This window comes from Lagenorhynchus albirostris, chromosome 6 (assembly GCF_949774975.1).
Source record: "Lagenorhynchus albirostris chromosome 6, mLagAlb1.1, whole genome shotgun sequence".
NCBI classification, from domain to species: domain Eukaryota; kingdom Metazoa; phylum Chordata; class Mammalia; order Artiodactyla; family Delphinidae; genus Lagenorhynchus; species Lagenorhynchus albirostris.
The window spans coordinates 83,792,229-83,864,317 of record NC_083100.1 but is presented as its reverse complement, the minus strand read 5'-3'; positions in this window follow the sequence as shown (position 1 = coordinate 83,864,317).

Sequence of the window (72,089 nt, the reverse complement as noted above, 5' to 3'; positions counted from 1 at the left end):
CGTATGAATGCAGCAAGTTGTAATTCACAGTGGGGGCATTGCTGTACATTCTAACACATGAAGTACATCATATGGCAAATTGTTCATCATATGACGACAGTACAGTGCACAGCCTAGACTCTATCTGACAGTGAAATCATGGCGCATTCACAACAGCTTCTATTCAGGAATAAAAGGACCAGAAGACAAGGTAAAAATCACCTTCCAATTATTCCTATGTGCTGGATCAAGACATTTGGCAGACCATTATGAACCATGTTTTCCTCTGGGGATATGGTAGGGTACCTAATTGGAATACTTTTCAGTTCAGCTAGATTTTTTAAAGTACTTATGTGACATAACCTAATTATCAGGCAATCCCTAACTTATGTATATTTCATCAATTTGTTCATTACTTATGTGTCATCAACCCAAGATGCATAACTGCTGGAACTCCTCTAAATGTATTCTCTCCCCTAAGGACTTCTATTCATGTCAGAAAATCATTCTCTTCCCATTCTTCCCACAGATTAGTTCAGGTAAACCCCAATAATTCTTCATATGTCAGCTTTCTCCTGGGAAATCACCCACCAAACAAGGGCAGTATTCTCTCTTGTTAACATTTACAGCGTCCAGAGCCTTCCTTATAACACCACTTCTGCAACACTTAGCTTAGTCAAGTCAGTATCCATTCTCCCTCTACTTCAAATCATGCTCCTTGAAAGCAAAGACATGTTTTGCTCATATTATATTCCCAGAATCTAATTTAGGTGCTCTATAAGTATTTATATACTGCATACATAAATTATTAACTCACATATATCATGGCTTTTTGAATGCACGCTTGTAAATGTTTGTATCCTCGGAGCCTAACACAAGCAGTGCCTGCCATGTGTTCAATAAATATTTATTAAACTAAATTTAACTAATTATGAATTGGACGGGCTTATTGGTCTTGTGTAATAACCTAACCACCACATCCAACATTGTTCCTAGAGGGAAAATATGTTCTGAGTTTTAAAAATCTCCTAGCAAATGAACTTTTGGAACTCAATCTGTTTGTCAGCTAGAGGACTGCCTGCTATGCAAAAATACATATGATAATTACTTGTCAAGTCAAATGTTCAGATGCTTCATTTTATGACTGCATAATCTACGTCGCTGTGAATTGCTTCCTCTATTGCTATTTGCTTTGGAGGAAGAATCAAACACATTTTAGAACATAACCTGAGAGCTGAAGAAAGTATTGAGTACAGGTTGCATGAAGAGAAAAACATCTTTATAATAGAATAAGGTTATTTAACAATGTCTGGATTCTACATGCAAAAGGTCATGATTTACAACTGCCCCACAAATGTGAAAAAGAATATTTTATAAAACTTAGTTTAGCTTAACTCTTAAAGCCAGAATTTGTCTAGAAAAGATCATTTATTGTATCCTATGTGGTACTCTCAGACTAATACAACGACTTCTCATCCAAATTCACTTATTATTCTTAGTTATGATGTCTCACAGTTTACTATATTTGGAATAAATTGGCTTTCAGAAATTCTTCACCTTATTTATTCTCTTGTTCTTTACCCATGACAGGAGTTAAACTCCTCAAATGGAAGATAGGGGATTATGTATTGTTCATCTATCAGAGAAGCAGCATTGTTGAAGAAGAACATTGGCTCTCAGACCCAATCTCTGCTGAGTGTAGTTTGGCTCCCAAGGTTTTTTGCAATGTGAGGTGATACGTCTCATCTGGCTTCCATGGCTGATGACTTTGGATCTTGTCTTAGTCTACTAAAAACAGGTTTTTTTATTCCATAGCTTGCTCAACTCAAACTGGGTTTTGCCCTATTCGTTTGTCTTCTCAGGATTGCCACCACCTGAAGTAGACCAGTAAATTTGTAGTAGATATTCATCACGGCAAAGTATGAAAAATCTATATGCAAAATATCAACTACTACTACCCTACAGATCTCAATCCAAGAGTAGAACTGCCTGTTTCATTGTCTTTCTTAAAGTTTAGAATGGGAAGCAGGATTAAAAGTTCACTGCTAATTCTTCCCTGACCCTCATTCTGTCTGGTGTTTGAACTATCTTGTCTATATCCACCCATACATACAAACATTTGTGTTGTAATCTTAGAAATTTGGGTTTCTGTGTCTGTACTCACCCTACTCTTATTAATTTCTAGTTTCTCTAAGTCTACACTACAAAAATAAATAACCACATAGATACATAAATAAAACAAAAGTGTAACTGATAAAATAATAACATTAAATGTTATCTTAAATAACATTTAAATATCCTCATTTTATCAAAAAACCTTTATATCAAAACTAGACAAAGACATTACAAAATAAATCTACAGACCAATATCTCTCATGAACAAAGACAGAAAAAAAAGTAAAAATTTCTGTTTGCTAAAATTCTCTAAATTTGCCAGTGAAATCCATTTATATGCAATTCCAGCTAAATATGAAACAAATAACATGCCTTAGACAAGTGCAGTTTGTCTAAGAAATGCAAGGATATAATATTTGAAAAATTAATCAATGTAATTCACCAAATAAACAGAATAAAGGGGAAAATAACATAATCATCTCAATAATAATGCAGCTATTTTCTATCCATTCATAATAAAACTCAGCAAGCCAGAAATACAAGAAAGTCCCTCAATCTAATAAAGGCTATCTATGAAAACAAAACGAAATGAAAAACAAACAAACAAAAAAAACACAAAACTTGAGCTGCTATCATTGAATACATTCTTTTTAAGATCTGGAACAAGGCAAGGATACTCACTCTCATCAGTTCTGTTCTGCAATTTAATGAATGTCCTGCCAATTTCAAGTTGACAAGAAAAAGATATAAATGACATGGAAAATAAAACATTATTTACTTGCAGTCTATATGAGCAGGGATATAGATAATCCTAAGAAATATACAAAATCTACTAAAGAATGTATATAATAGCTACTGGAACTAATAAGCAAATTTTGTAAAGTGACAGGGTAAAAGGTTAAAAATAATCTATTGTTTTTCTATACGCTATCCACTAACAATTGGAAATTAAATTATGAAAACTGTATCAAAATAATATTAAAACTGAAACACTTAGTGGTAAATTTGACCTTTGCAATAGACCCATGCAGTCTGTACTATTTTTATCAGTGGATAAAGAGAAGAAAACTGTGGCATAAAACTGAAAGCCTCATGCAATTTTCCCAACATGTAAGGTGCTTTGTTTGCTCACTTTCCCACAGTACATGAAGCAACTAGAAGTAAAATCAAATTTAAAGAAGAATTATTAATTAAATACAATGCTTAAAGTAAGTTAACATTTTTTCTTAATTATAAACTCTAGAATTCTACCAGTTAGAATGAAGCAAATCTTAAGAAAACTATGTTAGATACTGAGTTTTGGCTCTACGTAAAATTTCCTTTGAATAAATAAATCAGTACCAGCCTAAGAAGGCTAATTTTAAATTTCTGAGGAATTGGTCTTGATTTAATTATTTTTGTTAGAATTTCTGGAAGTAATGGTGCATGTTTGTGTAAAACCTTGAAATATCCATATATTCAGTTATATCTATTATTATTATTCGTTCATAATGAGTTCACTGCTTTTTATTTTTTTAATATATTTGGTATTTTTAAGTGTTATACATTCCTCTTAATTTAACCTTTGACATTAGATTTATTAAGATTTTATTTTGTATTTTATCTTACAAAAGACAGATTTTACAATTATTATATTCTAAACTTGATTATTGTTAAATTTTAGCCCCAACACTATATATCAAGAGATGAGCAACACCTTTCGCAGGAGCTTTTCATATTAAACTGCGCAGACTTGGTGTGAGATCGCTGGTAACATAAAACCACATCTAATAAGCAATAAAATTGTCATTACTAGTAGGTACACTTGACTTGAGATGGAAGATGTGTTAATGGCTGTTAAATGAGGTATAGTGTATAAAGATTTTTATTATGAAAAGTGTTTAAATGATTTAAGGGATAAATATTACAATAATATAATCATGGACCTCTGATTTGTAATGTTCTTATTCTCTAAGATAACTTTATACAACAGCAGATCTAATTCTTAAAGGAATTTTCCTTTGTGGGTGGAAAAAATGACTTGTTAGTAAATAAACAATAGACGATATTCAACAAGTGATTGGAGGATTGGAGTTTCCATTTTCCAAACAAAAATCTGCTTTTTATTTCAATATATATCACTAAATACTGAGAGTAGAGGAGTTAATTTCCACTTTGAGTTTGGATATTTTAGGAAATGCACTTAAAAACTAGTTTCCAATTTAATAAGTTCTGGTAATGATAGAGATGTTTATGTAGATTTATGATTGTACTATAACTATATATTTTTATTTCTGAAATTATTTTAATGTTAGAGTTTAAAATTAAGCATGCTATTATTTAACATGAATTTAACCAAAACAAGTTAAAACTATTTATCAACATCTTCATCTGGCTATTTCCTACATTACTCCCTTCTTACATGCTTTGGCCTTTACTTACTATTACTTATTAGTAAGAAATTAGTATTACTAATTAGTAATACTAATAAATGCTACTAACAGTATTTATTAGTAATACTAAATACACTAGTAATAGTAATAAATATTAGTATTTATTCTTACTTTATTATTATTTGGATTGTTATGTTTACCCAAGGCTTTTTCTTATTTTATGGCTTATATTTTTACTTGGTAAGTTTACTATCAGCCTTTACTGTGACAGTTAAAATACGCTGTCATGAAGTATATTCTCACTTGAATACCTACTTTTCAAAAGATCCTAGAACACAAACCCATAGAGCTGGGGATAGAAAAGACTCAGCTTCCTCAGCTCATCATCTGTATCATTTCTTTAAAAGCAAATTTCCTTAATTTAAGAACACCGTTTAAGCTAAATGAGAAAAAGTTTTCTATTTTTTTCTAACCAAAATAAGCCCCATTCTCTTCCTTTACCATACATGTTACTTTCTGTTTAATCACACAGGCATTTGTACTCCTTAGAAAATATACAGTTGACTCTGAACAACACAGGTTTGAACTGCATGGATCCACTTTTATGTGGATTTTTTTTTCAATAAATGTGTACTACACTACAACCTAATCCACAGTTGGTTAAATTGTAGGATGCGGAACTGCAGATACGGAAGGCTGACTGTAAAATTATATGCCGATTTTCGAAAGTGCAGAGGTCAGCGCCCCTAAGCCCGCATTGTTCTAGGGTCAACTGTATATTGAAACATTATGGGGAATTCCCTGGCTAGGGACAGTGGTTAGGACTCCACTTTCACTGCCGGGCCAGGGTTCAATCCCTGGTCGGGGAACTAAGATCCTGCAAGCCATGCAGCAAGGCCAAAAACAACAACAAAACACTTCATGTGTATTCAGGTTATTTTGAAGACAAATAAGATCATTTCAATGAATAAACTAATTTGATAACAAAATTATCATCTCATCCAAATCATGCTGAATTTAAAATGCTACTTTTTAAAAATGTTTTATCCTGGAGAAATCAATGCTAGACTTCCAAGTAAAAGACAATTCACAGAAAATATGTGTATTTTGGAGGGAATGATACAAAGGTAGCGAAGTAAACACAAAGGAAACACATATTGCACAGATCTAATGTAAATATGTAGAGGCAAGTGAAAAATCACACATTTGGAGTGGTAAAAACCTTAAATCTACAAACAGAGGCAAGAAAACATTTATACCATGCTGTGTAAAAGTGCAAGTGTAATCAGGGACTGCTACTTAATGTAAATGGACATTACAATGGGGGATGTTTTTCCCCCAGCATAGCTGCTGCTAACTCAGCTGACTTATGGCTTGGAAGGCAATAGTTTTGATCACAATTTTCCTTAACCAAGAACCTATCATTCTAATGGGTCTGGATAGTTTTTCAGTATATTACAAAATCATCTGAAAATGTATGTTGAGCCTTATGGTTTTTACAGTAGCAAAATGCCAAGTACTTTTAAATAAGGAAGAGAAACACAGTTATTTATTTCTAACTTATTGGTTTAACTGTCAGTAACCGCAACATCAGGGTTCATTAAACAATAGCTGGTTTTCTACAAATTCAGAGAAAATAATTTGAAGTTTCTGTAATACTCTGTTTTGTTATACTGCATATTGGCTTCTACAAATAACTAAAAGATACAAGCTAAAAAGAAATCTAGGGTAATGGTAAACGAAGCAATTTGTTTCACAGTTCACTTAGATGGTGGAAATTCATATCCAAATGCATTCTAGAAACTCATCAAAAATAAGCACATCCAGGTTGGTAATTTCCTTGTGGCATATTTTCATTTTAATAGATTTTTATTAAATTCCTAAAAGTTAATGGACTAGGGATTAAGTCATTATGAACTCTTTCCCAATTGTCTGTTATTAATAGCATCACAATAGTGATGCCATTGTTAAACACTTTCATTCTAAATGCTTTCCTTTAGTTAATCATGATTTTTCATCTTAGAGCTCCTACTCCAACAATTCTTCCCGATGACTGTGTTTCTTGTTTTCAGAAATTTCAAAGCTTTGATGTTCATACTCTATAATATATATTTAAAGTATGCAATGTAAATAATGCAAACAATAAAAACATCTGTCCTTATAGTTTAGAAAAATATTATTGGCCATACCAATAATACACAGAATTACAAGGCAGTAAAAATGATCTTTTCTTTAAAATGAGAACCGAAACTAATCTTTTTCACACATCTGTTTTGTTTAGGCTCTCTTCTTTACAAATCAATAAACTAAAAACTGAAATTTAGTTTAAGATAAAATTAAAAATTAAGTTGTGTTCAAGGTGTTCTCTAGTTTTCACCTTATCGGCCACCCATAGTCACCATTATCTCCATCTACAACATGTTCTGGGACACACATGGATTGCTGATAGAATTTTTCTTCCAGTGAAGCATCTTTATTTGGTAACTCATCTGTTCAGGTCCAACTTGCCAATGATTTAATCTGATAAATTAATTCTAACCATTTTATGACTCCTAGATTTTTTATTTTGAACCTTAACCTGTGGAGATAATGCTTTCCTTTTAGAAAGATTTAATTGAAATGAGATGGGTCAAGGAGAAAGTTCATTATTTTAAAGTAAATTGTGGTTGGGTTATGTACACCATCACTGCTACTTATATCTAAACTACTACACTTATTTGTCTATGAATGGAATTTTATGCTGAGTTTGATAGGAATAGCTACTTTAATGGTTTAAACACAACTAACTATGTATGTATTTTTCATAAAGTAAAATTTGACATAAGTGATGTAACTCTAGAAGGCACACTTTTGGAAACCTAATGTAATTGAGAAACCTGATTTGGATGCCCACATATATTTTCTTCCACGCCAAGAACTCAAAGAACAAGCCCTGATGCAACTTACTTAACTCTAGAATTTGAGAGTTCAAGTCCTCTTAGCAAGATTAACTTTGTCCTTCTGGGCAGAGGCATTATAATAGCATCTTTTATTATGGAATCACATAACACTTTGTGACATATCATTCATCAAATAGTAAAATAGGAACCCCATTTGTAGTATAATCTTAACTGTGCATGTAGAGCTTTTGTATTAGTCTACAATATGTCCTGAAGCTAAATTTGATTACTATTCCTCTAGCAAGATGTTTAAACTAAGTTGAATTATGTAGAGTTGTACTTATGGCTTAAATGGCACTCTCCTGTGTAATGTAAATAAAGTAGCCACTGTAGTGTACAACTATATGCATGTAAGAAAGAATAACATCAGATTATTTGATACGCAAAGGTTTAATGTATCTTTTTCTGGGAAATCCTTGATGCATTTAAAACCTTTTTCATTATCATATTAATAATAAGGATTATCTAAACCAAGCTTGCAAATTTTAAACTGAGACAAAGGCCATGCATTTTTTGTCCATATATAGTTCAGATTTCTTTATCCCTTGACCCTTAAAGAAGCATTTCAGATGGGAGAACAAATTAAAAGTAGTATAAATGTATGCTGTAAATAAAATGCATAAAGGACTCATTATGCTGAAAAGGTAGTAGATTAAAACATAAATATGTTTAAAACGAATGTACACAAATTTATGACCAATAGATACATGAAGTGTTCTTAACAGAAAGTTAGGGATGGTGAGGGTGGTAAGATAAAATGTACAAACTATATCCTTCTATGATCTATCCCTATAGATCATAAGAACCTATTCTAGACCAATCATTTCTAACATTTCCTACTTTTTCTTTTCCATAAGAAGGGTCATTCAAAAATAATCACTACAGAGACGCTTCCGGGAAGATGGCAGAAGAGTAGGGCGCGGAGATCACCTTCCTCCCCACAGATACACCAGAAATACATCTACAAGTGGAACAACCCCTACAGAACACCTGCTGAACGCTGGCAGAAACCTCAGACCTCCCAAAAGGCAAGAAAACCCCCACGTACCTGGGTAGGGCAAAAGAAAAAACAGAGACAAAAGGATAGGGACGGGACCTGCACCAGTGGGAGGGAGCTGTGAAGGAGGAAATGTTTCCACACACTAGGAAGCCCCTTCGCGGGCGGAGACTGCGGGTGGAGGAGGGGGAAAGCTTCGGAGCTGCGAAGGAGAGCGCAGCCACCGGGGTGCAGAGGGCAAAGTGGAGAGATTCCCGCACAGAGGATCGGTGCCGACCGGCACTCACCAACCCGAGAGTCTTGTCTGCTCACCCGCCGGGGCGGGCAGGGCTGGGAGCTGAGGCTCGGGCTTCGCTCGGAACGGAACGCCAGGAGAGGACTGGGGTTGGCTGCGTGAACACAGCCTACAGGGGATTAGTGCGCCACGGCTAGCCGGGAGGGAGTCCGGGGAAAAGTCTGGACCTGCCGAAGAGGCAAGGGACTTTTTCTTACCTCTTTGTTTCCTGGTGTGCGAGGACAGGGGATTAAGAGCGCTGCTTAAAGGAGCTCCAGAGACGGGCGGGAGCCGTGGCTAGGGCCGCGGACCCCAGAGACGGGCATGAGACGCTAAGGCTGCTGCTGCCGCCACCAGGAAGCCTGTGTGCGAGCACAGGTTACTGTCCACGCCCCGCTTCCGGGGAGCCTGTGCAGCCCGCCACTGCCGGGGTCCCGGGATCTGGGGACAGCTTCCCTGGGAGAACGCACGGCGCGCCTCAGGCTGGTGCAACGTCTTGCCGGCTTCTGCCGCCGCAGGCCCACCCCGCACTCCGTGCCCCTCCCTCCCCACCGGCCTGAGTGAGCCAGAGCTCCCGAATCAGCTGCTCCTTTAACCCCGTCCTGTCTGAGCGAAGAACAGATGCCCTCCGGACACCTACACGCAGAGGCGGGGCCAAATCCAAAGCTGAGCCCCTGGGAGCTGTGAGAACAAAGAAGAGAAAGAGAAATCTCTCCCAGCAGCCTCAGAAACAGCGGATCAACTTGCTTTACCTGCATCTGTGGAATATCTGAATAGAAAACGAATCATCCCAAATTGAGGAGGTGGACTTTGAGAGCAAGATTTATGATTTTTTCCCCTTTTCCTCTTTTTGTGAGGGTGTATGTGTATGCTTCTGTGTGAGATTTTGTCTGTATAGCTTTGCTTCCACCATTTGTCCTAGGGTTCTATCCGTCCATTTTTGTTTGTTTGTTTAATTTTTTTCTTTCTTTTCTCTTATTAATTATTTTTTATTTTAATAACTTTATTATATCTTATTTTACTTTATCTCCTTTCTTTTTTCCTTCCTTCCCTCCTTCCTTCCTTCCTCCCTCCCTCCCTCCTTTCTCCCTTTCTTTCTTTCTTTCTCTCTTTCTACTTCTACTAATTCTTTCTTTCTACTTTTTCTCCCTTTTATTCTGAGACGTGTGGATGAAAGGCTTTTGGTGCAGCAGCCAGGAGTCGGTGCTGTGCCTCTGAGGAGGGAGAGCCAACTTCAGGACACTGGTCCACAAGAGACCTCCCAGCTCCACATAATATCAAACGGCGAAAATCTCCCAGAGATCTCCATCTCAACACCACCACCCAGCTTCACTCAACGGCCAGCAAACTACAGTGCTGGACATCCTATGCCAAAAAACTAGCAAGACAGGCACACAACGCCACCCATTAGCAGAGGCTACCTAAAATCATAATAAGTCCACAGACACCCCAAAACACATCACCAGACGTGGACCTGCCCACCAGAAAGACATCCACCAGAACACAGGCACTATTCCCCTCCACCAGGAAGCCTACACAACCCACTGAACCAACCTTAGCCACTGGGGACAGACACCAAAAACAACGGGAACTACGAACCTGCAGCCTGCAAAAAGGAGACCCCAAACACAGTAAGATAAGCAAAATGAGAAGACAGAAAAACACACCGCAGATGAAGGAGAAAGATAAAAACCCACCAGACCTAACAAATGAAGAGGAAATAGGCAGTCTACCTGAAAAAGAATTCAGAATAATGATAGTAGAGATGATCCAAAATCTTGGAAATAGAATAGACAAAATGCAAGAAACATTTAACAAGGACCTAGAAGAACTAAAGATGAAACAAAGAACGATGAACAACACAATAAATGAAATGAAAAATACTCTAGATGGGATCAATAGCAGAATAACTGAGGCAGAAGAACGGATAAGTGACCTGGAAGATAAAATAGTGGAAATAACTACTGCAGAGCAGAATAAAGAAAAAAGAATGCAAAGAACTGAGGACAGTCTCAGAGACCTCTGAGACAACATTAAACACACCAACATTCGAATCACAGGGGTTCCAGAAGAAGAAGAGAAAAAGAAAGGAACTGAGAAATATTTGAAGAGATTATAGTTGAAAACTTCCCTAATATGGGAAACGAAATAGTTAAGTCCAGGAAGCACAGAGAGTCCCATACAGGATAAATCCAAGGAGAAATATGCCAAGATTAATTATGCCATATTAATATGCCATATTAATCAAACTGTCAAAAATTAAATACAAAGCAAACATATTAAAAGCAGCCAGGGAAAAACAACAAATAACACACAAGGGAATCCCCATAAGGTTAACAGCTGATCTTTCAGCAGAAACTCTGCAAGCCAGAAGGGACTGGCAGGACATATTTAAAGTGATGAAGAGAAAAACCTGCAACCAAGATTACTCTACCCAGCAAGGATCTCATTCAGATTTGATGGAGAAATTAAAACCTTTAGAGACAAGCAAAAGCTGAGAGAGTTCAGCACCACCTAACCAGCTTTATAACAACTGCTAAAGGAACCTCTCTAGGCAAGAAACACAAGAGAAGGAAAAGACCTACAATAACGAACCCAAAACAATTAAGAAAATGGGAATAGGAACATACATATCGATAATTACCTTAAATGTAAATGGACTAAATGCTCCCACCAAAAGACACAGATTGGCTGAATGGATAAAACAAGACCCATATATTTGCTGTCTACAAGAGACCCACTTCAGACCTTGAGACACATACAGACTGAAAGTGAGGGGATGGAAAAAGATATTTCATGCAAATGGAAACCAAAAGAAAGCTGGAGTAGCAATTCTCATATCAGACAAAATAGACTTTAAAATAAAGAGACTATTAGAAGAGACAAAGAAGGACACTACATAATGATCAAGGGATTGATCCAAGAAGAAGATATAACAATTGTAAATATTCATGCACCCAACATAGGAGCACCTCAGTACATAAGGCAAATACTAACAGCCATAAAAGGGGAAATCAACAGTAACACATTCATAGTAGGGGACTTTAACACCCCACTTTCACCAATGGATAGATCATCCAAAATGAAAATAAATAAGGAGAAACAAGCTTTAAATGATACATTAAACAAGATGGACTTAATTGACATTTATAGGACATTCCATCCAAAAACAACAGAACACACATTTTTCTCAAGGGCTCATGGAACATTCTTCAGGATAGATCATATCTTGGGTCACAAATCAAGCCTTAGTAAATTTAAGAAAATTGAAATTGTATCAAGTATCTTTTCTGACCACAACGCTATGAGACTAGATATCAATTACAGGAAAAGATCTGTAAAAAATACAAACACATGGAGGCTAAACAATACACTACTTAATAACGAAGTGATCACTGAAGAAATCAAAGAGGAAATTAAAAAATACCTAGAAACAAATGACAATGGAGACACAACGACCCAATACCTATGGGATGCAGCAAAAGCAGTTCTAAGAGGGAAGTTTATAGCAATACAATCCTACCTTAAGAAACAGGAAACATCCCGAATAAACAACCTAACCTTGCACCTAAAGCAATTAGAGAAAGAAGAACAAGAAAACCCCAAAGTTAGCAGAAGGAAAGAAATCATAAAAATCAGATCAGAAATAAATGAAAAAGAAATGAAGGAAACGATAGCAAAGATCAATAAAACTAAAAGCTGATTCTTTGAGAAGGTAAACAAAATAGATAAACCATTAGCCAGACTCATCAAGAAAAAAAGGGAGAAGACTCAAATCAATAGAATTAGAAATGAACAAGGAGAAGTAACAACTAACACTGCAGAAATACAAAAGATCATGAGAGATTACTACAAGCAACTCTATGCCAATAAAATGGACAACCTGGAAGAAATGGACAAATGTAAATTGATACAGCCACTGTGGAGAACAGTATGGAGGTTCCTTAAAAAACTACAAATAGAACTACCATATGACCCAGCAATCCCACTACTGGGCATATACCCTGAGAAAACCATAATTCAAAAAGAGTCATGTACCAAAATGTTCATTGCAGCTCTATTTACAATAGCCCGGAGATAGAAACAACGTAAGTGTCCATCATCGGATGATTGGATAAAGAAGATGTGGCACATATATACAATGGAATATTACTCAGCCATAAAAAGAAACGAAATTGAGCTATTTGTAGTGAGGTGGATAGACCTAGAGTCTGTCATACAGAGTGAAGTAAGTCAGAAAGAGAAAGACAAATACATTATGCTAACACATATATATGGAATTTAAGAAAAAAAAAATGTCATGAAGAACCTAGGGGTAAGACAGGATAAAGACAGAAACCTACTAGAGAATGGACTTGAGGATATGGGGAGGGGGAAGGGTAAGCTGTGACAAAGCGAGAGAGAGGCATGGACATATATATACTACCAAACGTAAGGTAGATAGCTAGTGGGAAGCAGCCACATAGCACAGGGAGATCAGCTCGGTGCTTTGTGACCTCCTGGTTGGGTGGGATAGGGAGGGTGGGAGGGAGGGAGACGCAAGAGGGAAGAGATATGGGAACATATGTATATGTATAACTGATTCACTTTGTTATAAAGCAGTAACTAACACACCATTGTAAACCAATTATACTCCAATAAAGATGTAAAAAATAAATAAATAAATAAAAAATAAAACTGCTACAATGGAAAAAAAATAATCACTACACATCAACTTATAAAATTTAAATTTCAATTATAGAAATCAGAAACAAAATTGTTTGGCTTTCTGCACTTTGTTACTTCTGTTAGGAATTTGGAAAGCCTTTCTAAATAATTAAGGTTAAAAAACTAACAGGTTATGCAGTAACGTTGGAAAACATCCACAATCATTGTGAGAGGTTTTAATACACATGCAGCAGCAGCTTTATAAGAAACTGTCAGACAACTTAAGAAAATTCATTTTTATATAACAAAAATATATTCTATAATGTAGAAATTTAACTAACACAACTAATCCGTAAGTAACATGTCTGTTGCAAAAATTCAAAATATGTGATATAAAACTTCCCCAACATCAGTAGCATTAGAGGCAATAAATCAGAAGTAACAATTGTCTTGTTGGAGTTTTATTGGAACATTGTGACCAGACCTACAGGGACAGCTGTAAGAACAAAGGATTCCAGCACCAAGTAGTCTGCAACAACGAGCCACACCTTCTCCCCTTGTAGCATAAAAGAAACCTGAATTCTAACTTGGGTAAGATGGGTTTTGACGACACTACTCCACCATATTCTTGGTGTGCTGGCTTTCCTAATAAAGTTGAAATTCCTTGCCCCAACCTCTTATCTCTTGATTTATTGGCCTGTCATGCAGTGAGCAGTATGAGCTTGGACTCAGTAAGAAATTTAACTAACACAACTAATCCATAAGTAACATGTCTGTTGCAAAAATTCAAAATATGTGATATAAAACTTCCAGTATGAGCTTGGACTCAGTAACACTATGGCTGGTTGGTCTGAGAGGATCTATGAGGTACAAACTTAATCTCTTGTAAGTACCCTCTACATGACTGAATATTCTTAACTTTTTGATCTTTATGAGGTTTGAGTAGAAGGTTGTAGAGTCACATGCTCAGCTTCTGTTTTCTACATAACTGCAGGAGAGAATGGCACTAAGTATTCTACCACTTAATCACAAGGATCCCTCGAACTCCAGTTTTCAATAACATGTTTCTCACTTCTTTCTGAGCCCTTGCTAACAGCATCTTTAATATTTAGATTTGTCCTAACAATCTGTTCATGGCAATTTAGTCTCTATTATGCTCCTCAAAATTCTTCTATTCTTTACCCACTTATCATTTCTAACACTACACATTTATTATCTCTGAATTAAAACTTCAGGCTTCCCTATTCCCTGAAACACAACAGTGTTGAAATTAGGCCAATTAATAACCCTACAGAAGCTTCTAAGTGTTCAAATGAAATGAAGTGTCACGTGTCTCTCAGTTTAAATTAAAAGCTAAATATGATTAAGCTTAGTGAGGAAGGCATGTCAAAAGCCAAGACAGACCGAAAGTTAGGGCTTTTGCACAGTTAGCCAAGTTGTGAATGCAAAGGAAAAGTTCTTGGAAAAAAATTAAAAGTGCTACTCCAGTGAACACAAGAATGATAAGAAAGCAAAACAGGCTTATTGCTGATACAGAGAAAGTTTAGTTGTCTGGATAGAAGATCAAACCAGCCTCAACATTACCAAAGCCTAATCCAGAGCAAGGCCCTAGGTCTCCTCAATTCTATGAAGCCTGAGAGAGGTGAGGAAATAGTAGAAGAAACGTTTGAAGCTAGCAGATGTTGGTTCCTGAGGTTTAAGGAAAGAAGCCGCCTCTATAGTATAAAAGTACAAGGTGAAGCAGCAAGTGCTGATGTAGAAGCTGCAGCAAGTTATCCAAAAGATCTAGCTAAGGTAAGTAATGAAGGTGGCTACATTACAGAACAGATTTTCGGTGTAGACGAAACAGCCTTCTACTGGAAGAAGATGCCACCTAGGACTTTCATAGCTACAGAGGAGAAGTCAGTGCCTGGCTTCAAAGCTTCAAAGGACAGGCTGACTCTCTTGTTAGGGGCTAATGCAGCTGGTGACTTGCAGTTGAAGTCAGAGCTCAGTTACCATTCTGAAAATACTAAGGTCCTTAAGAATTATGCTAAATCTACTCTACTTGTGCTCTATAAATGGAACAACAAAGCCTGGATGAAAACACATCTGTTGACAACATGATTTACTGACTATTTTAAGCCCACTTTTGAGACTTACAGCACATTGGCACCCAAGAGTGACCAGGTACAAGAGTTCTGAAGGAGAGGTTCAACAAAATTAAAGTTTTTTTTTTGTTTTTTTTGTTTTTTTTTGCGGTACACGGGCCTCTCACTGTTGTGGCCTCTCCCGTTGTGGAGCACAGGCTCTGGACGCATAGGCTCAGTGGCCATGGCTCACGGGCCCAGCCGCTCTGCGGCATGTGGGATCCTCCCGGACCGGGGCACGAACCCGTGTCCCCTGCATCGGCAGGCAGACTCTCAACCACTGCACCACCATGGAAGCCCTAAAGTTGTTTTTATACCTGCTAACACAACATCCATTCTGCAGCCCATGCATCAAGTAGCAAATTTGACTTTCAAGTCTTATTATTTAAGAAATTAATTTTGTAAGGCCATAGATAGTGATTCCTCTGATGGATCTGGACAAAGTACATTGGAAATCTTCTGTAAAGGATTCACTATTCTAAACACCGTGAGGAACATTGATGATCCATGGGAAGAGACAAAACATCAATATTAACAGGATTTATTAGAAGTAGTGGATTCCAACACTCATGAATGACTTTGAGGGGTTCAAGACTTCAGTGGAAGAAGATGTGATGGATATAGCAAGAGAACTAGGATTAGAAGTACAGCCTGAAGATGTGACTGAACTGCTGCAATCTCATGATAAAACTTGAATGGATGAGGAGGTGCTTCTTATGGATGAGCTTTAAAGAAAGTGGTTTCTTGAATTGGAATCTACTGGTGAAGATGCTGTGAAAATTACTGAAATGACAACAAAGGATTTAGAATATTACATAAATTTGGTTGATAAAGCAGAGGGAAGGTTTGAGAGGAGTGACGGCAATTTTGAAAGTTCTCCTGTGGGTAAAACGCTATCAAATAGCATTGCATGCTACAGAGAAATCCTTCCTCAAAGGAAGAGTCAATAGATGTGGCAAACTTCATTGTTGTAATAAATTCCCACAGCCAACCCAACTTTAAGCAACCACTACCCTGATCAGTCAGCAGCCATCAACATTGAGGCAAGACCTTCCACCGGCAAAAAGATTATGACTCAATGAAAGCTCAGGTGATGGTTAGCAATTTTTAGTAATAAAGCATGTTGTAGTTAAGGCATGTACGTTGTTGTTTTAAGACATAATGCTATTGCACACTTAACAGACTATAGTATAGTGTAAACATAACTTTTATATGCACTGAGAAGCCAAAAAGTTCATGTGACTTATTTGCTGTAATATTCGCTTTAATGTGGTGGTTTGGAACCAAACTGCAACATCTCTGAGGTACGCTTGTAATTAAGTCATATGAACTTTTTTAAAGAAAAAAAAAATTATTTCATCTAGTTATTGAAGGAAATGCACAGTTTTAATAGCTACTAGTTAAAATATCCTAACAAGAAAAAATTCCAAACCTATGCAACTGCACACAAATGAAAACAAAATGGTAGCAAACTTTGTTTGCTTTATAATTTTGGAAATAAAAATGTCAAAAATAAAGAGAATCAAGTAGCAAAGATAAAGTTTAACTTTCCAATAAACCATCCCTAGTTTTCAAAATAAAACACAAATCCACATTTCAGGATGAGTTGTTCACAAGCAATCAACTCTTAAAGTTAACTCAGGTAAATTTGGTTGTATCAGCATATATGACAAAGTCCAAGAAACTGTGAAGAGGCAACCCACTTTTGGTCAGTATATTCCAAGAGGACCTAAGCTCTAGAGTCTTTGAAGTTGGCACTTTACTAATTGCAATTGTAATTGCTGTTGATTAGCTGATGGATGTAAAATTGAACCCATTTTTCATATCTACAGAGCTCTTAGTATGGTAGTTCCTCTGTGTTGGGTACTTTTACATGAGGAAGATAAAATCCAGCTAAAAGCGGGGGAAAGGCCATTCTGTAACTGCAGAATTACATAGAGATAATTTTATTTTTCTTTTATCCTAAATCATATGTATATATACACACACATTTAGTCCTCCAGTTTATTCATCTTCATTGTGTTATGCTCAATTTATGTATTCTTTTATATGATGATCAAATCTCATGTTATTGAGACAATTTGAATTCCAGCTTATTCATTAAGTTTTGGATAATTTGTCTGAGGTTTGGATATTCAACTTAAATTATTTTGATGATTATCTGTCTCAGGAACTGTCAGAGAGGACTAATATTTGGCTCCTGAGTCCCTGAACAATGATTTACAGAACAATATAATTCTATGAAAACCATATTGCTGGGGAACAAAATTGGTTAGAAATATGAATCTGGGGAATCTCTGAAGAAAGATTCTGTTGCTTCTACAGTGCATATTATTCTGTCACTGACAATAGGAAATATTCCCCTTAAAGCACATCACACAGAGTTCCAGTACTGTGACTTTTAGGCACTTACAAGACAATGAGCATTTCATAAAGTACTCCTCCTGCTACCTTCCACATCCATGATATACCAAATACAAATATCCTGTGTTGTTCATCAAGGGCCCATAAGCATCATTTCATTTTTCTTTGTATAATCACATTATTCCCTCACCCCATTTATCTGTTCGTGGTGATTACAATTTTTGCCCATCAATCCAAATTTATTTTTCCAACATACAGTATTGAGTGAGTGAATCAAGGGAATGATCCCTCAAATGAAAATGGGATTGGCTAAAAAATAAATAAATAAATAAATAAATTTTAAAAAAAATGGGATTAGCTAGTCACAAGTAGGTCATTAATACATCAGAAAAGTTACTGCTCTTCAAAACAATGAGAAAATAAATCTTTAAAGAGATTTACATTAATGTAGACCTGTTAATGAGCAACTGTAGTGTAATTTCTCAAAACCTGTGTGACTTTGTCACGTAATAAAATTTACATAATATTTTAAGGTCTGCATTTTTATAATTATCATAGAAATCACTTATGGTAACAAATGTCTTTCTATTGACAGCTTCTGAGATTTTTCTCTGTTTTAATAAAAATATTAACACATTTTTCAGGGAATTAAAGTGGTTATTGTAATAAATTAAGTAGGGTATCAACTATAATTGGAATACCACCAAATTTCTTTACGAAAGTATTAATCTGATCCAGAATCTTCTTTACATATTACATAGGGACATTTCTTTATGAAATAGCTAAACAAAATGCGATCTGAAAATCATAAATTTTAACAAATCACTGTTTAGGTGGAAACATTTTTGAGAGATTAAAATTATACAGAAATATAAGGTTATAGGTAAGTCCACACAAGCAGACCTTTTGTAAAAATATTAAAGGGTATTTTATCCTTCAAGGTACAAACACAAGTTGTAATGACCTTATCTGCCATATATTTAGAATTGGTCAATTTTAGGAGATAACTAGAATTTTTACTCAATGCAGAAAGTTAAATGCACATTACTAGTAAGAGTGAAATTCAGAATGGTGTGCATAACCAAATACAAGCGAACACCACTAACAAACCATACCACTGTTTTGTGCATCTCTGCTATGGTTTTGAAAGGGATACAGTGTCTGAGATAATGTAATATCACACACAATGAATATCAAGTTTAATTTGTGGTTTTATGTATTAACCTGAGGAGGGCACATATCAGTCCATAAAATGTTTATATGTCTCATAAGTCAAAAAAGCAAATAAAAACAAAACAAAAAAACCCTTAAGAATATTATATAGAGATGTTTAAATTATAGAATTTTTTGACAAAAAAAGTTTATATAGTATTAATCACTCAAATAATGTAAATTATTAATGAAATTCATCTAAACCACATCTTGTTTGATTTAAAATGTGTTAAAATTAGAAAAAGAACATTTAATTATTTGTTTTACTTTTTATTAATTCTGATTGGCAAACTGGTAGTCTGAGTCTGAATCAGTTAGTACATACATATGCAATCCATATGTACACACACACACACACATACACATTTACTACATAATTTTAAAATGCATTGAACTATACAGGTAATTGGAATGCCAACAGCCATATTCCATAATTATAGGTAAGATATTGAACTCTGAAAACTTCTGATATTGAAGTTATTGCCATGTGACTATTTTGGGGGTTTGAGGTGTTGTGATGGTTAACTTTGTGTGTCAACCTGGCTGGGAAATGGTGCTTAGTTGTTTGGTCAAACACTAGCTAGATGATGCTGTGAAGGTATTTTGTGGATGTGACTCACCTTTGTCTTTAAGTAAAGGAGATTACCTGCAATAATGTGGGTGGACCTCATCCAATCAGTGGCAGATCTGAAGAGCAAAAACTGAGGTTTCCAGACAAGGAATTCTACTTCAAGACTGTAACACAGACATCCTTTCCTGAGTTTCCAGCCTGATGTCCTCACCTATAGATTTAGGAGTGAAACCTTAAGTGAGTTTCCGGTCAGTCACTGTACACTGTGGATTTAGGACTCACCAGCCCTGCAATCACACAAGCCAATTCCTTAAAATCTCTCTTCCCCTCTTTTATTTTTTCTCTATCCATAGATTACATACTGTATATGTAATGATAGGTAACATATATATAATAGACAAGTAGATACATAGATATAGAGACATAGATAATATTATAATCTTCCTCTATTGTTTCTGTTTATATTTGTCTTAAGAATCTTGATGGATGCAGTGTGTTCTGGCTTACCACTTACCATCTATATAACCCTGGGACATTTCTTTGACATCTCTGAGTATCTGCTTCTTCATCTTTAAAATGACGATATATTTATTTTTTTTATCTTATTGTGTTAATAACACTTAACACGAGATCTACCCTCTTAACAGATTTTTAAGTTTTATAGGCACAGTGTCGTACACCAGATCTCTAGAACTTACTTGCCTTGCATAACTGAAATTTTATACCTGTTGATTAGTAAATCTCTACCTCCTCTTCCCCCTAGCCTCTGAAAACCACAATTTTATTCTTTGTCTCCATGAGTTTGACTGTTTTAGATACCTCATATAAGTATTAGTCCTCCTGTAACTGGCTTATTTCATTTAGCATATCCTCCAGGTTCATCCACGTTGTCACATATGGCAAGATTTCCTCCTTTGTAAGGCTGAATAATATTTCATCATATGTAACTAATAATACTTGTAAGTTTTAATGAGGGATAAATGACATAAAGCGTAAAAAGCATACCTTAAAAGTGACTGTCGGGGCTTCCCTGGTGGCGCAGTGGTTGAGAGTCCGCCTGCCGATGCAGGGGACACGGGTTCGTGCCCCGGTCCGTGAAGATCCTACATGCCGCGGAGCGGCTGGGCCCGTGAGCCATGGCCGCTGAGCCTGCGCGTCCGGAGCACCGCAAAAAAAAAAAAAAAAAAAAAAAAAGAGTGACTGTCACTGTATTGGTGCTCCTGAAAAGATAGTGACTATATTTATTGCTATTTATATGATTAAGTTTGAAAAGAAAAACTAAAAAAGACAAGCCTTTGTAAAATTGTTATCTGTTCTCCTAAAACTATAGGAATTAGGTCCAGAGTTCTTCTAAAACAACTGAAGTGTTAATTTTCTGATACAGTGAGCAAAACTGGAAAGTGAGCAATTACAATGATTAAATACATTTAAACATTAAACTTGACAGACATGGAGAAAGAGAAGCAGGAATCTCACACACGTGGCTATGGCAGACCCTGGCTCTCGGAAGACCTTAGCAAGGCTAGGAGAAAGGGTGTTTTTTTTTTTTGTTTTAGAAATTTTAGGGGACAGATGTTCTTTCTAGTTCTCCCCTCTTCCCATCTCCTTTCTCTACTGCATCCCCCAGTTTTCTATTGTGTTCCCCAGCCTCAGCTGTGCCACAGACTTGTGATACGTGAGTAGAAGGCACAACCTCTTCAGAGTGGTAGAAATTATTAAGGAGGGCAATGATGATTTTCAGTTTCCTGCATAGCTCCTTACTCCTCACTGGACTTAAGTCGAATTGGATTTGTAAAGTGTTTTGAGCTCCTCAGAGGCTGTTATGTAAATAGCAGGTGATACTTTAGTCCTGTATTGTTTTTGATGGATCTTTTGCCCTATAGGATCTGCCTTCTCCCAATTTCACCATCAAGAAGAGGTTCATACGGGAATAAAGACACAGACCTACTAGAGAATGGACTTGAGGATATGGGGAGGGGGAAGGGTAAGCTGTGACAAAGCGAGAGAGAGGAATGGACATATATACACTACCAAATGTAAGGTAGATAGCTAGTGGGAAGCAGCTGCATAGCACGGGGAGATCAGCTCGGTGCTTTGTGACCGCCTAGAGGGGTGGGATAGGGAGGGTGGGAGGGAGGGAGACGCAAGAGGAAAGAGATATGGGAACATATGCATATGTATAACTGATTCACTTTGTTATAAAGCAGAAGCTAACATACCATTGTAAAGCAATTATACTCTAAAAAAGATGTAAAAAAAAAAAAAGAAGAGGTTCATGACTTCTGTTCATCTTCAGTACTTAAATTTTCACCACATTAGAAGGCTAAGAAACCTACTCACAAAATGTAAGCAAAATACAGTGATAAACATTGAAAGTAGACAAAATCAAACAAGCAAGCTGAAAAAAACAAAATAAAATCTCTTAAAATTTTGGTTAATCATGAATCTGGGATAAACTCTCTATGAGACGAAGATCCGACCAGAACATGTTACTAGCTGTCATCTGTAGTCAAGTAGCAGTTGGATCTCATCATTGGGAGGGTCTGGGCCACCTGAGGGTGGCCCAATGGAGGGTCTTTGCCACTTAACTCTGTGGGATGACCAAGCCAATTCATCTTGAAGAGCTCCATGTTTTTCATTGATTAAAGGAAGAAATAAATGCTACAAATGTTTGTGAGGACCGAGTGGTACAATATATGTGAATGCAATTTGTTTATAGCATTTTACAATATACAAAATACTACTCCATGAAAAGTACCGAGGTGTTCCATAAAACAGTGGTTTATTTAGGGATAATATCTTTTAAGGCACTTGAAGTGTCCAGGAGAATGTTTTATTTTTAAAAAATTAACATTCAATCTTGCTTAGGCATCTTTTATTTGGTTTCAGTCCTCTGCTACTAAATCTCAACGATATTATTATGTACTTACATATCATAACCCCTTCTCAGTAAATGCCAGTGCCACATCAGATCTTTTTCAAAATAATTATTTTGAGCTGTGAGCTGGTCCACATTGCATGCTACTAAGGAGAACATCTGAAAGATTATTGAGTGGAAATAATTTGTCTCCTAGTTACTTTGCAGGTGTTTTAACTCAAAAGTTTGATCAACAATGTAAATATTACCTATTTAAGAACTTTTTTCATGGAATAGAATCATATAATAGTGTGCTCTTAAAACTTTAAACTATGTCCCTGTCTCTCTTCATAAAAATCAGGCCCCAAACAAGGGCTTCTGAAACTGTTTCTGAAAACCTGTCAAAATAATAAAAGACATGAGAGCATTAAAAATACATTGGAGTAAAAATATCTCTGAAATGAGGATGTCATTTCTTCTCTAATCATCTATTGCCATTAAATTGGAACATTGGTTGGATTTCAAATATAATAAGAGGTCTCTTAAATTTAACTGTCATATTATGTTACCCTATGTGATTTTATGAGATGTTGTGTTAGCAAAGAATGGGAAAGCACTGAATATAATTCAGAGTAGTATAAACTAGATAACGTGACTTGACAACTAAAATTTAAAAGGGAAAGTATTCACAGCAGTTTCATTTCAGATCTCCCTATCAAGTTATAAATCTAGCAGAGACGTTTAGTATGAAGGTTGGTAAGAATATATTTCCAGGAAATATATAAATCAAATTTCAGGAAAGATTCAAATTGTGTTGAGTAGTTTTAAGATACTTCTTGGTTTCAGAAAAATAATTTCTTTATTTAAGTGTTATAATGTAAAGTATGGCAAAAAAATTCAGTCTTGACAATACCATCACTAAACAATTTGAAACCAAATCCTTATTCTAACACTAAACAATTTGAAACCAAATCCTTATTCTAACACATTTCTTCCCGGAAAAGCAAGTGAGATGAGATCTCTAGCTTTGAATAATAGATATTTACATGGCAAAAACCATCCCTAATTGAAGACCCTTTTTAAAGCTATGATATTATTGTATTTAAATCATCAATATTTGGGGCATGGCTTACTTTACGAAGAGAAGATTCATTCTCTGCTGAAGCATAATTGCATTATCAGATATTAAGAAGAAGCCATAAACCACAAATGGAAATTAGCCCTCCAATGGCCATTTTATACTCTTAAGATTTTATTTTAACATTTCTGTTGTCAACCACAAGAGTAGCATGCTAAGATGGGAAATCCAAATTTCAACATCACTCCAACCTGAGTAAAATTTAAATGTATGAGCACTAAATTGAATAATCAATAATGGGTTTTTAGTCAGATAACCATCTCTTTGGCAGTAAATTGCATGTAGGCAAATCTATCTAAGCAACCTTCATCTTCATTAGTGTCACAGCTTTGCAGGATCTTTTAGAAGCCGGAAGATATTTTCATGTTTTCCATAGCTCCATTGTTTTTCAGCCTCCATTAAAAATTTGCAGCAACACTACCACTTTCATTGCCTATTCAGATTTGTAAATGGAATTTATTGCAAGCAATGCCATTTTACAGATTAAATTAATGTTATTATAAAGAGCTTTAAAACTCAAAGATATTTATGAGTCATGCTGAGAAAGGATCTGCACTCAGTTATAATGATTAATAATAAGTCCCCCAAGTCTTCACAGAAGAAATTGCCACGATGTGCATATTCTGAGCACAAAACAGATAACTATAATTCCAAAAGAGGAATTGAAGAAGCATTGCACCACTGATGCATCAGTTGGGGTTAGTATGGTATTGGTGGATTGAGTAGCTTTTGTTCTCAAAGTAGGTTGACCTACTTTGTGTATAGGAAAAGTTGAAAGTATTGCAAACAAAGTGTATGAGTATTTGAACATATATGTTTGTGGTGGACCATTATAATAATATTCCCAATCAATTTCACCTCTTCAAAGTAGGATATTGCTGGTTGCTCTTCCTGTCATCAACAGACGAAGTCTATTTGTCTATTCTCCTGTATATGGGCTAGCCATGTAACCTGCATTGGCAAACAGAATGTGACTCTTTTAGTCTTCAACTGAATGCACAAGTATGCAGGAGCCCAGCTGAGATGAGCTGAAGAATCACCTAGCCAACCTACACAATCCTGAGAAATAAATCGCTGAAGCCACTAAATCTTGGAGGTATATGTTTTACAGGAATAAATAAATCAAACAATATCATAACTAAATCACTTAAGCTTAACACTGGAATACTGCTACTAGTTTAACCTTGAGAATGACAATATATTTGTTATTTCTTAAATATGCTAAGTGTAGAAAATATTTCTGAATATTTCATATAAAATAATATCCTAATATAATATTCTTGTATTGAATATATACTTTGTTGTTATATTAGGAGTTTCATAGATGAAGGTGAAGTTCGCATCCCTGTTGCATGAATCAATTCTCTTCCACACACTGAGAGGATACAACTGCCTTTAACCAATAGGAGCAAGCAGTGCATGTTGGCAAGAAAAAATAACCAGGTTACCAGGTTTGAGGTAAGGGAGCATATTTTAAAGATATTCTAATAGTTGAAATGACTAATGATAATGTGGCAAAGAAAGGGAAAATGGGGCATTGACAGCCTGCTACACATGAGGTGGAGGAAGGTGAAGTAGTCTAAATCACTGTAATGGTAACAGCAAGATAAGCGCAGGTGTTTCAAATTGCACAGACTGGAATTTTTCTTATTGGCTTCTAAATAAATGTGTGGTGTCCCTTTGCTCCTATTTGAATATAAAAGTTTGAGAGAAGGAGCAAACAAATAAGAAAAAACGTTAACAAAAGATAGAAAACTTGGGACTTCCCTGGCGGTTCAGTGGTTAAGACTCTGTGCTTCCACTGCAGGGGGCACAGGTTTGATTCCTGTTCGGGGAACTAAAGATCCCACATGGCGCGATCAAAAAAATAAAAGAGAAAACTAGATAATGTACGAATCTTCCTAAGTGGCTACAAGGATAAGAGGAGGACTTGTTAGATTTATTGGAAGGAGCTACCCAAATGAGGATGAGTTGTGGTGACTTTGTTTTGTTTTGTTTTCTGAATGAGCCCAAAAGACAATCAGTAGTAAATAACTTTCTTGGGAGCAAGTGGAAGTTTATACCTAAAATCTAGAGTTAACTGGTTTTGTGTTTGGAGATTTAGTAGAAAGAAAAATGCTGAGTCATTCTGGAAAAGTAAACTTTACATGAGTCAACTTTGTTTATTTTTTTTAATACATTTATTTATTTATTTTATCCATCTCTGGCTGTGTTGGGTCTTCCCTGCTGCGCACAGGCTCTCTCTAGTTGCGGTGAGCAGGAGCCGCTACTCATTGCGGTGTGAGGGCTTCTCACTGCGGGGGCCTCTACTGTTGTGGAGCACCAGCTGTAGGCGCCCGGGCTTCAGTAGTTGTGGCACACAGGCTCATTAGTTGTGGTGCATGGGCCTAGCTGCTCTGCAGCATGTGGGATCCTCCCAGACCAGGGCTCGAACCCATGTCCCCTGCATTGGCAGGCGGACTCATAACCACCGTGCCCCCAGGGAAGTCCCTTAAAAATAAATATTTGCCTGAGGAGGCATTGCAATTATATTATCATTTCTAGTAAATTGATCATTCGGGTTTGGAGTCAGGGTTTGGGAATGTAAAATAAAAACCCCAAATCATTATTTTACTATAATAAAATTTTTGAAATAAAAAGATTGGTGATAACCTAGTGTTCTCAGTCAAGTTCCTGTTCTCAGCCTAGAGAAGCTCAAGTTTTTAAATTCTGTGGAGGGAACTAAACGGGTAGATGGTGAGTGAGGGCAGGAAAACAAAAGGCAGCCAGACCTCAGGAACAGATGGAAGGGGAGGTCAGCCTGCAGTTCTCCCACCCAGATCTCTCCTGTTTAGACCTAGAAATGTAGGCAATTAGCTGGAAGAATCATGGAATTGCTGACACTATTCTATAAACTCCAATAAGCCATAGAACCAAATCTATATTAATATTCAAATTGATGCTGACAAGCACCACCAGGTGGCACCACACTGCAGTTGGGACTTGAGTGGATTTGATCCTCATCCACACTCAAAGGTGTTCTCACGTATTGCTCAGGATCATCGTAATAATTACATCAAGCTCTCTATAACACCCATTTTAGATAAATGGATTTTCAGATTCCTCTTGGAGTTTTACTGTGTACACCAAAAAGAACAAAGCCTAGACTTCCATGAGTTTTACTATCTGCCTAGTCCATGTGATTTAGAGACAAAGGGATTTTAGCTAATTTAGAAAACCTACATAGGTTAGCACCATACTCTGAAAATCACCTGAAGACTTACACATCCAGTGAGAATGTTTACTTGGGCCAATAACCTTCCAACAGAGGAAAAGTTAAAAAAAAATCCCCCCATTAAAAGATATATATCAAAGAAATAAGTTGGTCAAAATATAGGAGAAAACGAGAACCTAGAGGACATTTGCTGACCTTTAAGAAACAGCAAGGAGGAATTCTGTTTTCTTGTGTGGAAAACTAACTTCCTTACAAACCAACATCTCACAGATAACAATTGTAATATCTGGGCAAAATATGGGGATCTGAAAAGTAAAGACAAGCAGGCCAGTTTTGAAGAGGACCCATCCAATATCTAAAGGAAGTTATTGGCCAGGTAAGTTTCCTGTTTTACGGGCTTTACACCGAAGGCAGTGACATAACATAGGAAACTCCAATAGAGTGCCTTTCATTGTTCTGGCCGGAAAAAGAGAGAGCTGTGCCAGTCAGGATGGGATCTCAGAAAGGAGAGAGTGAGATCCAAAAAGAGAGAAAGGACTCAAAACTTCTATGTTTAAATACTGCCCAAGTTGCTGGCTCACCTCTGAAACATGCATTTGCAGGGTAGGATGAAAACAGTACAAACTAGGATTTGATATACAGCAAGGAAAGTGAAGGCTTGAGATGCTGTCCACTCAGGCAAAGCAAAGGTTTCCATTTGAGTCTAACCAGGTTAATTTTCTTCTAAAGCAAAAACATCAACCCTCTTCAGAGGACTAGAACAGTATCCACAGACTCTCCATAACTTTATGCAATTAAAGTTGAAAATTTAGACAAATGTACAGATCCCTAGGAAAATAATACTTACCAGATGTCAAGAATGATTTTGAATTTATAGTAATTGTAATATTGACACAGGGATAGAAAAATAGAGCAATGAAAGAGAAGAGAGCCCAGAAACACATCCTTGTATCCACTGATACTCAACTTACAACAAAGGTCTAACTATAGAGAGGGAGGGAAACATATGGAAAAAAGTGAAATTAAACACCTACTTTGCACAAAAATCATCTTGAGATGGGTCTAAGCCTAAATGTGAAATGCAAAATTATTAACTTTTTGAAGATAATGTAGAAAAAGATCTCCTTACCTTGGGTAGAAAAATTTTCTTTTAACCTAGAATAGAAAACACTAAGCAATAAAGAAAAAAGTAATAAATTCAACCATATTAAAATTAACTTTTGTTTCTCAAAAGATACCATAATATAGAAATGCCAATTAAAACCACAATGTACAGCCACCAGATTGGCAAACATTTTAAAATTTCACATTATCAAATATTTGTTGATGGTATGAAGCAATTGCAGTATCCATACACTTCTGCCAGACATAAAAGTTCATCCAACTGCTTTTGAAAATATTATATTATATCCAGTGTATTTGAGGAAATTGTGATTCTATTTTTGATTATACACTAGGTACCTGGAAACTTTTTTTTTTAACAGCCCCAAACTCGAAACAACATAATTTTCAATCAACAGTGGAATGGAAAAATAAAATATGGCATGTTAATCACTGGAATACTATACAGCAGTTATACTTGGTACTGGTACAAGATATGCTTGACATTGGTCTATAAAGAGATAAGAAGCTTGAACCAGAATAAAATAATCAACTACTTCTCAAAGCATGCTAGATTTTGTTTGTTTTAGCAAGATTTTCTCAATGGATACACAGTACATTGATTCACATCCTTGTGTTTTCATTTACATTCATTGTGGACTGATCACTTGAGAGCAAACTCCTTTGAGTGGCATTAATATACAGCAAGAAAAATGGGCAAACTAGATCTGCATACTATAACATAACCATAAAAACATGTCTAACAAAGAAACAAAACATAGAAATTCACACAATATATTTCCATTACTTTAAGATCTAAATGAGAAAAAACTAATCTATATTAACAAGTGTATTAAAACAAGAAAGAAAGAAGATGAAAAAATGATTACCATAAAATGTTTCTTTATAAGGGTGTATTGTGTGTGTGAACATAAAAGGACTAATGGGGGAATCTCAGAGGTGCTGTAACTGTTCTATCCTTTGATTTGGTTGATGATTATATGGATGTATATTTCATAATTATTTCTAATACTTATGAAAAAAGCATGCTTGGGAGTTCCCTGGTGGTCAGTGGTTAGGATTCGGGGCTTTCACTGCCATGGCCCAGTTCAATCGCCTGGATCGTGAACTGAAATCCCTCAAGACCCATGGCACAGCCAAAAATAAAAAGAAAGAAAAGCATGCTTTATGCAGTTCTATATGTGTGTACTGTATCTCATATTAGACAAAATAAGAACAAGGAAATTTGTGTGTAATGTCTAAACAAACAAACAAAAACTGTTTCGGGCAAAAGCAAAAGGTTAGAAAAGGGATAGTTTAAATAAAAAGAAAGGGGTTTGTCCTTTGTCCAAAGAAAATCACACGTATCTGATTTGAACAGAGCAATAATTTAAAAAAATGTAGACAGTCACATTAGGCCAGTTGAAGAATCCAGAATGAAAGGGAATTTGAGATTGTTGCACGTTGCCTTAGAACTGCTGGAAATAATGAGGTGGCTCTGAGATAAAGGCAAGACAAAAGGAGGAAGATACATAAAGGCATGAAAACATCCCCATATGGCTGTATTAGCCAGTCTTTGGAGGTCATGGGGAAAAAAGTCTTAGCGAGGTAGCTACAAGTGATCTAAGAAGAAGGAAGGGAGGGAGGGAGGGAGGGAGGGAAAAAGTAAAGGAAGCAATAAAACAATAATATAGTCACCCCCCCCAAAAAAAAACCCCACAAAAAAACCTTCAAGAAAGGGGAGAAAATACAAAACAGAAAAGTTGCCTATAGAGAAATAAAATCTGGAAACCACAGAGAAGAAAAAGAACATGATGAGGATAGAATGTATTGAGCAGAATAAAGTGAATACAAATGGGTGGACCACTATCTATAAAATCCTAGTGCCCAAAAGAATAGACCTCAGTGACTGAAGATCGGCATCAGCTATGGATGAGACTAGGGCTTCCCAGTAGTGGCTCCTAGTGGTCTGGTGTCTTGTTGACTGAAAAGAGAAGTGCCTGTCCCCATGCTTGTACCATGCAATAGTGAGATGGGGACAGAATGATTATGATACACACCTGTTCAAAAAGTGAGGGAATGGGAAGCATGTAGTAGTCAGTGATCTAAAGCGATTTTGAAAGTCAGTCAAGCATCTGGTGATAAGCCTGTGGCTACCCTTGACTAGCAGAAAGAAGAGTGGCACAAGGTGTGGGCAGAGAGAGGACAAGCTGAAACCTCCTCGCACTTCTACATCTGTCTGAAATTCCTTCTAACAATGCCTCTCAGAGATCAATGGTCCCTGAGGGGTGCCAGGCCACAGTTTGTTACCAGTCTACAAGGACATAAGCGTAAAAGTTAGAATATTTAGAAATTTTATAGTGACTTGATCACCCAAGGGTGTGACCAGTGGAGTGTGGGTGTTATCAAAGTTGTGTGGTGCATTACATATGCAAGCAGAGTGGAAACATTACACAACATATGACACTGTAAGTTTAGGGTGCTATATAACTATAATAGAGCCAATTTACTGTAACTTTTCATTTATAGAAGTATTTAAAATTTTCATCAAGGTTCTTTAAAGAATTTATAGTTTAATATTATTAGTTACATTAGGGAAGTAAACATTGCCTTCTTCATTAATTTTTACCCTAATTTGCATATGGTAAAGCAAGCTTCAACTTTGTGAATGTAGCAGTGGGAATAAACCAAATGATAACAATAGAAATGATTCTGAAGAAATGGAGATCAAATGAGTTCATACCAGTTTTACTTAAAAGTATGACTCTCATGTATTGACCATAATTGATGGTAAATTGCTGAACCAACATTGTATTATTTGTGGAAATGGAATAGCTAATGAGGTAATTAAGCTTTCAAAAGTTAAATGGCATTAACATAAAATGCAAAAAGTATTAAGTTAAAAACCAAAGAACTGGGCTTCCCTGGTGGCGCAGTGGTTGAGAGTCCGCCTGCCGATGCAGGGGACACGGGTTCGTGCCCCGGTCTGGGAAGATCCCACATGCCGCTTAGTGGCTGGGCCCGTGAGCCATGGCTGCTGGGCCTGTGCGACCGGAGCCTGTGCTCCGCAACGGGAGAGGCCCAGCAGTGAGAGGCCCGCGTACCGCAAAAAAAAAAAAAAAAAAAAAAAAACCAAAGAACTATTATTAAATTAAAAAGTCAACAGAAGCAAATGTTGAATATTTTACACTAAACATGAGTGCATTGCTGGCTTCTTATAAAGTAGCACTTTGGGTTGATAAGACTAAGGAAAACATAAACAATGCCAAAGACCTTAATGAAATACTGCAGTAAATGTGTTCGCTTGGAAATGTTCAGTGACTGCTGCAAAAAAAGGTAATTCAAGTACTACGTTTCGATGACACACCATATTTGAACATATTTAGATACTGAGGAGTTAGAAGAATAAATAGTGCTAGCAAAGTATTTTTCATTGCAGCTTAATTGTTGCACAAATCTTGTTAAAAGGGCATTTCTTTCAGTATATGGAAAATTTAAGTTTGTTGATTTTACAGTGGAAAATTTCTCTCTTTTTTGCTTAATTTTTAACAAACACAACTACCGCTGCACTATATGAAACTATGACTTCTTGCATTGCTGACGAATGTGGTTTGGAAGTTAAATTTTGGGTGCAAGTATATTCTAATGGTGCAGCTGCAATGGCAGGAAAACATCCTGGAGTAGTTCTCCTGATTAAGGAGCTTGTACCAGAATGTAAAGCAGCACAATGTTTCCTCCATCAAAAATATTACATTAAAAAAAAAAGTCATTTTAACTAAAAAGTGTGTTTAGTGATGTAGTAAAATTATAAGTTATGGAATGGCTAATGGGTTAAATTTGATATTCTTCTTCTTTAAGTGATTAAACAGAAAATGATTATAAATAGCTATCAGTGCAAGCTGAGCTACTAAGTTTATTGAAGTTAAAGGGTCTATCAAGAACATGTGCACTAAGATCTCATAACGTTTTTGGCAGGTAAGAAACCAGTTTGATTGCAACTGTGAACCAGATGTGAACAAAGCAGCCGTATCTGTTTATTTGTCTGATATATTTGTCATTTTTAATAACCCTATTGCTTATGCAAAAACGAAATGCAACATTCTTTCAATGGTAGAAAAAGTAAAAGAACAAAAGCAAAAGTGAGAAGTTGGAGGCTTTCAACAAACTGTAATGACATGTTCCAAAATTTAACTGATTTTAAAGAGGTAAATGGCGACACTGTTATTATATATATATATGCCAAATTTATCATGGAACACCGTATAAATTTTGTAGGCTATCTTAATTTTTTTTAATCCGGGGAAGATCTGTTCATAGGAGATTCATGGATCCAGAATCCACTTATTTCATTAAACAATAATATAAACTAAACCATAACTCTACAACATTAGAATTGCTACTAATGTTGGATTGAAAACACTTTTTGAGCACACAACATAACTTGCTTCCTTTTTAATAAACATGAAAAATAAATATCCTTAGTTTGCTGAAATTGCTTTAAAATTTCTTCCCAGAACAGAGCTTCTGGGAAGGGAAGCTTAGTAAGACTGGTTTCTCTACTGGGTACTATTAAAACAAAACATAGAAACAATTTAGCTATGGTTATGCCCTGTGAGTAGCACTGCCATTAATCCGACCTGTTTTAGAGAAACTAAATGAGAAGTGAACTCATTTGTCTCATTAAAAACTTTCAATATTGGTGGAGCAGTGTTAATTTAGTGTACCTATTAGCATCTAATATGGGATCACTATTTTATTCCTGAGAGTTTTCTTTTGTTATGAGGGGAGACTACATGTTGTGAAATTGTAATCCCCAATTTCATTCCCAAATGTACACTTCATAAACAGTGTGTATGGTTTTGTAATTTCTTTCCTATGCTATGTATGTTCTGATTACATTTATTAAATTTAATGTTATTGCTATTGAACCAAAAAAAACTTTTTAGAGAAGGATTTAAATAAAATGTTTTTTAAAATTCTATTCTAAACAGCTGGAATGACTAGAAGAATTTGGAAATTTATTAAAGTGAAATAGTGGACTCGAAATAAATTTAAAAAGTGGAAGATGCCAGCGTGAAAAATTAATTGATAAAATAAAGTTTAAACAAGATTGAGGACACTGTGCAATGATGACTTCAAGTGTAAGAAAGAAGATTGAGGAAGAATGGCCTTCAAGTCCGAGACTGGAAAGTGATTCTGAAAAGAGAATTTCAAGTCATTATTTCCTACTGGAGAAGCAGTGAGTCATCTGATTGGTCCACTTGAGGTAAGAAACTGGGTACATGGAGATTAAGCTCTGTGCTTCCTTTCTCACTTTGCATCTCAGATGTGTACTCTTGTTCATTCCTTGCCATCCCATAAACTGAAGACAAAGATTTGGTCCTCATGGAGTGAGGTCTCAGCTTTACAGCATAGCCTATGACTGTATGATTCATAAGGTACAAACTTCCACTTTGGTCAGGACAAAAGCTGATATTCTGGTCTCCATCTGCTTGGCCCCTTTGTCCATCTAATTTTGGACAGAAATCCGGCAAGTGGCATTTGTCATTGTCAAGTCCAAATGCTTACTAAGACAACTTTGCAAGTCAAAAGCTGAAAATGTGAGAGGGGAATTCCTCTTTCATCAAAATAGTTTTCTCTCCCTCTTTGTCACTTTGTCTTATGTATCTTTACGTCTATTAGTTATCTATCTATCTATATCTATCTATCTATCATCTATCTATCTATCTATCTATCTACCTATCTCTATCATCTATCTATTTACCTGTATCTGTCTATCTAATAGTATAGTCCTAAGACTGGTATCCATGCACCGAGTTATGTCATAAATACTTTTGATAACACTCTCATCCATATTTCACTATCAGAAGCAACATTATGTTTTGCAATTTAACCTGTTGTAAAAGAAAATATTCTTGTTATTCTGATTTCCTAAATATTTTTTGTGTCACATGGAAAGTTCTTCTGTACTTACCAGTTACCGCAGGGATGGTCATAAAAGGGGGAAATAATGCCATCTTTCCAGCTACTTCAGCACACTTTTAAATACAAACTTTTCATACTCTGCTCCATTCACAGGAGTTCTTGTCAACATGTATTATACGTGAATAACACAAAGACTCAAAGACGTTCCCTCTGGTTAAATAAAACCTAACAGCTTTCCAGAACATACAGGATTAATCACACATAATAATTATACAAAGTGATAATACACTTATTATAAAAGCATATACACACCATTAAGCAAACATTGGCATACACTTCTAGGAAAGGAGGGAAATAAACATTAATTGGTGATGATACGGGGAAGAAAAAGACACCCAGAAATATAAATTCTCATTTTCACTTCTGAAATATTTTGGGTCTAGAGATTTTAAAGTTTGGGTTCTTCTGTGTCTGTGCTGGCTCCTCTTGTCAAGGAATCACCTGCAGGGAAACATTTGGCCTTAACAGTCCACCATCAGCCTGGCACATAGAGCAGATTACTAAGCATCTTGTCTTTCATTTTCAATTTTCTGCTTTTAAACACTTCTTGATGCCAAAAAAGTCCAGTGAGACTGAAAGCCAAAGGAGGAATTTTTTTTTTTTTTTTTTTTTTGCTGTACGTGGGCCTCTCACTGTTGTGGTGTCTCCCGTTGCGGAGCACAGGCTCTGGACGCGCAGGCTCAGCGGCCATGGTTCACGGGCCCAGCCGCTCCGCGGCATGTAAGGGACTTCTTTGGTTAACTACATGTTATGCTAAAGGAAGCAGCCTTTTAAAATTTGATTTTGTCAGTCTAAAGCACCAAATCCAAACCAATGTGGCAAAGAAACTTTTGGTGCTCACCAATTATGTTTCTCTGAAATGAATCTTGAGTCACTTTATCATTTAGGTTGTCCGTCACATTGAGGAAATGACAGACTGTATTCCTTTTATATCCCTAGGTTTTCTTGGAGTGCTAGTAAATTCACCTCCTAGTTCCTCCCATCAAAAAAGTAAACACATTTATACATTACCGGTGTACTGGTATCTTGCATATTTCTCCAGATAATTGCTGGGTGGATATAGCTGGAAGTGTTCACCCTCTATGTGGTTCACCAGCATTTCTAGCAGTAAGAAAGCTATCGCTAGAAGGTGTAGTCATGTCTTATTAATCCCTTTGACTTGAGAGACAAGCTGCATCAATCATGGTGTGTACTCTGGGACTTGAGCTTCTCCGTTCTCTGAGAACCCTCCACCAATATGCATGAATACATATTCTGAGAGCTCCAATATTTTGAGAAAGAAATCCAATTCATGTAATAATGCTATACTACATAATACTTTTATCACAGTTAAACTTTTAGAACAGTAAAACCTCTGAGCTGAGAACCAAGAATTTTAAGTTATAAGCCCAGTTCTACTGCTAACTAGCTATATGGTTTGGGGCGTGCTAATTATCTACTCTTAAGTCTCAGTTTCCCTCCTCATAAATAAGAAAGACAGGCAGATAATGTTTCTAAGCGGTTCAAGTGAATGCATGACAAAAGGGCATGGGGGTTTTGGTAACTAAAGGTGTGGAAATTCTTTTTTTTTTTAAAAACAGTCTGTCAGTCTGTTAGCTGAACAACACACACTTGATTTGGATTTAGCTTGGGAGGTCTTAGTCTGCAATTTTCACTTTTATAAGAAGCTTTTTGGGGACTTCCCTGGTGGAGCAGTGGTTGAGAGTCCGCCTGCCAATGCAGGGGACATGGGTTTGATTCCTGGTTTGGGAAGATCCCACATGCCGTGGAGCAACTAGACCCATGCACCACAACTACTGAGCCTGTGCTCAAGAGCCCTCGAGCGACAACTATTGAGTCCGTACGCCACAACCACTGAAGCCCGCATGCCGCAACTACTGAACCCACATGCTGCAACTACTGAAGCCCCCTCACCTAGAGCCCATGCTCTGCAACAAGAGGATCCACCACAATGAGAAGCCTGCGCACCACAACAAAGAGTAGTCCCCACTCACCGCAACTAGAGAAAGCCCACGCACAGCAACGAAGACCCAACGCAGCAATAAATAAATAAATACAGTTTTAAAAAAAGGCTTTTTAAGCCCTTTCCAATGCAAGTTCCTTTGATTCTATAAAAGTCCTCTACATTGATCTTAAGACTAATTTAGCACTATAAAACCAAAGGTAGACATGTCTTATAGAAGAAAAGTAACAGAGATCTGGAAGGTTATTTGTGTGACAGCTTTTGGCTGTATAGCCTGAATAAAACTTGTGTTTTTCCAAACTTTATAGTGCATAACATAAACAGGAACCATCAATACAGAATTTTCCCATTAGCAGCACACACAGAAGGCCATTAAGAGTGCCAACATATTGGTTGGTGAACCTCATTATCCATTCCCCTTTTTCTGCATTGATATTTTATTCTCAGTCTGCTTTCTGGCTCTCTATGCAGGAATCATTAAATTCATAAGAGGCTCAGATAGTTATATTTTAGCTTCTTGTCAAATATTTACATGTCATGGGTAGAGTCTTTCAGAGGAGTTGTGATTAGTTGCCAAGGAATATCAAAAATCAAATGCAATTGTTAGTATTTAAAGTTTTTTTCTGTTTATTTCTGCAAATGCAGAAGATAAACAGTGTCCGTTCAAAGTAAACTCCAGAGTACATATAATTTACAAAGATGGTAGTCCCCCAAAGTTTTGCACTGTTCAAAACACATGAAATAGTGCTGGGTTTTCAGCCAGCTCTTTGGGGTTAATAGTGCCATGTGTGAAGAATCAAGTAACTGCCTTGCCCTCTGGCCACTTTGAGACGAATTAGAAACTTCCATTGAAGAGCTTAAAATGTAATGGAGACTTACAAGTGAAGAAAATAAACCTAAACAGACCTAATAAACCTAAAATAAACCTAAACAGAACAAATGCAATCACAGTTGTGAAGGGAACAAATTCTGAATTCATATTTGGAATAAACAGACAACTGGAATTTGAGAGAGAATAATAAAAGCACAGTATAAGGAATACAAGCTACTGTTCTACAAGATGCTGTCTTGAGTGATGTTCAGAAGATCGTGATTGAAAGCAACCATTTGTCTCAGTCACTTGAGAACTATTTACTAACATTACTCTCCCTGCCAAATATTTTCCCGTCATTCCCACTAATGTGATTAGGAAGCTAAATCCACCCAATGATTGTTCCCAGTTGTTGACAAATACTACTTGCTCTATGGATTTGTTAATTCCCCCCTCCCTGCTTCTAAGTCAAAGGTAGGAGTAGAGAACCCCTGTTTATTCTTGAAATGTGCTTTCTTTGTAAGAGATGGCATTAATATTTGCTCTATGGTTGTTACCCCTTCTCTTCTCCCTCCTTCTTTTCCTTCCTCTGCTTCGCTCTTCATCTTCTTTTTTCTTTATCATTGTTTAGACATACTTTATTGCTGAGTATTGTTGAGGTTTTCACAAAATACAATAATAAATACTATCTCTTCTGCCAGTAAAATACAATCTGAGGGGATCCTGGAACAGAAAAATCATAAAAATATAAATAAAACAATAAGAAATAAAAATCATAGAAATAGAACATCCATTTGACAGAGATGTAAGGGCAGCTTTGTGTAGTAGATAGACCACTGGACTGAGAGCTAACAAATCTGAGGTCTGGTCCTTGCTCTACAAGTAATTAACTATAAGACTGAAAAACTGATTTTCTTACCCTAAAGGTGATTGAAAGAAAGCAGTACAAAATATGGTGAGTGCTGTAAGAGAAAAGCCAACTATTTGCTATATGTACAGGGAAAGGTTTTGTTCTTGCTTGGAAGAAACAAGTAAGATATAGAAGAATCATGGGGAAAATGGCATTTGAACTGAGCCTTGAAGATTAGGATGAATTCTAGTTATCAGAAAAGGGAAAGAAGAGGGGAGGAAGAGAGGCATTTCAAATTGAGACCACAATATCAGCTATGTGTGTGTGTGTGTGTGTGTGTGTGTGTGTGTGTGTGTGTGTGTGTATACACATACATATATATATATGCTATTATTCAGTAACACAGAAAGGTCTAGTTCAACAAACGCATAGAACGTTCTCCTCAAAATTTGTAATATTGACTATGGTAATTCCCAGTGGCCTCTTAAGTGATGCTAAATTTTCTTGGCAATTTAAAAATGCAGTTTAATGCATACAATGGCACAAATAAGTTTTCTGCAGAAATTTCCTTAGTTCTTAATATTTATATTTTAATGGCCATCATGGGCAAAGATTATGCTTTCAATCAATATTTAGTGAATAGGGTTCAGTTTCTTTCAACTGAGGTGTTTTCATGTCTTATCTATATTATTGTTAGATTTATTAAATTTTGCTTTTTGTTATTATTGTGCTATTTTGCATCACCAATTAAGGAAAATGGATCAATGATTCAAAAGGGGGAAATGATACCTAAAAGTAGGGAATAAGTAGTAAATATGAGAAAACATACCATGAATAGGACACTGGTATCAGAAAACAATGGAAACCTATCAGGTACTAGAACAAGTAACTCTGAAAGTCTGAGGAATTTCTCAAGAACCCACAATGGAAGACTAAAAGTACGAATTGCAGTGACGTATATTGGAAAAATAAGATTTTACTGGGCCATCAACCCACCAGTCTCTAATACTCACTGCCTTGTCTGCTATGAAACATGGGCAGGATGCCTTCCATGCTTTCACAATTTTTTTTTTTTTTTTTAACAGAGCACAGTGACCTCTCAGAAACTAGCAAACGATTAAAGACAAAGTTATTCTAGGAGAGGAAAAAGAATGAAACATTGGAAAATTTTCTCTGTCACATGCCCCTTTGGGTAAGTAATGTATCATTTCAACAGAATGTAGTATAAAGGAACAATTACTGTCATGGCTATGTACCGACACCTTGCTTTACAGCTGGAGGGAACCACTGAGGCTCAGTGCTTGAAAATGTACTGGTGACATGTAAGCCTCAGGAAGAAGGTTTTTGTTTTGATCATCACTAAAAAAATCATGCTACAGAAAAAGGAATATTTTATTTAGAATAAGGCAATTTTCCTAGCTGTCACATGGATTTCAAAATGCATTGGGATTAGAACTCATGGACCACTGAAGTACATGTTTGACAAGAAAGGGAAACTCAATAAAAGGGTTTACACCTGAATGATGATTCCTACATCATTTTATTTGCAGAGATCAATGTGCATTCAACAATGTATCTGAAAATCTTAATTCCATGTAGAATAGAATTTTGAAAACTGAGACTATGTACAACCTTGTTATTCTACACAATTGCACAATTATGTACAATATGTGTACTTCTTTGGGCAGGATGTATCTTTATTTTTCACCCTGAAGTATGCTATTTTGAGGGGTAAGTTGTGCATCAGGGATGAGACAAAAATGTGGCCTTTCAAGGCACTGAAAATGGCAGAAAAAAATACTTGCTATGATTGATTTCAAGAAGAAAGCTCAAAAAGATGTAATGCACATCTTGAATAGCGTGAAGTTATCATTTTCTGGACATAATGTGAGTGTTTTTAGCTTGAGAATGAGCTCTCAGTATTACTTAGGACTCTATGGTACAAATGACAATCACTTTTCTTTTCTTTTTTTTAATTTTTTTTTAAATTAATTTATTTTTTATTTTATTTATTTTTTTGGCTGCATTGGGTCTTCATTGCTGCACGCGGGCTTTCACTAGTTGTAGCAAGCAGGGACTACTCTTTTTTTTTTTTCCACTGTACGCGGGCCTCTCACTGTTGTGGCCTCTCCGGTTGCGGAGCACAGGCTCCGGACGCACAGGCTCAGCAGCCATGGCTCACGGGCCCAGCCGCTCTGCGGTATGTGGGATCTTCCCGGACCGGGGCACGAACCCGTGTCTCCTGCATTGGCAGGCGGACTCTCAACCACTGAGCCACCAGGGAAGCCCCACTTTTCTTTTTTTAATCTTTACCATCACCTAATGATACCCTTCACCCACTGAAAAAATAAATTAGTTACATATTATAAAAATGAGGTAACAGAATATGAAGAAATGTAGTTTAGTACTAAATGGAACTAAATAGCATATTGAGTTCATTCTTTTTGTCTTCTTATAGTCTTTACTGCTCTCAAAAGTTGTCCAAAGGGCTTCCCTGATGGTGCAGTGGTTGAGAGTCCACCTGCTGATGCAGGGGACACGGGTTCGTGCCCCAGTCCGGGAAGATTCCACATGCCATGGAGCGGTGTGGCCCGTAAGCCATGGCTGCTGAGCCTGCGCATATGGAGCCTGTGCTCCACAACGGGAGAGGCCACAACAGTGAGAGGCCTGCATACCGCAAAAAAAAAAAAAAAAAAAAAATGTTGTCCATATACTATGTACTGTCTAGTTCAACTTGACAAAAATGTAGTTAAAAGATTACAAGCTCTCTCAATATAGGCATTTTCATGACAATTACATGTTAATTGTGATTTTTATCATTGTGTTGTATTTCTTGAAAATGAAAATGATATGCTTCTTGATTTAGTATTTATTACTGCATTGAAAGTAGTCTTTTGTGAGAACTCCATTCTTCATCAAAATGTCTATTGTCTTATTATTTTTCCCCATTATCACTTTAATCCAGCCTCACTGCTTTTTGGACTTGCCAAGTCCAAAGCCTTTACTCAGCAGTTCCCTGTGCCTGGGACACTCTTACTCCAGAGATATCCACTTGTCTAATCTCTCACCACCTTCATGGCTTTGCTCATATCTCACCTTCTCAATGAGGACTGACTTGAAAGTTCTGTCTCTACATGCTTCACAAAGCATTTGTTATCTCTCTTACTCTGTTCTACTATTTTATAACACATCACTTTCTAATGGACTCAATAATCTACTTATTCATTACATATATAATTTACTGTCTGTCTTTCCTCTTTAACTTACACGTTTTTCAAGGGCCAGAAATTTTGTCTGCTATATCCTATGGACTTAATGTATTTAAGTATCTAGACTGTAAGCAAATACTAGATATTCAATACATATACTAATTGATTAGTTACCAAAGAGTTATAATCATGAGTTAAAGTTGCCTTGCTGAAAAAAAAATACAGAGTTATAAGAGAAACTAACTGGATGTGGACACTGACAAATGGCCCAAGCTATCAACAGGCCAGATGTGAGACCTTTGTGAAAGACCAAAAACCAAGTAATCTTGCTCTCCTATTTAATAATGAACACTATTTATAATAATACCATGATATAACATCATGCTTTATTTTGATAAGTTTACATCATGATAACTTTTTTAATTTGGATAAAATTGGCACCCGTTTTTTTTTTTGGCCAAACATCCATAAAATTGTTTGCATATGCTAAATTATTGAGAAACCTTAGCCTACTGTATATAAGAAAAAGCCCTAAGAGATGATGTTAGAGAATAAAGTTTAGACAAGGTTGTAGACAGAAGTGCTTTCAAATAATCAGTAAGAATTAATGAGAACCAGCATCAGAGGTAACACCAAGCAGTTGACTGATATGAGAAAAGAGTTATAGATATTTCCCAAACCCCTAGTCTAACTTGGGCATTGAGATGGTTTCCTACGCAATTTTGAACAAATATGTGATCTTTTACACTTCTTTTTGCTTAATCATCTTTATATGCCAGGGATATCCAAAGATAACATGGATGAGCCTAACATAAAATTGAAAATATTAGCAATAAAAGACTGTATATATTAATAGATGAGGAAACCGATACCAATATCCATATATAGGTAAAATCATTCCATTTTTATTGAACTAAGAATCTGGCAATATTTTACAGGAACAAAGTAAGCAGACGTCTACCGGTAAAAGATCTAGTTGACCTAACTTGCACTATACTCATATTAACCTAACGACTCGGATTCATCGTTAGATAACTATTACCTTGCAAAAGACAAACACAAACATTGTAAAGCACTGGCACATAGGGTTCATAATGAGAGCGGAGGTAAACGTGGTGTAGGGTCACAAGAAGTACGTGGAAGAAAGAACTAGGAAATAAAGGAGATAAGCATAGAGTGTGTCCTGGATAGAAGATGTGAGTAAGCTTAGAAATATACAGGGCAACCTGATCCTCGTTATTTCAACAACTTATTATTCCTTCCTAAGTTTTCCACTGTCTTCTTCACTTTAAAGAGGAGTGAAAATAACAACCCTGATAGCACAAAGTGAACAAGTTGCTCATAAAGAAATAGGACCAGCGCTACTGGCAAAACGGGGACTTACTGTGTAACAGGGCTGCTGTTCTGGTAGTTTGGGTGAATATAATAGTTTATTTGCATGACTGTGGACTGAGATGACAAGTCCTTATGTTAGCTAAGAGAATGATTGATTTTTTAAATTGGGTAAGAATTAAACAATTATACATTCCTGCTATGTGCTTGGCACTGTCCTGTTCTCTGTGAAAGGTATCTTATTTCATCCTCTCAAGAAACATGAGAGGGAAATTTTATTAAAACCAATTACAGACGAAACAACTGAATCTCAGAGAGGTTAAGTCACTTTTCTAAAGTGTATAAAAGCTTTCATAAATTACACTGTAGTGCTAATTCATTTGAAAATATTCCCCTGAAACTCTGTGTTAAAGGACATAAAGCCTCTTTTAGAAGTTTTACTTGACTTACAGTCTATGAATCCAGAAATTTCTCACAAATCCACAAAAGGAGAGTTTTCTTCTCATCCTTTATTTTTCGGTTTAACTGTTACTTTCTCAGGCCTTCATGAAAAGGTGCTCAAAATTACTAATCACGAGAGAAATGCAAATCAAAATCACAATGAGATAGCACCTCACACCTGTCAGACTGGCTCTCATACAAAAGAAAAGAAATAACAAGTGTTGGTGAGAATGAGGAGAAAAGGGAATGCTCATGCACTGTTGGTGGGAATTTTAATTGGTACAGCCACTATGGAGAACAGTGTGGAGTTTCCTCGAAAAATTTAAAATAAAACTACCATACAATCCAACAATTCCATGTCTGAGTATTTACCCAAAGGAAAAAAACCCACTAATTTGAAAAGTTACATGCACCCCAATGTTTATTGCTGCATAATTTACAATAGCCAAGATATGGAAGTGCCCATCAATAGACAAATGGATATAGAAAATGTGATATATATACACACACAATAGAATACTACTCAGCCATAAAAAAGAATGAAATCTTGCCATTTGCAACAATGTAGATGGACCTAGAGGGTATTATGCAAAGTGAAATAAGTCAGACAGAGAAAGACAAAATAGTGTGTGTTTTCACTCATATACAGCATCTAAAAAAACAAAACACAGGAAAAAAAAATAACAAAACTGATACAGAGAACACACTAGTGGTTGCCAGAGGAGGGGTATGAGAGAATGGGCAAAATAGGTGAAAGGGATTAAGAGGTACAAATGACAGTTATAAAACAAATAAGTCACAGGGATGTAATGTGCAGCAGATAATATAATCAATAATATTGTAATAACTTTGTACAGTGCCTAATGTATAAAACAATTGAGTCACTATGTTGTATTCCTAAAACTAATCTAATATCATAAGTCAACTATATTTCAATAATAGAAAAAAAAAGACTGGGTTAGCTAACATATTTTACATTCCCATCGTACCTCTACTTTTCCTTTGTAGGATATACCACTTCAGTAATTATACAATCAAGTTTATGTTGCTTGGTTATCTAACCTCTCACCACACAGCTTCATAAGGCCAGAGATTGGGCCTATTTTATTAATTTATTTCCAGCATTTGCTGGAAGCTCAATCAAGCTTTACAGAAGGAAAGAAAGGAAGAAGCCTCTGCTGGAAACATCAGGACCATATTCTAGTCTAATCAACCAAGATAACTAGATTATCTGGGGAACTGGCAGGTTGTCCCCCTGTCATCAGCAAATTTATCTGCTGTACAGTAGCCTCTCTCCTCAGTGTTCCACTAGAGTTCGAGATCCTCATAATAGATTCTTACACTCTAAAGAGACAAGATTAGCATGTATGGTAAATGAATATAATTTACTCTAATATTGTGTGTTTATTTTTTTCCCAAAGTTTCCTGTAAATTCTTATATTTATTTCTGTGGGGAATGTCAGAAAGGAAAAAAGAGAAAATACATTGAAAATTGAATTCTGTGCATGCACACACACGTGTGTGTAGGTAAATTGAATCCTACTTCCCATTTCCACTATATTACATAGAACAGTATTTAGAAGATGTGTAGTCAAACTACCTGGGTTCAAATTATAGTGCCATTATTTACAAACTGTATTACCTTGGGCAAGTTACTAATGATTTCTTTGTCTCAGTTTTCTCTAATGTTATCAGTTAAATTGGGGTAATATTATTCACCTCCAAATAACAGAAGAGTCAATGTTTGTTAAGTCCACAGACCATTGCCTGGAAAACTATAAATGCTTAATAAGCCCTGACTATTATAGCGATTATTTTGAAGAAAAACTTGAAATAGAATAAGTGATGATTTGAAGAAATCTAGAGCATCTTAGCTCCAAAGACTGTAAAAATACCCTGATATCATCTTCACTATACAAGTAAAAATATCTAACTCTAAACTGAATCATAGTGTGGAATGCAGAGACAAAGTAGGATCAGGAGTAAAAATACATCTCAATATGTGAGAAATGCCTTTTTATTCCCTTTCCTTTTTCAAAACTCATCCTAAAACTACAAGAAGAACAAGAAAGAGAAATAAAAACTTGACTTTGTCAAAGCTAGGAGACATCTTTAACTATTCAACCAATACTATCTCATGCCAGAGAACATGGAAAATAACAACTGACTTAGCAGAGTGGGAGAAAGTCATACCTAAGGGCTGCGAAGGGGGTTCCACATGGGAAAGTTTTCTCAGGTTGCAGATCCCTATACAGTCCTTGGAAGTAATTGGGAGGAATTAGTCACCAAGTTAAGTTCTTGGAGTAAGCTAGATCCTTTTGAAACTTCATTTTAAGTTTTTAGGGCAGACACAGAAAAGCCTTTTGTCCATGGCTAATTTTGCCCCACCACCAAAGTGACATTCTGAGGACTCTATTTGCCTCATTTATTACAAGATTTTTGCCATGATGGTTTGTGAGATTATGACCCATTCCTTGACCAGAGTATGTCTACTCCATTCTAGTGGTTCTTTTCCTGTGGATTCTTCTCACAGTTATAGATCAATACTCAGTCAAAGGCACAAGGGGACCCTTCTGTAGAACGTGATGATTTGAGAAATTCACTAGAATAAGGAATTAGACAAAAAGTGTCTCCTAATGGGAAAAGAGATACATAACATTCCTTTTGATGCTAATTTAAAATATATACTTTACCTCCAAGAATAATTTTCTGGTTATTATTCAAAGGCCATGATACCATATAAAGATGAAGAATATAAAGATGAAGAATCAGCTAGCATTTTAATTTTTTATCAATAATAAATTGTTCCTCCATCAGAAAGCTAAGCAAATAGTTACTTCCAACTTAATACTTATTTAGATTTGATTTTTTAAAGTTAACTATTGTGCTAGAATACCAGGATGCAATTGTGCTAAAAACTGTTTTTTTCTGTATATGAATGAATAATTTTTCTCATTATATTTAGGGAAAAAATTTCCTCTTTCCCAATAGGAGATATGAAATCATTCAGTAAGCTACAGGAATTTCTCAATATCTACCAAATAATTCTGACAATGCTAGCTGACATTTATTGAGCTCTTAGTATGTGCCAAGAACTTTGCACACATTATTATGTTGTGATGCAAAGAACCTTGGAGTTGATGCAAAGTACTTGGTTTTATTTCTCAGCCTGTCCATTTCTAAGTGTCAGTGGGAAAACTCAAAAAGTTTTCCAAGCATTTGTTTACTTATCTATAAAGTGAGGAGAATGAGACCCAGAGAATCTGACCAGAAACAAGATGTGAAAACCCTTCTAAAACCCTATGATACAATATTATCTTTGAAAACATGCCATCATGACTTGTATATTCCCTTTGATATTCATATTATATGCAATGATATTTTTCTTTATTTCATAATACATGCTCCATAACATAATATGTGTATTTGCATATGTGTATGTGTGTATATGTATTTCTTGTGTTTATATATATGTATGTGTGTATAAATATGTTTACACAATATATACATATATGTGTGCACACATACACACAAACACACACATATTTCTTAACATATACTTCCAACTGGTTTTCAAGAATAGAAAACAATGACCAGTCTCTTCACTAAGACTGACCTATATGTAAACTCCTCTTTTCATATATAAACAACCTGCATATTATCCATAATTGTAACAGAATTTATTAATTCAATAAATGGGAGAGTAGGTCCCACTTTAATGTGACACAGTTCTAATCTGTCCTTTTTCACTTACCAGTTTCCTCTTGTTCTAGTCTTCCAAACTTATACTAAAAAACATTGCTTATCTGAATTAAAAAGAATTCACAATTTTTCATACATCTCGAGCCAGCAGTAGAATGACAGAGTCTCTTGTGTTGCTCAAGAAATTACCTTAAATTCCAAGATCAACCCCCACGAGTTTAATTTTATCAAAGACTAGATGTCTTGTCAAATACACCCCAACCAACATAATCAGAAGCTTTCGAAGTATGTTTGACATTGAGAAGGACTGAAAAATAACATAGGAGTCAGAGAAACAGACATCGATGGCCTGTCAAATTTTTTGTAGACATCATGCTATTATCAAGGCACATCAGGATAAAATAAAATGACCTAGCTGACCACAAGCTTACAAATGTCTTGGGAAGGAAGGAAAACCGGTGAATCAAAAGGTAGCTTTGTTGCATGTCCCCCCAGGCCTTCTTATTGACAGGAATGACAATGGTCCCAAGATGCACCATTATCTATGACCAGCAAGCAGACATCAAATGCTCCTGAGCTGTATCTGTCAGAATAGAAAATTCTGCTCAAAACAGACAAGCTTGTTACATTTTGTTCAGCTAAGGTTTGTCAAAAGCCAGGGTCAGTCGGATGTGCCCTGCCCTGAAGGGGAATTGAAAAGCGAGAGAAGTACATTATTCCTCAATGTTTCTTCTGCGAGGAGACTTTGAGTCTGCTTGACCAAAATGTTTTGAAAGTCAAGTCATGACTCAAAGGAAGTGAAAGACAAAGTTAATAGTTTGTCTTTTAACTACTTAGGAATGAAGTTCACATGCAAAAGAGGCAGAGTTTAAAAAGATTCCTCCATTTAGAGAACTTCTGTGCTAAGTGTGATTTGTTATTTCAAACTCAAAAGAGAAAATTCTACTGTTACTGAAATTAGAGAGAACAAGTTAATGTGTTCTGGCCAAGCATTTTTATGCCGTGGCATTATGGAGCTTATTACAGTCTGAAATATTTACACTGGTAAGAGGTTCCTCTAATTTGCTTCTTTTTGACTAAAGAGAGATTTTATATACAAACGTCCAGCCTCTGACACTTAAGTAAACTCACAAACTTGGGGAAACATCTGTTAACCACTCATAAGAAAATGCAAGTTGAGAGTATTTCTTTAATTGACTCCTTAAAAAATTAACCCAAACTTTTTTCCCCTTTTAACAAATTTGAGGGTGAAAATGTAGCCACCACACAGACTCTGAACAAAGGGATTTTTTTCCTCCCCTCCCCTCCCTTATCTTTTTCTTCCCTTCCCTTCTCAAATCCTTCTTTCCCTCTCCTCCCCTCTTCTCTTCTTTTTATTGTTTTCCTTCTCAATTTATAGTTTAGCACTTTTCCTAGGTCCAAAAACAAGTTCAATTATCATCAAATTTGTAAGTGGTCTGGTTAAAAAATGTTATCACATGTTATAATTCCTAAACTTAGGTAAATTTTAAAAAATAGTTTGCAAACCGATGGCCATGATTATTCTATTTTAATAATCATGATCTTTTCCAAAAGTCTGATTTGTCATCTTTAAAAATTGAGATATTTCACACAATAACTTTAATTTTCAGATACTTAGAAAAGTTGGTAATTTGGCAGTACTGAGCTTGAATTTCTGCATAGCAATGCTCTGCAACGCAGGAGGGTGAGGAACATGGCCAGACAGGACCTATGATCTCTAGTGCATCATAATTCTCACTAGGTTTAATTCTCTCACTTATCCAGAGAGGTTTGAGCTGTGAATTCTGCTCAAATTCAATTAACAAATTAAACTGATCAGTTATATTCCATATTCTACATGACTGTACAGTTCTACTTAGAAACTCACAGGTCAGAATGTAATTATCTAATTCTTTAATAAATGGAAATTCTATCTCTATCACTAGACTGTAAGCTTTGTCAGGGGCAAGATCATATTTTAGACCTGGTTTACTATTTAGATTCATACAATGAATGCCTGTGGAAAGAAGAGAGGAAGGAAGGAAAGACAGAAGGAAGGGAGGGAGGGAGGGAAGAAATAATTTTTAATAGAGAAAATCCATCTTTCATTCTTCTTTCATCTCCAAAAGTACCAATCATGCTGTAGGTACTTTAATTGATACTCTTGTTCAACTTGTTAAATGGGAAAAAATATGGGCCTTAGAAGTCTATATCACGCAACTAATATTATAGGGAAGCTCACATGAGATCTTATATTTCTCTAATTAATTTTAGAGAAGTTTCATGATAATAATTTATGACACATTTTTTGATGGTACCTTATTTCTAATATTATTGTGCAAGGTCATCTATCTGCCTTAAGTGTTTCTCAACTGTAAAGCTGGAAAAATTACCCCACTCTAACAATTAAGGCAAGAAAATGTTTCCGTGTTTAAAGTAACAATGTTTTATGAATTGGAATATCTTTTAATTATTGATGGCTCTAAAACTCTCCACACAACATTCCATTCCTTTGCACTAATTAGAGAAAAGCAATACTAGATTTGGAGTCAGTAGTCCTTCAGTTCAACTCCTAGATATGTCACTTATTAGTAGTACTACAGTCAAAATTTACTTAATCCCAATGTGCCTTAATCTTTCCATCAGTAAAGTGGAGTCAAAGACACCTTCCTCACTTACATAACTACTCAATTGAAAGTGCTATGTAAAAATGTAAACATTTTATGTTTTTCCAATATCAACAGTCCTACCTTAAGAAACATAAAATTTAAGAACAAGTTTTTGCCTTTAAAATAAAACATACAATTTGATCTTTTCTATTTACCACTCAACCTGATAAAGGTAATTGATCTAACCAGTCAATTAATCTGATGGCCAGTTTGACTGAATTAACCAATTAATTGTGAAACAGAGCCAAACAGTTGATCAGTTCATCCTAGCAGAGGAATGCAACGTATCAAAAGTTGTGTTTTAGGATAACCTAGAGTAATTTGCTCATTGATTTATTTTTGATTCTGAGATTTCTAACACTAAAGTAAAATGTGTGAGTCTCTGATAAGGCACAAAAAGTCCTATGGGAACACAGAAATTCTAGTCAGACAGTAGTAACCTTGTCCAATAATCTCTAAAATAATTTCGCTCACTTTACCTTGATACACCTTTGAAATTCCTATTGATCTCTCTTGAGCATGATCAAATGACCAACTCTATGAAGCTTTTATGGAATTCTCTAGACTAAGTTGAACAATCTATTCATACTATTCTATTCATTGTTATGGCCTTCAATCTATTACACTCTAGTTATCTGTTATCTGGCTACCTTTAATAAAATCGTGAGGATCTTGAACACAGAGACTGTGTGATCTTCATGTTGAAACCAAAAAAAATCTAGCATAGCATCTGGACTTTTCAAGTGTTCAGTGAACATTTCTTTAAAGAGAAATGTAAGAGTTATTATACTACTAATCAACATGTAAAATAAATGTCTAAACAATAAGAAGGAACAGACTGTATGAAAGGGAATAATGTACAGGGGCTTTAATTGAGGGATCTTCTCTTATCTCCATTCTCTGTCCTCTTGTAGCATCTTTTGGTCCACTGTACTTCCTTCTAACAGAGAGAGCCAATTTTTGTATTCTTACAGGTTGGTAGACACACTCTTGAATGGAGAATTATCTTGAGAGCCATGGCTTTTGATTGCAGGTGTGAGAGAATAATCTTTTCTGAAACTCTCTGACTAATGATCAAAACTGAAAGCATGTGACTGAGGGACTGGATTACAAACCATAAACTCTGTAACATGTGACAAATGAAAAGTTATTTTCCTTTCCAAAGAGAGAGAAGATTCTGACTAACCCGAAAGAAGCAAAGCATTGTAGGGAATATGACTATAATTTAGGTACTTGTCAGTACCTGAGAAAGGGTCAGCCTCTCAAGAGGGTAGATTTTTTTTTTTTAAAAGATTAACTAAGCTTAGAGGGATATAGCAAGCTAAAGTAACCTTGGTTCAATTCTCAAGTTGAACTCAGAAGTACTGGCCAACTAGAAGAGGAATTTGGATGATATTGTAAATGTAGACTGACAGAGCAGAGGCTATCAAAGAATGGAGGATATTATTAATGGATGCCAACACATGAGGATAACCAAAATCAAGACAGCCCAGCCACCAGGAAGCTGAAGGCAGCATGGCTAGAGAAAGTCATATAAAGCCATGGCCCTTTGCTCAAGGCAAGAGATAGGTAAGCTTCTAGAAATTTACACTGTTCATAGGGAGAAGGGAGGAAGAAGATAGGAGAAAGAAAAATATTGTATTGATTGAGTTAAAATCTGAATACACTGAGCCTAATGCTAGCAGTGACTTTGTAAGCTTGAATTAAAAATGGAAAATTTTCATATGCTAATTGAAAAAGTAATATCAAGAAAACTTTGGTTGTATTTAAAAAAAAGTGACAAGGGGGAAAGGGGAGGGGGAGGGATAAATTGGGAGATTGGGACTGACATAAATACACTACTATATATAAAATAGAAAACTAATAAGAACCTACTGTATAGCACAGGGGACTCTACTCAATACTCTGTAATGACCTATATGGGAATAGAATCTAAAAGAGAGTGGATATATGTATATGTATAACTGATTCACTTTGCTGTACAGCAGAAACTAACACAACGTTGTAAATCAACTATACTCCAATACAACTATACTCCAATGTAAGTTATACTCACTTACAAACTGTGCCTTGAGCAAGCTGATTAAAAGGTCAGGACGGCCTTGATTCTTTAGTTTGTGTGATAGGGATAAATCCTTTTGCCCTAGCTTTGGACAGTTCAAAACCATTGATATATGGGAAAGTGTACTGAAAGCAAAAGAGCTGTGCAATACAGTTTATTGTTTTATCAATGTGTTATAAAATATTTCTAAATATTTCAAAGGTACTATTTCATTTTTCATTACAACAGACTACTTCTTAATCATTCATGAAATAAAGTCACCTGACCATATAAGTTGGTTGGTTCCCTTGTAACCCCTAATTTTATCTTCATGACTGACAAGATACTTTAATAGGACGTCATTAGACATACTTGACTTAAGAACTACTTTAGTTAAAGATAAATATAATTTTAATATTTGCTGCTCTCTTAATCCTTATAAAAACAAACAAACCCCCCTAAACTTTTACTGGATATCTAAGATTAGAAAAACCCCAGAATGGAAAATTAACTTTCTAAGTCTTGGTCAATTCAAATAGGCTTTGAGAATCCCCAGAGGAGGCTACAGAAAGACTTGTGCACTGAGGATCTTTAGTAATTACCTTCAATTTTAGCCCAGGTTTGTACCCACCCATTTTGCCTGTTTATACTCAGTCTATGAGAAGGTAAGAACTAAGACTTTCATAGATAATGGAAGAGTTCGTCATAGAACTGTCACCAAAATAAAAAATTAAATGTAAAACATTCAGCAAAATGACAGTAACATTTTCAGGTAGGAATCTGAACTGAGACTTCAGTCATTATCATTGTGTATCCAGAAGAGTAACTTTTTTCTCTCTCCCATTTCCGCCCTCAATAAGCCAAAAGAAGACACTTACTATTGCAGAAATTCATCTGCATACCAGAAAGCTGAATCTGTTATCTTTTATCATGCACAGATCTTACAAACTTATAGGAGGATGTGCATAAGAAACTGATGAAGTTGCAGGTGTGACAAGATGGGTTAGAGAAAACGTTGGGTTGTATGAAGGGTCATTTACTGACTGTTCTGTGCACTTAATCATTGTGCCTATATTTCTAGGTCTCTACTATAAGCCTCATTTAACCAAACTAGAACCAGGAAATGGTGATCCTCATGTCAGCTGCTACCAGCCAGAAGTACTTTGGGAAATAATTTTACTTTTTATCACTGGGAAAAGAAAATAAATGTGGAATTAGAATCACTACAAGCCACTCTAACTGTGGTCCTTTACCTTACTTTTGCCAAGATGTATGAAGTCCTTTATCTCTCATTTTTACTGTTTGGTTTGAATTTTACCCATTGAGTAGCATGTAGAAATTCAATGACTATAAACATTGTTCTGAAGGAAGACAATTTTTTTAAAGTGCAAATTAAAAGAGTTTCTTGAGTTTTAGAGTTAAAATGCAAGATGCCATTAATCTTCCAATGGAGTAGGTTTTAGTAGAAGGCACTAATGAAATTTTTCATACTCTAATTCATCTCTTTTTTCCATTAAAATGGAAGGTATTCTAAAGCTTAGATTTAAACATCCCATCATCCTCTTAATTTGGAAAAAAAATAATTGAAAACATTATTGACTCCTGGGACATTGTATGCCTGGTATTTGTTATACAGTTATAAGTGAAGCATTAGGAGATGACATAAATAACACAAACTTGATCTCATAAGACATCTAAAAATGTGTAATAAACGTTCTTGCCTTTAAAATGGATTCTACAATTCATTTATTCTGAAAGTGTTTATTAAGTGCCTGTTATATACCAGGGAATACTTTGGAACTCAGAAAAATTGTATTAGCCTAGGTTCTGTCCAGAAAGCAGAACCTGAGACAAGGGTTTGAGTGCAGCCAGTTTATTTCAGAAAGAGATCCCCAGGAAGAAAGTAGAGTGAATACAAGATTGCATCACCAATAAGTTACCATCGTTGGCAAATGGTTTGCTCATGCTGTGGACAGTTTGAGGCACTGTGTGAAATATGATTTAGACGGTTCATGGAATGGAAGCAGGGGCATTTACGCATCAGCAACCATCCCCTATTGGTCAGCTGTTGCCCTCTCAAGTGTTAATTCTCCCAGAATCCTAGGTTTGCCCAGGGATCAGAATATTCGAGTCAGTTTCCACACCAGTCTATCATGAAACCAGGGCAGGAAGTAAGATTTAACCAGTGTTGTTGAGGAAGTGCTGTCAGTAAAAGGGAGGCCAAGAAGCTATTGGTTATGTAAGCATATCACAAAAAATGGGGGAATGTATCATATTCTTATTAATAGACTTATTTGCTTATTTACTCAAGGTGTTTACTGAGTATTTATTATGTGCCAGGCACTGTTTTAGGCATGGAGATACAGCAGTAAAGAAAACAGACTCTAATCCCTGTTTTCATAGAGTTAAATAGAGTGGGAGAGAAAGTAGAAAAATGAGAAAATTGTGTTTAATCAGATGATAATAAAGCAGAGTGGGATAGGAAGCCCTGCAGGTATCTGGAGGTCTAGCTGACAGGATTTGCTGATGGATCCAATAAAGGGTATGAGAACTTTAAGAGGACTCATGGATAACAGTAAGAATTTCTGTTTTGTTTTGCTTTGTTTTTGCTGGAAGAATGGAGTTGTCATGTACTAAGGGGAGAGAGGCTAAGAAGAGCAGGTTAAAACAGAATTCTGTTTTGGACATGTTTAATGTGAGAAACATATTAGTCAGCCACATGTAGACGTTTTGATATACATGAGTCTGATGTTAAGCGGGAATGACTTGTCTGCAAATAAACATTTGAGTATCTTCACAGTCATAGTGGATCCTAAAGACCTCATTTTAATGTAATTACCTCTTTAAAGAGGTAATGAGGTTAGGGCTTCAACATATGAATTTGGGGAAAGAACACAATTCAACCTATAACAAATGGTGTGTTTTGGTAAGTGAGAGGGAATGAAATTTAAAGAACAGGTGGAGGAACTGGCCTTATGGTGACACAGACAAATTAAAGAAAGGCAGAGAATAAGATGTGCTTGCTGGTAGGAAGGTAGATATGATGAAGAAATGTGTAGATATTTCCTGGTTATTCATATTTTCTCAATGAAATTAGAAGCAGCAACTAATAATCTCACTGAGAGTGAAGGGAAGAAGATGGAGGTTTGAGAAACGAGGACACAGTGTAGTTACCTAGGAGAATAGAAAAATAAGAAGAATTAAAAAATACAGTGCGGTTACTGGCTCCCCACTTGAATATAGTCATCATGAATTTGAAGTAAAATCGGTCATAATGTTTTCCCCAAATCTGCTCAGTTGCCAAAGAGCAGGCATGAGATTGGTGATGACTTTGATTTCACCGAGGTTTAGATTTTGCCAGGTGAATACAATGAATGGAGAGGGGGCAAGGAGTTATTTTAATAAATGATAGACCATGAAATCCAAGGTGGTAAAAGAGGAAATTGAGGAATGAAGTCAGAGAGAAAGAGTGAAAAAGTAGTAGAATCAACAGAATGTAAGTTAGAAGGGTAGAAGAGCTGTCAGAGGTGGGTGATTAGAGGCAGTGGTGCGAAAGAACAGGAAGTGGTGCTATGCTGGAAACTGAAATTTGGAGAAAATACAGTTGTTGTTAATGTCAATCTCTCAGTCAAAAGTGGAAGAGTGAAAGGATAAAGTAGGATGAAAGACTGTATGTATTATGGAGGAGTGAAGGTCAAGGAACTTTGAAGCCAAGGAATTACTGAGAGAATCGTCTGCATGGATAATTTTAAAGAATTACAACAGCAGGACTTCCCTGGTGGCACAGTAGTTAATACTCCACACTCCCAATGCAGGGGGCTCAGTTCCATCTCTGGTCAGGGAACTAGATCCCACATGCATGCAGCAACTAAGAGTTCCCATGCCACAAGTAAGGAGCCCGCGAGCTGCAACTAAGGAGTCTGCGAGCCGCAACTAAGGAGCCTGACTGCCGCAACTAAGACCCAGCACAACCAAATAAATAAATAAATATTAAAAAAAAAGAAAAAGAATTACAACAGCACTGGAAAGAGTGACAATAAACCAGAGGTTAAAATATTACATGGATGGAGCTTCCCTGGTGGCACAGTGGTTAAGAATCCGTCTGCCAATGCAGGGGACATGGGTTCAAGCCCTGGTCCAGGAAGATCCCACATGCTGCGGAGCAACTAAGCCCGTGCACCACAACTACTGAAGCCCACGTGCCTAGAGCCCGTGCTCTGCAACAAGAGAAGCCACCGCAATAAGCCCGTGCACTGCAGTGAAGAGTAGCCCCTGCTCGCCGCAACCAGAGAAAAGCCCACACGCAGCAACAAAGACCCATCGCAGCCAAAATAAAGAAATTCATTAAATTAAATAATAAAATAAATAAATCTATAAAAAATATTAGATGGATGAGGAAAAGTGATCAGGGTCCTGTAAATAACTACTCTAAGAGGAAGGGAGTATAGTATTTTTTGATGGCATAAGCTTTAAAACTCTCTTTTTAAGTAAAAGAGAAGAAACAACAGTCAAAAGTGGCAATGAGCAACAAGGAAAATACCTAACTCACCGCTAAGCCCAAGAGTATGATGAATTTAGGAGAAGAATATGAAGACATGGATTCTCTCCCTGTACCTGGAATTGTGAAGGCTGAGGAAGGAGTAGGGTTTGTATAGTTACATTGGATAAATATGGATAGTTATGAAAGTAATCTATCAAAGCATGAGCAGCACATTTAGAATGGATTCACCCTTACACTCTTTTTTTTTTTAAAGGTTTTTTTTTTTTTTTTTTTTTTTGCGATACACGGGCCTCTCACTGTTGTGGCCTCTCCCGTTGTGGAGCACAGGCTCCGGACGCACAGGCTCAGTGGCCATGGCTCACGGGCCCAGCCGCTCCGTGGCATGTGGGATCTTCTCGGACTGGGGCACGAACACGTGTCCCCTGAATTGGCAGGCGGACTCTCAACCACTGCGCCACCAGGGAAGCCCCCACCCTTACACTCTTTAGAGCTCATATTACTTTCTCAGAAATCTCTGTTGAGGAATGACTTGTTTGTTCATTTATTTAGTACTCATTTAACAAATACTGGTAAAGGGATTACTTTATCCGGAGACTGTTCAAAGAGCTTTGAAAACGTTAACCAGTTAATTTTCATAAGAACCCTAGGAAGTAGAAACTGTTTTCTCCACTTTAAAAATGAAAAACAACTGGGACACAGAGAGGTTAAAGAAAATGTTCAAGGTTATATTTTAATGGTAATAAAAATATTTCATAATCTCGGATTTAAGTAAAGGAATTAGATATGAGAAGTAAACGCTCCATCAGGGTTTATACCAAAAGCATTAACTATTTAGTTATTGTAATAATTAATTAGTAATGAAAAAATCATACTTCTTAAAGTAACCAGTTTTTAATTGATTTGAATCAACAATTCAGCCCAACATTATTCCTCCTAAGTGAGCAGAATGAGGCCCGAAAGACTGAAATGATTCTTTAGTTTGGCAAGAAATGTTCATTGAGTACCAGGATTTTTCAGACACTTATCCTTGTACACAAAAGAGTGAGAAGGGATCCAGGATTCTGAGGAGCTCCCTGTCTCTTGGAATGCATTGTACACGGAGCTGTGGAGAAAGGAGCCAAAGGAAGTGGTGCAAGCCCAGAGGTGAAGATTCTCTGCTGTAGGAGTCACCAGTGGCTCAACTAGAGTGAAGTTTTGAAATGCAGCAGGACCCTATGGTCCTTCCCCCGATGTCCTCCACCTGCCTTTTGTCTGTGGAAAAACTTTAGCCAAAGAATAAGTTTAATCAGAGAAGTGAGAAAATGCAGAAACAAAGGAAAATAGTCTAACAAGGCTAAATAATAGTAAGTTTACTCAATAAGTGTAGTCAAGGACCTTTAGTTCCTCCTCAAGGGCTAGAGATAATCCTCTGAGCCGTATCCTGTGAACTGTCTGGTAGAACTGTCTGACCAGACTGTAGCCATGACCTAAGCTGCCACAATTCCGAGAACTGGCTTCAAAGAAATGGGAGCAAACTGACCCTGGCACTGAAGATTAACTGTACTTAAAACAATCAAGATGACACTGGTCAGCCCACTGCATGCCCAATTTCAAGATGACTGTCGAGCTGACTGCTGTTTCTGCATGTAGCCCCTTCCCTCCATCTATAAAAGCTCTTGCCCACTGGTTGTCAGGGTGGCAGAGTCAGCCTTGGGACAGAAGTCTGCCCTCCCCCGCAGCTGCTGGCATCCAAAATAAAGCAAACTTCCCTTTCCACCAACCTTGCCTCTTTCTTGGCTTTAGAGCAGTGAGCAGCTGGACCTCGCTACTGAGCAGAGGACTAGATTGTCAGGCTGGTAGCAGAACAATCCAGGGTCAAGAGGGTATTTAAAGGCAGGATGTGTTTTGTCAATGGTGTGACCCACACTGTGCCTGAGTGCAAGCTATCTCCATGGGGGGTGCTGGAAGGGGTTTACCATGGGGGGAGAGGATCATGTTTACTTTAGTAAGATACAGATGCCAGGACTGAATTGGAACGAGACTAGTGTTATGCTGAACTGGAGCATGTCCAGCAATAATCCAGGAGAGAAATAATCAACCTCACCTAGCACCAAACTCCTCCTTGCTTTCCTTGATCTACCTGTTGGGAAAGCATAGTCTTTCACTGCCAGGTACCAAATGCCCAAGCTCAATGCAGTATAAGTCTGAAAAAAGCATACATTATATTTATCAGCAAGCATATCAGGATTAATACAAAATTGTTGGTTTGGAAAGGGGTTTAAGCTCTAAGTGAAAAAAACCTAGCTAACGTTGAACAAGCCAGGTAGTTAACTTGCATACTTTTAATTTCTTTAGCTAAAGGTTACCCATACTTCTCTCTAGAGACATGAGAAGTATGATGGCTTCCGTGTTAGTTTTCTTATTTATTTGTTTTTCCTATTTGTCCCTAGTCACTTTGCAGAAAGCTAGAAAACAGTGGGTTCTACACAGTGCAGCTCTTTGTAAAAGTGGTTTATTTTGGTCTCTGGAGAAAGAGGGGATTGCAAAGTCAATTTCCTGCCCCACAGAAAACACCGTTCCTATAGTAAAATAGTATAAAGAAGCTGCTATGAGGAGCTTGGCTCCTAACAGTGAGGACCAGAGCTTTGTACAGGAACTCCCAAGAACTGAGAGTTTTCATTCTGGTTTATCAGAGGGCATAAAGTTCCTATTTCAGAAAAGGTAAAACAGCCATTTACAAAAGAAAGTCAATCTGTATCCTAAGCATTTGAATAAAAAGTTAAAGCAAAAACAAAATCCAAGAAACCAACACCTGTCATAGGATGCTAGCAGTAGGCTGTATCAAGAATTGCAACGTCCTGAGGCTGTTTTTCAGGAGAAATACTTGAGGAATAGGCAGGGATGGTCTCCTGGGACATATTCTAGACATCTTGCTGCTGCCAGGAAGAACAACCACCCTGAGGAGAATGGAAAAGCAGGTTTGGGTTGCTGTAGCCTTGGATCTTGGCAGACTGAAACCAAGCAGGAACCTGTGGAGCTCCTGGACACAGAAACCTTTCTGTCCACCTGTTTCTTGACTTCAGCCTCCATGACCTTTCTTGAGTTCCAAAGGGCAGATTTGAACAGTTGCTAATCCAGGAAGGGAAGGGAAGGGATGCAAAGACAAGGGAAGGGCAGCCAAAAAACAGCAGTACAGCCTTGCGACAGGGTCCTGGTTCCACCTCAAGGGATACACATAACAAAGTCTTTAAGCTCTTTAAGATGTCAGCATTCTTCATACCAGAGAAAGACCACCTAAGGTTACATTAAAGGACGCAGAGAATCTCAACAAGAAGATTACCTGAGACCAGATTAGAGGAGTACAGGCCCTGAACACACCCTAATCTTATCAGCAATACCACCCTTGAACCATTGCTGCAAAACTCCTCAACAAATCAAGCCTGCAGTGTCCCCCTTTGCATGACAAAGCAATAAAGCCATTCTTTTCTACTTCACTCAAAACTCTTGTCTCTGAGATTCAATTCGGCACCAGTGCACAGAGGCTGAGGTTTCTGCATTAAGATTTTGGATTAGGACTTCAGTTTCTGGACCAAATGCTCCGGTCACTGCCCCCAAGCCTCTGACTACTTGGCCTGAAGGCAATATGTTTTTGGCCCTTGTTCACACCTACCTCACCCTATTCTGGCCTCAAGTCATCTTGTCTCTGCACAGCTTTAGGGCCAGAGCCAGGTCCCCCACACCTGGCTCCCCCACACCTCCTCTTACTACAAACTTTTGCATATGGTTTGCCTTTCATATGTAATGCTTTTCCCTTTCTAGTTAATCTCTTCTCCTCCTTCAGATTGAAATTCAATTTTCAGTTCCCCAAAGAAGCCTTAACTTCCCTAACTAGGTCAATTCCCGCTTTCATATGCTCTGACAACACCACACACATCTTATTCTAGCACTAAATGCAAATACGGATTTACAGTAGTCCCTCCAGTCTGTGTTTTTTTCTTTCCACAGTTTTAGTTATCCACCGTCAACCTTGGTCTGAAAATATTAAATGAAAAATTCCAGAAATAAGCAATTCATAAGTTTTAAATTCTGGGCCATTTTGACTAGCGTGATGAAATCTTGCACCATCCTGCTCCCACCTGCCTGGGATCCCCAACTATTGACACTGTCTTCTCCTGACATCCAACCACGGACATCGTCATGGGTCAGGGATCCAGGATTACCCAAAGCAGATGACCCTTCTTCTGATGTATCATCAAAAGGTCAACAGTAGCCTAGCGCTAAGTGACAATGTCTAAGTCATTCACCTCACTTCATCTCATCACATAGACACTTTATCATCTCACATCATCCCACGAAGCCAAAGGGTGAGTACAGTATAATAAGATATTTTGAGAGAGAGAGACCGAGTTTACATAACTTTTATTACAGTATATTGTTATGATTGTTTTATTTTATTATTAGTTATTATTGTTACTCTCTTACTGTGCCTAATTTATAAACTAAACTTTATCGTAGGTATGTATATATAGGAAAAACATAGTATATATAAGGCTTGGAACTATCCAAGGTTTCAGGCATCCAACTGGGGTTCTTGGAATGTATCCCCTGAGAATAAGGGGGGACTACTGTACATTTATTAATAGAATCATTTAATTAATTTCTGCCTCCACTATTATACTATAAGCTTCCTGAAATCAGGGATTCCTGTCAGGTTTTACTCATTCTTATATTCCCAGCACAGTGCCAGGCACATAAGAGATACACGGAAATATTGGTTGAATAAAGGAAAGTATGGACTAAGGGAGTGGAAATGGGAAGTGAGATGTGGGTAGGAATTTTGAATTAAATGAATGTATGACTGAGTACTCCTTGATGCTATTTTAAGATTAACTCACATTTTAAAAGTAACTCTTCAAAATTATATATTAGCATGTTTTCATATTTATAACATTTGCTGGAATGAGAAAAGAAGGCAGGTATATTCAGTTTTTTGATTCTGAAAAAAAATGAGTAGACATACAGTTTTCTACAGTGAATAAGGAAATTATGGAAATGTCATCTTTCCTTTAGCTGAAATTTTTCTTGTATCCTTTTCTCACCCTATTGTCTTCTTGCCCTTCCCACCTTATGCATATTACAAGACAGAGCTAAAACCCATCTCCTTCATGATGCTTATTATAATATTCAATCAATATTGATTAATAGATTGCTATGCTCAAACCCCTAGGTCTGGTTAATGTGTGTTTAATTACCTTTTCGCCCTGATTTCACAGGTGACATATTCACAACAGTAATGGATCTACACAACTACCAGCAGGAAGCTAACTGGATGATTGATTAACAACACATGGAGTCATTTTTCCACTCCCAACAAATATTTTTCCTAGTGGCAGAATATCTGAATTTCAAATATAATAATAACTGTGTACCTTGCCTACACTGTTTCAGTGACAAAAAATTATTGTCACAGTGACCAATTATTTTACTATTTTTATATTGCTGACTTTTACTCTATGCTGCCTTGGATTTTTTTTTTTCTCAAATTTCTATGCAAGAATCAAAATTTGAAATCCTAAGTTCAACTTTAAGAGCTGGTAGTTGTATCATGAAGTCAATAAAGAAAAAAAACAGTTTGATTAAATTAACTAAATTGACTAAATCTGTGAATTGTTACGAACAGTATCTTTGTTTTTTCAAACCTGTGTCTTATAAATTTTAACAGGATAGGGCTTCCCTGGCGGCACAGTAGTTAAGAAACTGCCTGCCAATGCAGGAGACACGGGTTCAAAACCCTGGTCCGGGAAGATCCCACATGCTGTGGAGCAACTAAGCCCAGGAACCACAACTACTGAGCCTGTGCTCTAGAGCCCACATGCCACAACAACTGAAGCCTGCGTACCTAGAGACTGTGCTCTGCAACAAGAAAAGCCACTGCAGTAAGAAGCCCACGCACCGCAACAAAGAGTAGTCCCCGCTCACCTCAACTACAGAAAGCCTGCGAGCAGCAACGAAGACCCAAAGCAGACAAAAATTAATTTAAAAAATTTAAACAGGATATAAGAACTTAATCTCATGTCATATTTCACCTACTCTGCCCCTGCTGCTTTTTTGTGTGTCCGACATTTTTCCCTGCCAGGTATCTAAGACGTAACATTGAACAATACTTCTCTCTCTCTCATTAGTCAAGGAGCATGGATATTTTTTTAAAAGAATAAATAAAAGGCTTTTTGTTTTTAAAGGCAAATAAGACATGACAGATCAGTAACAGAATATTCTTGTTGTTATTAATATTTCTTTTATCTTTATGTCCTTATCAATGGAATTGAGTATAAAGTCTCAAGTTTAGAGTTCAAAGTTATTTTGCTATTTTTCCTCTTGTGATTTCTGACAAATATTTTTAATGTAATGAAACACAATTAAAATGTAAAAAACTGGACTTTGCCAGACTAAAAGAAGTTCAAATCAATCAAGAGCTTTTGTAAAGAACCATAGGCTATGTGATAGATTGAAAATAAACAGGGGTTTTATGAGTGTGTGTGGTGTGTGTGTGTGAATACATGTTATGTTTTAGGTAGCATTGCACAGTGTATCAAGGAAAATTTATGAGTACAACATCAGAGTAAAAATTAAGAAAATCTTTTCAGTCTGAGATAATAAAATGAATAACAGGCTTTGGTGAGAAATATGTGAATCTTTATATAGGCTGAGACATTTACTTTCTTCTTGTTTCTCTTATCTGTAAGTTGAAGACAATAAAATCTTCCATTCTAACTTGGATAATTACTGAGGATGCAGTAAAAGAAAAACAATCACATGTGAAACACTTTATAAATAGGAGGGACATCTGGCACAGTAATGACATGATGTATTAAATAGTAGAACTAAGTACTACTACTACTACTATAATTGGCATTTATCTATAGAAATTTAGATTTATCTACTCACTAAGCGAGTCACATGTATTATTTCATTTAATCCTTACAAGAACCTTATGGTATACTTACTATTATGTTCCATATTTCAAGATAAGGAAACTGTGCATAAAGAATTAAATTATTTCCTCAAGGTCACTCAAGGAGGAAGTCAGAGTTGACCCATCACCCTGTGACCTGCAAGCCTAAACCTTTTAACTTCAGGCTTACTGCTTTTTTTTTTTAAACCCATGATATTCATAAATTTATTCATGACATACATATCAGAAACAAATGCTGTGTTTGGTACAGCTTATGCATAGCTCTTTAAACGAGATTTTTTTGTTGTTGCTGTAAAATAAATATTGTATTTTAAAATCACCATACAAGAGGACAAAAGTCAATACAGATTCTGAAAATGAACTGGACAGAGACTAGAGGGTGGCATAAATGAAAAAGTCAAGGATTGCTGGTGAGATTGTGAAAGATTATTTTTCTTATTTAGATTTTTCTAATGTGCTGTACTGTGGCATGTGATTAAGAAGCCAGACCTTCAGGCAGCAGCTTTTAAAGCAGGCAAGTATACATAGTCCTATGGGACTGCAAGCGTATGCCCCACTGGCCACCATCTCCGGGTGTCCCCTGGGCAGCAGTCCCCAAAATTGGGGCTCCAGATGAGTGTGCAAGCTCCTGTCTGGGAGACACCTGCGAGCTTATAGTGAGGCAGAGGGAGAGCGCAAAGACGACATGCACTAGCCTACCTGCCCCGAGAGCACATCCACGTCCATAGCGCCCTAGACATGCCTGCCCCTCCGGCCAAAGCTCCAGGGCCAGCAAAGAGGCTGCCCTCGCAGAGAGCCTGGGAGGCGCCTCAGACCGGTGTCTGCGCCCTGCCCTGGGTGGCAGTCGGCACAGAACCATCTCACAGATTGCCACACTCCCATGGGACCCAGGAACGCAAGCCCTGCAGGCCATAGAGGAAGTAGCCCCCGGGCAGCAGCTGCAAAGATGGGGCACCAGGTGTGCATAGAAGCTCCAATCAGGGATCCCGGCCCCTGGAGGTGGTGGAAGGAGAAGAGTGAAGATGGCGGCCGCCAGGCTCCGCCGGAGAGCGCCAGCAGGCCCCTAAATGCCTGTCAGATCGGATGGCTGCCTCCAGCCAACACTCCAAACAAGCAAATGGGCCTCCTCCACACCAGGTGGGGGCACCCTGGATCCACGCTTTGCCCTGGGCCTTGGGGCTGGTGAGTCCCAGCAGGCGAGCCCTTTAAGAGCCCATGTCCCTATAGCCTCGTGGGGCTTGTGGACAGAGCCCTGCTGGTTTTCAAAGCTAGATGTTTTGGGGGCCCATCTCTCTCAGGTGCAGGTCTTAAAAGTGAGGGAGGCCCAATGTTGGGTTCAAACCTTTTGCTCCTCAGTGACCAGCTGTGGGTCTCCACACATGGGCGGGGGAGGTGGGCGTGGTGAGGTTTACAGCGAGACTGTGTCCCAGCCTCTCTTACCCGCTCCGATGCGGACCTTCTCTCTCTCTCTGGATGCTAGGAGTGGCTCGGGCAGTTTTTAGGTTTTCTCTGAGGAACTTGTTCCATATGTAGCTGGAGACTTGGTGGTGTGCCTGTGGGAGGAGGTAAGTTCAGGGTCCTGTTAAGTTGCCATCTTTTTTTTTTTTTTTTTTTGGCTGATTTTTTTAGTTCCCCCACCAGGGATAGAACCTGAGTCCTGGCCAGTGACAGCACAGAGTCCTGACCGCTAGACCACCAGGGAATTCATTTAGGTCGCCATCTTGAACCAGAAACTTTGGCTTATGGCTTTTTTCTCTCGTTTTAATCTTAGTGAGGACCCCCCCAGAGCTCTAATTCATTGTGTACATGTTATCCTCCAGTACTTCCATATTGTATTGTAATTAATTGTGTACCTAACTTTCTCCCCCACTAGACTGTGAACACATGAAAAGCAGTGTTGGAACCTCACCCATCTTTGTATCCCCAGAACATAGCTTTATGCCAAGTTCCTAAAAAAGAGTAGTAAATATTGGCTTAATGACTGGTTAAACACAGTTCCATTTATTGTTTTAATCAAAACCACATCATCTGTAAGTAATAATCATTATCAAAATGCACTGGGTAACTCAAATATGCATCACAGTCCTTATAAACATTTGGTTGTCAAAAGAAAAAAAATTAAACACATCTCCTGCTCTCAAAACAAACCATTACTTTACAATGTCCCAATATTTAGGGCTGCCTTTGATTTGTATTACTTAATTTTGTTCAGTAAATTAATGGATATGTTTGTGACAATGATTCATTTTAGTTCATAATATTTTTTAAACCACTTACGTTGTGTTTCCCATATGTCAGGCACTGATCTGAGTATTTTATTAGTTGAATCCTCATAGCAATCCTACGAAGAAGGCACTACTATTATTATCCCTGTTTCACAGAGAGCAGTTCAGCAACTTGCCCAAGGTAACATCACTTTGAGTGGAAGTACCAGCATCTAAATGTCTGCAATCTGGACCTCAGATCTATATTCTTAAACATCACACTATCATTTCTCTGTTTCATGGGGTCTGTATTTCACTTGTAATTCACAGAGCTCCAGGTTTTCTCCTAATATTTTTTGAGAATTCTTTCTCCACAGGAGCTTCCCTTCCCCCTCCTTTTGTGGACATTTAAAAAATAAGGTTCATTGACATATAATTTACAGTTAGTAAAATTTACCCTGTCTCAGTGTTCATTTCAATGAGTTTTGACACATGTATACAGTTGTGTAACCACTGCCACAAACAAGATATGAAACATTTCCATCATCACACAGATTTTCAAGTCCCTTTGCAGTCAGTCCCCAATCCCATCCTCATTCCTTGAAAACCACTGATCTGATCTGTTCCTATAGTTTGCCTTTTCCAGAATATCTTGTTAATGTAATTAATATTTCCTTTCCCCATTAATAGCCTTGGCACCCTTGCTGAAAATGATTTGACCATATATGTGAGGATTACTTCTGGGTTCTCTGTTCTATTCCATTGGTCTATACGTCTGTCTATTTATGCCAGTACCATATTGTGTTGATTACACGTTGTAGTTTTGTAGTAAGTTTTGAAATCAGGAAGTGTGGTACTTCCAACTTTGTTCTTTTTCAAAAGCGTTTTGGGTATTTGAAGTCCCTTGAGATTCTGTATAAATATTAAGATGGATTTTTCTATCTCTGGAAGAAAACGTCATGGGAATTTCAGTAGGGGTTGCTTGGAATGTGTAGATTGCTCTGGGTAGTATTGATATCTTAACAATATTAAGTCTTCTAATCTAAAAATCAGAATGTCTTTTTTTTTAATTGGTGTCTTTAATTCTTTAAGCAGCATTTTGTAGTTTTAAGAGTCTTTTGCTTTGTGCCTTCTTGTTTATTCCTAAGTATTTTTTGATACTATTGTAAATGGAAATGTTTTTTCAATTTCCTTCTCACATTATTCATTATTTGTGTAAAGTGCAACTAATTTTTGTGTGTTGTTTTGTATCATGCAACTTTGCTGAATTCATTTATTAGCTCTAATTTGTGTGTGTGTGTGTGTGTGTGTGTGATCTTTACAGCTTTTTAAACATATAAGATCATGTCACCTGTGAGGAGAGATAATTTTACTTCTTTCTATTTTGAAAGTCTTTTTTTTCTTGCCTGATTTTTCTGGCTAGCACTACATTGAATAGAAGTGTTGAAAGCAAGCATCCTTGCTTGCTTTCCTGATCTTAAAGGAAAAGTTTTCAGTATTTAAGAATGCACTTATAATCTTAGATGTTTTGTCCTAACCCTCTTATATATCCCCCCACTCTCTGCCAAAGATTAAAGAGTCCATCTGTCCCATCTCTCCTCAGAAAGGCTTGCCACCGTTTGGAGTTCAGTTCTCCTGGTTACTCTACAACCTCCAAAAACATAATAATTTTGTAGATTATTTGACATTTTCTCCTTGGTAGATGTTGAGGAACACTCTTTTGAAGCTTTCTATACCTTACTTGGAAGTAGAATCCCCTCTTTTTTTCCTGTTTTATCCTGAAAATTATCCAAATTGTAGTTGATTTAATTTTAGACTCAAACATGTCCTTGGGGTTAGCAGCATATCAAGGGTTGGCAGAAACATACTTTTCTGGCTTCATTATTCTAATTCATTCAAATTCAATCAGAGCAATCAGAGTTATTTTCTCCCCTCTTCTGAGCCTTGTTCTTTTAAAACTAATCTCAACCAAAAATAAACTTGAGATAGAGGTAATGTAGAAATTATACTTTTGTTGCCCTCTCTGCCTAATTCTAATTATTTCCCTGATAGAAAATACAGTCTTCCCTTATTAGGTTATAAATGAGATATAGACTGTATTGAAATGGTCTTTTGGCTCTATATCTTATAATAGAAAAACAATTGAGTTGAAAATAATTTAAACAGTTTTTGAACTCTTTATTTTTTTATTAGGAAGAACATCAGAAATAGCACTAAAAGTTTAGTATAAGATTAGTAGCTGGGCTTCCCTGGTGGCGCAGTGGTTGAGAGTCCTCCTGCCGATGCAGGGGACGCAGGTTCGTGCCCTGGTCCGGGAAGATCCCACATGCCGCAGAGCGGTTAGGCCCCTGAGCCATGGCCGCTGAGCCTGCGCATCCGGAGCCTGTGCTCCGCAACGGGAGAGGCCACAACAGTGAGATTAAAATCATTGTATACATAGTTCCATATGACTTCTTGTATGCCTCAGGGTTTTCAATTGCTTTGACACAATTATGATTCACTCACTTGCTCTAACTAAATTCAAGCACATACAGTGTAAACAACCTCTGGACGGCTAATTTAATAAGGAGTTTCAAGTTTTTTAAGACAGAACAACTATGAGGATATCACTTGGCTTACTGTGAACACTATATATATGTAGATATATAGTACCCTATGGACATTATCACAGACAATAAGTAAATAAGTCACACAGAAATTAAAGCAAGGAGTTGTTTAGACCTACAGGATTAAAATGAAAAATCTTTCTTTTCCTTTATTATATTCTAAATTAATTAATTTTTATTTTGTTATCTAAACTTATCTCTCCCCTTAAACAGTAAAGTAAAACAAAAGTCACAATCAATTCAGTTTTACTCTACAAGTCATTTTTTATTCAGCAAAGAGTTCCTGAGCATCTATTTTGTGTGAGTCAGCACTCTGTTAGGTATTGGGGATTTAACTATGAACAAGGCAATGTAGTGCCTGACTCCCAAACTTCATTTAGAGTAGTAAAAATAAACAAGAAATTAATATGAATTTAAATGGTTATTGAATCAGAAGAGGGGGAAAAGGATTTTGTAGGTGACAACACGGTAATTCAATTTATTCTAGGGATTTTGGAAAAATCATGTTAGTGTTTGACAAGTTGCAGACTTGCTATTCTGAATGTTTACAACAGTGCACATCACATGGGAAACACACAAAAATACTTATAGAATGAAAATGCAAAGCTATTGATTTGCTGGAGGTCAACTGACCTAAAAGTTTTGTTCAGTCATTAAATAGGATGGTTTTGCTGCAACATTTACCTTCATTTAGTAAATATGACCTAGTTCCTAGACTGCAGAACAAGTCAAATGAGGATTCTTTTTAGGCACCTTTCCCAGCATTACATTTGAGGTAGAGGGGCCACTGGGAATCTTGCAAGGCATGCGTGAAGAGTGAAAAGTTCCAGAGTAAGTACTTTGACCTCTGCACTCTCTTTCAACAAGTCTTATAACAAAACAGAATTACTTAGAATCAGAAGGTAACCATTTACATGTAGTAGGAAATCCATGGTGTCTGTAACTATAGCATAACAATATATGATTGCCCAAAATATGAACCCAAAATATGATTGCCCAAAATATGAACCCAAAATATGATTGCAATAATAAAATCTAGACTTTCTGTATAACACATACATCATTTAGGGGACTGATTTTCAAAATATGGCCCATGAATCACCGATAGTCTTAGAAATCACATCATGAGGTTCCCAGCTGGCTTATTGTGTTCAGAAGAAAATAAACATCATTGTTTTTGTTTACGTACATTTTATAAATTTGAAAAGCAAGATTGTTTTTCATATTCATGGAAACTTCTATATTTTTAAATAATTATTTTAATCTTAATATTTCTCATGAGCTAGTCAGTGTGTCTCAACTAACATTCAAGTAATAGAAAAAATTTCCTTAACATTTTATTTGTTGTAGTTTTAAATTTGCATTTTCTGTTATTCTTATTGTGCTTCATTGTATCTGCAATTCATTAAAATAGATCAAGAATTTAAAAGTGGTTCATTAAGGCAAATAGTAATTAATTTAATAAATATCTGAAGGTTGAATTTTATTAGAAAGCTGATCAGTTTGCTCTTCCTTGACTTTAAGTCCAATGTGTCACCAGTTACAAATTCATATAATAGTGACAGAAAGTCGTAGACGATTTTGCAGTGTTTTGAATAAAGTACATGGCCGTCTCTAATAATTCAAACTATTTTAGAAAATAGGCACCAAGTAAAAAATTTCATTGAATTGATTATCTTCACCTCACAAGAAAAAAAAAAATCACACAACTAGAAAGATATCAGCCAACATTATCAATGAGATGTGAAAATTCACTCTAAAACAGAAAGCAAACCAAACCATCAATTTTTAATCAGATTATTATATTAGACACTGCATGATATCAATGTGTTTTAATAGAGATTACTAATTAAATTCAACTATTTGTTTTAGCAGTTTGCTTTGTAGTGGAACACATTTTCTGATGTTCAGTCTGTATGAGGAGAAAGGCTCAACTACTTTTTGTGCTGTACATCAGACAACCATTCTGCAAGAGAAATAATAATTTAGTTTACAGTTACTTTCTGAGCTGTTACATAGACTGGGAAAAGTGTTGGGTTCATTACTGAAGGAATAGCAGCTATGTACATACCTGAATATCAATCCACATTCTGTTTTTGCTTAATTTTTAATAATGTATTGAGGTGAAATTCATATAACATAAAATTAACCATTAATAGTGAAAAACTGAGCAGCATTTGGTACTTTCAGAATGTTGTACATACACCATTTCTATCTAGTTTCAAAACATTTCTCTTACTCTAAATAAAGTCCTTCACTCATTAAGCAATCACATGCCCCCCCCAAACCCCTGTAACAGATGAATCTGTTCTCTGTTTCTATGAATTTATCAATTCTGAACATAATATAACTGGAATCATATGATATGTGACCTTTTGTGTTTGGCTTTTTTCATTTAGCAAAATATTTTGGAGGTTCATCCATGTTGCACTTCATTCCATTTTATGGCCAAATAAATTCCAATGTATGTACCACATTCATTTATCCATTTGTCCATTGACAGACATTTGGACTATTGTAAATAGTGCCACTCTGAACATGCATGTACACGTTTGAGTACCTGTTTTCAATTCTTTTGTGTAAACACTCAGGAGTGAAATTGAAGTGGAATTGTGGGGTCATATGGTGATTCTATGTTTAATTTTTTGAGGATCTGCCAAACTGTTTTCCACAGTAGCTGAACCATTTGGCATTTCCACTAGCAATGTGTGAGAGTTCCATTGCTCATTTTATATTTTTAATATAGCTACTCTTGTATGTGTGAAGTGGTATCTAATTGTATTTTGATTTGCATTTTACTAATGCTTAATCAGCTGAGCATCTTTTCATGTGTTTTTTAGAGATTTGCATATCTTCTTTGGGGAAATGTCTATTCAATCTGTTGCCTGTTTTTTAATTGATATGTCTTTTTTGTTGTTGAGTTGGAGGAGTTCTTTTTATATTCTGGATTATAAACTATTATCAGATATATAATTTGCAAATATTTTCTCCCATTCTGTAGGCTGAATGAGTTCTGAGTTAGGCAAAAGAGAGACAAGTGCTTTGCATTAATCCTTCAGGTAGCCCCCAAACAAGTTAGAACCAATCTATACAATAATTTCCAAATAAGGCCTGTTCTGCTCCCTTTGGAACCAGGGGCAAGGGCACCTTAGTCTAAGTGGGCCTTCCTTAAATTAATGTTGCATAACACCGACATATGATAGGTAATAGATAAACATTTTTTATTGAATTAGCTTAATGTATCACTGCTATCATTCTGTCAAATCCTGTTTATAACACCCCCAATTTTTCTTGACAACCTGTACTTCACCTTACCTCTACATCCCTAACCAAAGGCACCGTTATTTTGAGCTTAAACTACTACAATTTTTTTTTTATAACTGGAAACTTGACCCACTAGATCCATTCACCACACAACTATTAAAATGATTCTTTTTTATAACACAGCTCTGATCTTTTTTCAAACAACTAAGTATGTTTCCCTATCTCCTAGTATAAAGTACAACACTCTCAACATTCTCAAAATGATCTTACAAGACACCTGAATTATCTCACCTAACCTTCCTCTTTATTTCCAGGTTTTTGCCAAAATAACTCACAAAAGCCAAGCTACACTGGGCTTCATTCACTTCTGGAAATTGCCAAGATTTTTCTGGTTTCACCAGAACCACACTACAGTATATATAGCCATGCAAGTTAGTGTACTGCATAACTCTGGGAAGAGTACCAGGTAAATAGAACTTCCTCAGCCAATACCTACTTGCATCCTTGCCTTAGAGTTGTGTGTGTGGAGGTGATGACATATAGAGAATGTTATATTCTCTATATGATATGTCCATGGACCCTTCTCCCTTTATTTAAGTGTCTGCACTTATTCTTCAATTCTCAGCTTAAGTGTGACTCAATCGGGTGCTTAATAAGATTCTTTTGAATAAATGAACCAACAATCATATATAGAGAGTTTTCCAGTTAATAAAACTCTTGTCATAGACACAATTTAGTTAGCTCTTCTCAACAATTTTATGTGATTATTTATGATTTTAATTTTATCCTTATTTATAAATGAGAAATTGAAGTTCAGTAAGTTTGTGGTATCCCACATCACTGACAGTAGGTGAAGGTACAGAACACATAATCATTAAGTGTTCCAATTTTAAATGGTTAGTTTTTTCCCACCAAACCAAGATGATTTTTGCTTGGTTATATGTAATATTATTCCACAGTAGCATTCTTTGTAAGATTATTGTTTCCCCAAAAGAATTATATGTTTCTTGAGAATGTGCATCGTGCCATCTTTTAATTTAGTGATAGTAATTATATTTAATGTTTTAACATTAGTAATACCATTATGTAATAACTTAGAAAACAATTCAAAACAAGAAATCTCTTCTATCAATATTTTTGATGGTTTCATTTAAAAACATTGACCACAGTAGTCAATCTAATGTGATGAAGTAATATAAAGTAATGATAAAGTAATATAGGATAATAAAGTAATGTAGGATACACAAAAAATAATGTAATGATAAAGTAATATAGGATACACAAAAAATAATTTCTTGAAAACACTATAGAAATGTACTACATAGTTTTAGTAGTCAGGCAAGTTTTAAACACATAACCAATGCAAATAAGTTAATCAAGTTTTAATGACACAGCCGAAGCTTTTTGTTCACATCATATGTTGTATGAGTTGTCTTCTGATGGGATCATGGAACATTATTGAGAACACCAGCTAATTTCTTGTATATGAACTCAATTCACATGAAATTAACACCAAAGTGTAATTCCACCAATTTTTAAGAGTGTACTTTGTGTTTGTTAGTAGTGGTTAATGGATTATTTATATATAAAATACTAATGTAAAACATTGAAATTCTGAAAATACATGACCATTAAAGAAAACTGAGTCCC